Raw genomic sequence first — 72,089 nt, forward strand, 5'->3', positions numbered from 1 at the left:
ATCCGAACATATTTCCACTTGTATGATAATACAAAGATTGGGGTTTTTAGGCTGATGCTTTCCCTAGAGTATTCTTTTGTGTTTCATGTGTATGATTTCTTCTTCTCTGTTATATGTGTTTGATTGATCTAGCTGAAATTGATTAAGCTTCTGCAAAGTTTGATTGTAGAAGTAGATATAGTATTTTTCTTTAGTATATTTCATTATCAGGTGATCTATAGTGGTAATTTCTACAGTAACAGCATGATTGGGCTCCCACAAGATGATGAACTTGGCCTGGTGTGCTCTTTCTGCAAAATCTCCTAAATCTACCTCTTCATTTCATCATTCTCCATAACAAAGTGTCGATATATCGGTTCGTTGGGTAGCGGTGTGCCTGGGGTCAAATTGATGGAGTGATTTACCTGAAAGTGCATGGATACCCCTTGTTGAAAATGCAACAAGATGATGGAGATTAGTGAAAAGAAGTCGCCTTCACTAAGTGGGCCCGCAGGCTATTTTTGACGCAAAGTCTATTTTTAGACTATGTCATTTTTAGACATATGGATCATGGTCTATGAGTTGCAGGATGCTATTTTTGGATAATTGGTCATGTTGGTAAAAATAGATGGACTTCTATTTTTAGACATATGGGCGGAGTCTATTTTTAGACTGCCAGTCTAAATATAGAACAGTTGAATATTATTAGTTCTTAATAATATTTGGACTATAAACATTATCTTATCCTCTTGGAGCACTTCAGTTCGAGCTACGGATGTGGCACATGCAACTGCCAGAAGGAAATACACTTTTCTTATGGGTCATTTGAGCTATTGCATGATGGACCTCAGTTAGAACTCAAGTGATTGAGTTTGGTGGAGTTGATTGAGGAGTTGATGGAGTTGTGTTCAGTTTGACTTAGTTGAACTAGTTGTATTTAGTCTAACTGCCAAATACACTAGTGATGAGTGATGTGAATTAATTATTAATTAATTCACTAATTATTAACTCATAAATCAACTAAAGAATACATCAGTTAACTCACTACATGGACAGTTCAGTGGAGACAGGTGTTAGAGGTGGAGACTATTATCAGTTGTAACTATAGTTGTGCATGAGATTTGCACAACCAATGATGGAGATTTCCAATGAGGATTGTGCAGTATAAGCCCAGGGAAAATGAGTTTGGATCTGATCTATTCTCACATTGGATTGCGCAGTAGAGGCAGGCGAACATCGGAGGAGATTTAAACCTGTGACTTGATTCAGATCTGAGCTAGTTTGTGTGTAGCAGGTGGAGATAGTACTGAGTACTTGTGAGGAGTATTGTACTATGTATTGTTACATGTTCTCTATCATTATAATATACAGATAGTTGGGGGTTTTCAGCTGTATGCTTTCCCCAGCACATACTGTGTTGATATGTGTGATTGATGTTTCAATGTGCGCATGCAATTGTTTCTTTAACTCTGCAAATTGATGATCAACGTAGAGGAGGTTATGTATTATGCATGCATTCCGCAAATAGTGTATAATCAGGATAATCTCTGTGAATAAGTGTTACATTATTCAAAATTTCTACATGGTATCAGAGCGAAGTTGATCATCAGATCTATTATTCAGAAAGTGATTACATTTTATTTCTTCATGCAGAGTCTGTAATCAGGCCAGGTAGCCTTTGGATTCATCCTTCTTTTGGAAGGTGAGATATCCGGTAAAAGCCCATACAGTCAATCTCTGTACGAGAAATACTTTGTTCTCACGAATTTTAGATCAGAAGCGGTTGAGTTTTGAGCTGGTGGAATTCGAATTTGCAGCAGTGTTTTCTTGGTGTCAAAGTTGAAATGTCTTTCAACGGTTTGCGATTGGAGTATGCTCTTGAAGGCAGCTCGAATTATATTGCATGGAAAGACAGGATGGAGGCGGTGTTAGATGACAATGGGTTGAAGGATTTCATAGAGGCTGAGGTCCCAAAGCTTACTGATGCTGCTCACGTTGAGGCTTGGCAAAAGAAGACAACAAAGTGTCGAAGGATTTTGTTGGAGGGCGTGAAGGATCAATGTATCCAGCTTGCATGGAAAGGCTTCTCCATACTTGATGTGGAAAGCATTGACAGATTTATTCCAAAGCAAGAGTGACCAGAGGAAGTTGGCACTGAAGGATAAACTCAGAAACGTTAAGTGTGAGAATGGAGACAGTATGCCCAAGTATCTCACGAAGTTCACCCAATGCAAGGATGAGTTGGGAAGTGTGGGGGTGACTGTCGATGATGAGGACTTGGTGAGCTTGGCTCTCCTTGGTCTTCTGAAGAGTTGGCATTCCTATCAGGACTCTGTCAATGGTTGGGAGAAATTGCCAGGATGGGAGAGACTTTGGTTGGATCTTGTGCAAGAGGAGATCAGGTGGAATACCAGGGATGGATGTTCATCAAAGGCATCTGATGAAGAAAATTGCGCTTTGGCTACCAAAGCAAAGAAGGGGAAGGAGAAGGTTTCTCTTTCCGAATCCAGTTATTCCAATGATGGGAAGAAGGTTGACAAATCGAAAGTGTGATGCTTTCGTTGTCATGAGGTGGGCCATTATGCTGCAAATTGTCCACAGAGGAAATCAAAGAAGGGATCCGGGGAAGGATCTGAAGGTGAGGCACTTGCTTCACAGTTTGAGTTTGATTTCACACTCTTTGCATTCATGGTTTCATCCATGGTGGGAAGTGGTTGGTTTCTTGATAGTGGAGCTTCTTTCCACGTGACCGGTGACAAGAGTTTGTTCAGTACTTTGGAGGAGAAAGATCTCCAGATACTCATAGCAATGGGTAATGATGAGAAGTATAGTGTCTCAGGTGTAGGCACGGTAATTTTTGAGAGGGAGCATGGAGCTCACCTTACCTTGACCGATGTCAAGTATGTACCAGGACTGAAGAGAAACTTGGTGTCGATCGCGATGCTGGAAGACAGAGGTTATGATGTAGTCTTCAGTAAGGGAAAGGTTTTCCTTGGACACATCATCACTAGACAGGTGAAGCAGATTGGTTCACGGGTCAAGAACCTGTATGCTCTTGAGGTTCAAGATGCATGCAAAGTCTTGAGCAGCGAGGCAACTGATGGAGACTTGGTGGTTGAGAGGGAGCGTATAATACCTCTTAACATGCAGAGCCAGAAGAAGTCTCAGACGATTATGGAGGAGCCACGATTGGTGTAGCAGCTTCAGGAGGTTGTGGAGCAGGCACAACAAGGGAAGCTGAGAGGAGATCGAGTAGAGACATCTACTCATGCAGAGACCTCCAGTAAGGGGGAAACTTCGAGCCAGGTGGGCTGAGGGATCACATGCAGCCATACCTCCAAGAAGGAGGTGGGGCGATATAGAGTGATCGTCCCAAGGAGGAGGGGCAGGATCCTTGGGGTACCCAACCTCTTGGATGAGACCTTGCTACGGGAGCCCCGATGTGGAGTAGCAGGAACTGACTGATTGGGTAGAGACAGATGCGGATGGAGTGGCAGATTGAGCGACAGTGTGGGGAATCCCAAGACAACGCATAGCTAGCAGGCTGCAACAATGCGAGAGGCACAAGTGTTTTGCACAGTGCTAGGTGGCATAGAGAGGTGTGCAATGATGCGAGATGCATGGAGATGTTGCAGTAGTGCAGATGTCAGAGAGGGAGCACTTGTCAGCAGCAGGTAGAGCTTCAGCATCAGAGTATGTTCCTAGCCCAACAGAGTGGTCAGTTGGGAGTGTTTTTGTTCCAAGTGTTGTTGGAGCAAGTGGATCGGGCAAATGTGTTGCATACAGAACATTCCAGAGTTGCGGGAAAGGGGTTGCAGATAATCCATATCTTGTTGAGGGGGAGTGTTGAAAATGCAACGAGATGATGGAGCTTAGTGAAAAGAAGTCGCCTTCACTAAGTGGGCCCGCAGGTTATTTTTGGCGCAAAGTCTATTTTTAGACATATGGATCATGGTCTATGAGTTGCAGGATACTATTTGTGGATGATTGGTCATGTTGGTAAAAATAGATGGAATTCTATTTTTAGACATATGGGCGGAGTCTATTTTTAGACTGCCAGTCTAAATATAGAACAGTCGAATATTATTAGCTCTTAATAGTATTTGGACTATAAACATTATCTTATCCTCTTGGAGCACTTCAGTTCGAGCTATGGATGTGGCACATGCAACTTCCAGAAGGAAATACACTTTTCTTATGGGTCAGTTGAGCTATTGCATGATGGACTTCAGTTAGAACTCAAGCGATTGAGTTTGGTGGAGTTGATTGAGGAGTTGATGGAGTTGTGTTCAGTTTGACTTAGTTGAACTAGTTGTATTTAGTCTAACTGCCAAATACACTAGTGATGAGTGATGTGAATTAATTATTAATTAATTCACTAATTATTAACTCATAAATCAACTAAATAATACATCAGTTAACTCACTGCATGGACAATTCAGTGGAGACAGGTGTTAGAGGTGCAGACTACTATTAGTTGTAACTATAGTTGTGCATGAGATTTGCACAATCAATGATGGAGATTGCCAATGAGGATTGCGCAGTATAAGCCCAGGGAAAATGAGTTTGGATCTGATCTATTCTCACATTGGATTGCGCAGTAGAGGCAGGCAAACAGCGGAGGAGATTTGAACCTGTGACTTGATTCAGATCTGAGCTAGTTTGTGTATAGCAGGTGGAGATAGTACTGAGTACTTGTGAGGAGTATTGTACTATGTATTGTTACATGTTCTCTATCATTATAATATACAGATAGTTGGGGGTTTTCAGCTGTATGCTTTCCCCAGTACATACTGTGTTGATATGTGTGATTGATGTTTCAATGTGCGCATGCAATTGTTTCTTTAACTTTGCAAATTGATGATCAACGTAGAGGAGGTTACGTATTATGCATGCATTCTGCAAATAGTGTATAATCAGGATAATCTCTGTGAATAAGTGTTACATTATTCAAAATTTCTACACCCCTATGGGTGAAGATAAGATGTGCCTGTACTCCTCCACAACCTTGTCCATTTGTTGTTGTCGTGAGGAGGAACCCTATCTGGAGGAAGTGGATGTGGCCACAGTCTTCTTTTTGCCCTGAGGGCAAATCATAAGGAAGACAAATTTCCCGGTCCAGGAAATGATTTTAATGCATTGCTTCATAGAGATCAAAGAGATGGTAGTATGCGATGCTACCTCTGGTATCCTATATAACTCATGGCCCAAATAAATAATAACAGTGTGAGGCATGGACTCATACGCAACATGATGCTTCCACAAGTATGTTTGGCCTAATAATACATCACAAACTTCAAGATGAGAAAAATCATACAGTACCTCATATGTGAAGGGCTTGATGTTGTAGGGAAGGTGACATTGTTGGTTGACACAGAGATCTCATCCTTGGTGAAGTCACTCGATGGTGTACGGTTGAAGGTGTGGTGTAGTCGGTAGGCCCAACTTCTTCACGGCCTTTGCTGAAATGAGGTTCTTTTGGCTTCTACTATCGACAATGAACTGCAGCGGAGAACCCTTCACCCACATTTGCGAGTGGAAGAGACGCTCCCTCTCCTCTGGACCTTCAGGCTCAATCTTCTAGATCTTGGTGGTGGCAACAATGGCACTGAGCTTCACATCAATAATATGCTTCCCTTTTTCACTCCTTTTGTCGAGTTTGACTCAAAGTCAGAACATGCATATGATTTTGAAGCCTTCAGCTCGGCCACCAGTGACTGCTTGGCTCGACAATCACTCGTGTTGTGAGTGGGGCTCTTATGGAACTCACACCATTTTCCCGTCCTTCTTTGTCTCCATGGTGTTATTCTTTGCTTGCGGCTTCGGCAGATTGTCTTGGGTCACCCTACCTTGGCTCTGTCCTTTGTTCTTCAGTTTGGGGACACCTTTCCCTTGCTTTGGATTCATAGATCCAAAGTATCACTTCTTTTGTTTAAATTTCTGCTCGATCTTGACAACGTATCGAGAGGCGACGCCAATCGAGGAGATGTGCAGGAAATCCATCTCATCCTTGATGTACTTGTGTAAATAGTCGCGGTACTTGAGTACTAGATGCCACTCAGAATCCTTGATACCCAACTTCGTGCGAAGGGTATGAAAATTATTTGTGAACTCTGGCACGTCTTAGTCCCTTCCCTGCCGCAACATGGTCCACTTTATGTATTTATCTTCATAGCTCCTGATAGGGTAATACTGCTCCTTGATGGCATCTTAGAAATAATTCCAAGTGGTTCGGCTGAAAACAGTCAGGGTTCCCCCTCATCCTTCTTCTCACAGTAGGTTTCCCACTAGTCGTTGATGTGGGGGGCGACTTTGAGGAGTGAAGAAGTAATTGTTTCCCGATTGGAAAAGTCATGAACCGAAAAAATATCCTTCCAATAGATTTAACCATTTATCTACAACATCTATATCTATCTGGCCTTCAAATATTGGGATGTCAAAGTTGACTTGTGCCTTAAATGGAGTGGCACCTCCATAGTGCTACTGGATGAAGATGCATTGCCTATGGGAAGTCGTCGAAGGATCTGGGCAAAAATATCCATCATCACGTTCCTCGATCGCTCGAGGGCTCCTCGAGCAATATTTTGAAAGGATCTCCTGCTCCCTCATCTTTCTTTCCTTACGCCAGGGGAGGCCGTCGGGGTGCGCGAGGCTAGTATTGCAAAGGTTCAACTAATTTGAGCCTTAACTCCTTATACGCTAACCTCATTGGGGAGATGCAGAGAAAAACAGAGAAAGAGTAGACTGCTCTAATATCGTTGATCCAGACTTATGTAGGAATGCAACCGAATATAGATATAAACAAAAACATAGAGATGTAGCAAAAATAAATCTTCATTTCATTAATATCAAAGAACTGAAAGATGCTTATAAGCAGAATGGAAATAAACTATCTTGGGCTATGGTAGCTTATCTTTGAGAAAAGATGTGGCAACTACATGCCTCTGAATTGTATTAAAATGAGGTTCAAGGGCCTTTTTGTTATTGAACACCAAGGGGAAACCTTAAACAACCAAAATCCTAAACCTAGGAGATGGAATGCCAAGAGTCTGTGGGCCTCGTTAGGGTTAGTTGGGCAACCAACTTCTCGGGGTCATAACTTGGTCATATAATCTCTGTTTGGCACGTACGATACCTCACTAGAAAGATCTATCCAAGTACTACAACATTTGTGGTAGATCCTTGCCTATGGCTATTGGCCTACTACAGACTCACAAAAACGTCGATTAGGGGGGTCAAAACAACTGCGGAAGTTCAGGACCTGAAAAACTACTAAAAGTAGTAAATTGTGCTATAATTAAGGAAACTGATGAAACTAACTAAAGGTCTAGGTGGAATAGGAGTTGGCCACCAATATCCACCTAGATTAATAACAAGGTCACACAATAGTGCAGAAGGTTAGGATTTTTCCATCCCCTTCGTTGATGGGTCACCCAAATACTCCACAAGGTCTTGGGTACAAATGTTAGAGATTTACTTCCAACTTAACCCAATGTTAGAAGCATATGCCAACAAATTCACCACCTTGCATTTGGAAGGAGAATCTCATGAATGGTGGTGCCGTGGATTAATCACCCTGTGACATTCCAACATTACTTCTTACATGTACTTCACACAAAGATTGATAGACCAATTTGACAGAAGGATCCAGAGATACGCTTCAGGGATATAGCACAAATCAAGTAGACTAGAACACTAAATTCCTACTTTTTAGATTTTCAATAACTGTTATGGTGACATACATATTTGAACAGAGTCTGGTCATGCTCTTCATAAAAGGTTTAGTCGAACCACTGCATGGTTGGGTCAAGGCCTTCAAACCCACCACCTTACAAGATGCCATCACTAGGACATGATACATGAAAGATGCAGTACCTAAAGCTAAATTTTCATTAAAACCACTCATCACCCAAAAGAACATAGATAAGAAGCCATTTCAGAGCGAGTGGGTTGAAAAGGAAAGGTTGGATGATGAGACCCAGAGAGCTTTGAGAAGGAAGATACTTCGGTTTAGTTGCAACGAACCCTGGGAACCAAGTCACATATTCTTGGCTAAGGGAAAAGTCCACTATATTGAGGTGATGTTAGACAACAATGATGAAAATCTACACTGCAAGCACCAAGCAATGAGCCTAGCAGTTCAAAGGGGGAGTAGTCCCATGAGGAAGCCAAAGGGGATGAGAGACCTTGTATGGGAATTAAGGGTGGTACTATCGCCACTCTTTCTGGAGTCCCTAGATACTACACCTTCAAGATAAGGGGGGTCATACAAGGACAATGAGTCACAACTTTGGTCAATGGTGAAGAAACTTACAACTTCCTCAATGTAGAAAAAAGAGGTCTTCCCTCACAATATTTTGAGGGTTTTAATGTTATAGTGGTTGATGGGTGCATCATGACATGCACACATAGGATTCCACACTTGAATGTGACACTAGGAAATTACACATTTTTTAATGACTTTTGTGTAATAGATCTTACAGACACCAATGTTGTATTGGGAGTACAATGGTTATACTTGTTGGGGAAGTTCTCGATGAACTACAAGTAATGGAGATGGAATGCAGGGCCTCAAATGACAAAAAGATAGTGTTGAGGGGTATGTCCAATGGGGGTCTTCAAACTATATCAAATAAGTGAATGGAGGCTATATTCAACATGGAGATATAGATTGTGCAACAAAATATCTAATTATGAGTCAGAAGTCATCATGTAACATCCAACAGTATCATTCAAATATTAAGTTATGGTTGAATAAGCATGACTAGGTTTTTGGAAAGATTCCCCTAGTGAGACCTCTTGACAGGGGTATTATAGAAAGGCTAGGAAAAGATGTTGTAGAGCTACAAAACTTGTCCTTTGAAGATAATGATATTAATGATCAAGTTAGTACTAGAATGGAGATGAAACTTTGCATTAAAGGTTTCAATTTTAGATAAAAACGCCTCATGAATGGACATTGGCAACAAGAGCTTCATGCAAATCTTATTCACTCACACACACACACACACACATACACATATTTATATTATTATTATTATTATTATTATTATTTATTTATTTTGCATATTTTGGCCATTTTCCAAATTGAAATCCCCGTAGAAGATGAAGAGACTCGTAAAATTAGTTGTGAAGTTGAGTCACTAGATGAAGCAACTTTTGTTGTAGCTACAAGGGAGCTTGGCTTTTAATTTTCAAATGCACATAGACAATGTTATGCCACATGAACGAGGTCCGACCTTTGGCTAGGTAGAGAGTGAGTACAAATTATTAAATGTATTGGAGTTTAATAGTGTTGGAAAAAGAATGTATGTGATAGTTAGGAATAGGAGGATTAGTTCTCTATTTTGAAAGGTTGTATATAATGATTTTTTTGAAATATTTTAAAAGAAACAATGAAGAAAGTTTGAGGAAGCCACAAGAACTCATATAAGTAAATATGTTGATGTCGGGTTAAGAACCTTGGCAATTGCATACTGTGAGCTTGATGTAGAGGAGTACAAAGTTTAGAATGACAAATTTATGGAGGGTATAAATACTGTAAGTGCAGACCGAGATGCAAAAGTGGATGTTGTCACAGAAAAAATTGAAAGGGAATTAATTCTTGTTAACGCAACTACAGTTGAGGACAAACTGCAAAAAGGGGGTTCCCTAGTACATTGATAAGCAAACACAAGCTGGTATTAAGATATGGGTTTTGACTAGAGATAAATTGGAAAGTGCCATCAATATTAGGTTTACACGCAGTTTCTAAGACAAGGAATGAAGCAAATACTAATCACATTGGATACACCTGAGATAAATTTAATAGAGGCACAAGCAGCTAAGGAAGTCATTTCCAAGTTCTCCATGGAAAGAGTATGAAAACAAATTAACGATGGAAAATGCAAGTGATTTTAGGAAGAGGAATGATGATTTGTTTTCTCTAATTACTGATTGGAATTCATTGCCATATGCATCAAAGAAATAAATTAAAGAGAAGTGTTTGAGTGTGACTATTGGTTGTGCATCAATTATTTGTTGTTGAGTCTCATCAAAACATAAAGCGCTTGTTACACGACTCGTTAAGGAAGGCATCGAGAAAACCACAATAGTAATTAGTGATGGGGCCAATGACGTAGGCATTCTTTAGGAGGCAAATATTGGAGTTGGTATCAGTGGTGTTGAAGGCATGTAGGCTATTATGGAAAGTGATTTTGTCATAGCTCAATTTTGTTTCCTTGAACAGTTGCTTCTTGTACATGGCCATTGGTGTTATCGACAAATAACAACTGATCTGTTATTGAATGTTAGTTTTGTTGTGCTAATTTCACTTTCAAATTTGTAAACAAATGTTTGTCCATTGTTTCCTGTGCATAGGTTTCCTTAGGTTGTTTGTGAATGTAAACATGTAAATTTGATCAAGTTTAATGTGACATTCATGAGCAAAATAACATGAAAAACAAGTGTTGAACAACAACAATGAAAAGTACAGCAAACCATCAACATGAACACTTAACACAGTGTTTTGATGAAGGAGTTCACCCCTCCTGGGCTACATCTCCTTGGTCCAACTTCCATGGCTTGGGCCTCTATATTAGCTCAATATGGAAAAAAATGTTGTTTACAATGCTCTACTGCTCCTGAAACTTGCTTCAATGTGTTTAGAATGTCCAAATTAGCTAGGAACACCTTTTCCTGAGCTCCATTTGGTCGAATTTTGCTCCAGTTATGACCAAAATTATTTTCTCCTAGAAAACCTCCTCCAAAACTGGAGGAACTCTAGTTAGCTCCGCTAAAATTGGTGGAATCTCCGAATTTATCGAATCCGCTAAACATGTCGCCAACTTAATCTGTAGTTAACTGGAGGATTAATTAAAGATAAGCGCGATTAGTTGGAGGTTAATTGTGGATTAGCACGCAAATACCGCGTGGTTAGCTAACTGTCAGCCTCTGGATGTGGGTAGTGGTCACATAATGCGATAACCGTGAACGGTTATGTCTACTGGCCGTTTGAATACATGTAACTGTTAGATGTATGGGGTGTCACATATCGTGGTAACTTAATGGTTTATGTCACGGTTAATGTTGGCCGCCTATTTGGATAACTGTTAGTTGTTACCGCCAGGGTGTTCACATGGGAGGGTTGGCCTGTGGGATGGCCCTCCTAACCCCCAGCTCCATACGGTTAATACAACAAATACAATCGGCAACCTTATACAGTTAAGAAACATTGTGCGGGTATAATGGTAAGACAAGGAGTTTTTTGGGGGCAGGTCCCGGGTTCGACCCCCCAACCTGCCATAAACTTTTGGTAGACTGTGCACCGAGCCAACCTTTGGGGAGGGACATGTGGCTTGGCTTGCCACTTGTCCCCTCCTCATTGGTCCTCCCTTAACCAATAGAAATGTGCCACATCACCAACCTAATAATCAACCACAATCTGACACTTGTCGAACTCTAATTGAGCGTTGACCAACCTTGACTTTGCACAGTCACCTGCCACGTCAACAGTACGGACTGCTGACTATGTAGTGACTGTACACATTTTTTTTTTAATTTCTTCTATTTGGAAAAGCGAACAAAACTCAATATCTTCCTCATACGAACTTGGTTTTCAGTGAAACGAGTTGTGATGGGATCGTTTCGCCAAGACGAACGTGGTCGTTCGGGTTTCGAGCCATTATGAGAACTTTGATTTTTGAGCTAAATACTGAGCACCTAATCAACAACTATGCATGTTACTTTTTCTACAAGAACATTACCCTTGGCTCTACCTTGTTTCATTTTGAATAATATGCTTCATTTTCTAGACATGTAGCATATAATGACTAGTACAAGTCACTTTTTGATCCAGGAAAATCCTTAATAGCTCAAAAATCAGAGTCTTAAAAACTTTGCGAAACCAAGACCAAGTCTAAGATCTCATCATAAGGAATTCAATGATGCAAATGACACCTCAATCCAACTTCATACGTGAAAGTTATGCTCAACCAAAGATGTGGTCAAACTTGGAAAAAAGGACAAACTAGTTATACTCCAACTAAATTTAGACCAATGCCAAAGTTGGCGGCCAACGAAATTTGGCGGTTTTGGGGCTAAAGTTGGCTAACCTTTAGTTAAAAGTAGTGAACCGCCACAGTTGGTGTAACAATTAAACTTGGCGGAGGCAGTGCTAAACTTAGCAACGATGTGGTGCATAGCGTGGCCAATCAACTAGCCTGATGGCCAACTAACGGCTTCAGGACATGTAGCATATAATGACTAGTACAAGTCACTTTTTGATCCGGAAAATCCTTAATAGCTCAAAAATCAGAGTCTTAAAAACTTTGCGAACCAAGACAAGTTTAAGACATAAGGAATTCAATGATGCAAATGACACCTCAATCCAACTTCATACGTGAAAGCTCAACCAAGATGTGGTCAAATGGCAAACTAGTACTCCAACTAAATTTAGACCAATGCCAAGTTGGCGGGCCACGAAATTTGGCGGTTTTGGGGCTAAAGTTGGCTAACCTTTAGTTAAAAGTAGTGAACCGCCACAGTTGGGTAACAATTAAACTTCGGAGGCAGTGCTAAACTTAGCAACGATTTGTGGCCCAATGGGGCATCCAATCAACTGAAGCCTGATGGCACCCAACTAACGGCTAGTTAGGCCATCAATGGACATTTGGTAGCATGGTGATTAGTTCACAATTTTTGGATATTTTAAAATATAATATATATCACGGACGATGCTATAATATATATATATATATATATATATATATATATATATATATATATATATATATATATATATATATATATATATATATATATATAGAGAGAGAGAGAGAGAGAGAGATATGGTTCAATGGATTATTAAACAATTTAAACCATTTTTTAAACAAAACTATATATAATGGCAGCAAGATTTGATATCGGGCCAACCACACAACAACTGGGCCATTTTCCAATAGAACACAAGGCAAAACTTTGGTAAGTCCACCACCTAAATGTATTTAACTCGCTCCTTCTCATTTGACTAGAGACATAACCGTGAGTAGAGGAGCACCAGAACCAGGGGATCGAACCATGACATGGCCACAAAACCAAGTTGCACAAAACCTCGAGTTTGTGGTTCCAAGGGAAATATTCACATGGCATATTTCCTAGAATATTCCCAATGAATTTGTTGTATGACCTAAAAGATTCTCTGAGGATCCATAATTGACCATGGAAAAATATAGTCAAGTTTATGCTCATTTTACTCATAATTTCACAAGGATTTCACTAGTGCAGTCATATTTGAGATTTGAGTTGCCGATTTTCAGGTCACTTACAGGATTGGAGGTATAATGATGTATTTTTCCATGTACTCATTTTCATTTTTGTTGAGATGGATGAAGAGGCATCCCCACTATTGAAGCAGGCCCAGAGGCGTAGTCCACATCAGATGAACTCCATTATCCAACATTGGGTGCATTGTCTTTATGGTCTCCTTTTATGTTGCTTCTTCTTTAAGTGTTTGCATGTATGGTTTTTACATGCTCTTTCATGCAATTCTAAAAACATCATTGAAGAAAAGAGCCCAAATCACTTTTCAATGTCTTTTTTACTTCACTTCCAATTATTTTATTGGGAGTTTCTGAGCAAGATATATCTGCACGCTTATACTTAAAATTTCCACTTCTATATCAAGAAGGACTACAAAATATCCTCTTATGTTGGGCTCAAGTTTTTGGCGGTATGTTTAATAGGATTTGTAGTTCTACAATTATTTTCTTTTTCTCTACATGCATCTTAAGCATCAAGCATTTCAACATGGTGGTCAAGTTTTATGTATGGAAATCTTCGGAACAACCATGTATACTTGCATTGTCTAGACAATAATAGCCATCAATGATTTCACATGGGAAGGGGAAAAATCTTGCAACACCCAAATCTGCAATTGCTCGAGGACAAACAATGGCGGGAAGGGAGGACTGTAATGTCCTCTTAAAATTAATTGCCCAAGCAGGGACATAGTAGCCTATTTAACCCTGTAGGCTATAATCTTTCAAATAGGGGGAAATTATTATTTAATGTTACTTAGGTAACATTAATAATAAAAGTTAAATTTGGGGTAAATGGAGGGAAACTTGCTAGTCACTCAAAGTTGAATTTAAGAGGGAAAATCCCCAAATAGAATCTATAAAAGGAATGAAGGAGAGCCATTATGATCATCATGGAATGTTATTTCTCTTGATTTTGGGTTGAGGCCTTGGCGAGTTTTAAGACCCTTTTCTTTCATTGGTTTCAGTGGTGAAATATTCCACCTTAGCCAATCCTTCTATCTTTCTTGCTATAAAACTGAATTCTAGCTAGAGGATTATCTTTCTGAGGTAGTGAACCATCTTTTTTGAGGCAAGCAAGGGTTGAAATATTGGTTTCTAAGGAAATGAGGCTAGAATCAATCCTTTTGAGGTAGTAAATCACCTTTCCAAGTAAAGTGAGGACTAAAATCTTAGTCTTTGTTGTAGTGAGGATTGTAATTAGTCCTCCTGAGGTAGCGAACTAGCTTTCTAAGGCTACAGAGGGCCAAGAGGCCACTTGTTTGAGGCAACAAGTGACTTAAATACTAGTAAATTATTCTCTTGTGGTAGTGGAAGGTTAAGGCCTAACCTTTTGAGATAATGGAGGGCCAAGAAGCCATTTCCTGAGACAATGAGTGACCTAAAGGCTGAAAAATATATTCTTGTGGCAATGGAAGGCTGAGGCCTAATTCCCTAAGGGAGTGGAGGACCAAGAAGCCATTTTTTGAGGCAACGAATGGTCTAATGAGTTACGATCAAGAGGAAGAAAGGATTAATAAGGGTTCAAAGTAGCAATGAAGCCTATTGGTGTGATTTTGTAGCAATAAAGAGACAAATACAATTTGTAAGCCTAGAAATCGTGTTTGATTTGATATTCTTGTTGTGATATTGTTGATTGTTGTGAGTATATTATTTAACTAATGAATTGATCCTACTTTATAATGGGTGCTCATGGAATCAATAGTTGATTAAGTTATTAACTATACTACTTGTGCATTCATTATAAGGCATCATTGTTTCATACAATGATAAACACTGTAATACTGTTATGAAATGCGATTCTTTCATGTGTTTTTGAAAACCCTAACCCAACACTGCATCCCAAAGGTAATCTTCCCAAGAGGGAAATTACATCTAGTTTCAAAATGTAATTAAAGTACAACCAAGATTTCTCCATACATATCAAAAAATAGAAGTCACAATCAACTAAAGAAATAGTGAAATAAAGAACATCACAAAGATGCTCAATGAAACTGGAAACATCAAGTGATAGGTCATGTGGAACTTGACACCTTGATTAGGGCTGGAACAATAGGATTGTCTAGAGGCATGGGTCATTTGCCAAGAGCAAGGACAACTTCGATGTGGGCAAGTCTATTATCCATGTCTCTGTGCTCCATTTGAATTCCATCTAGCCATAAAAGGATCTGCTATTTGGCTTCATTCCTCTCGAGGAGGACTTTTCCCTGTAAGGTTTAGATGTGCCAATACATATTGATAGTGTACAAATATTGATTATGCCTTCCTCTAGTGCGTTTGGTATTTGACACCTAGTCAAAAATAGAAGCAAAAACTTTTGAGTTTGAATGCCCTTCCCTATTAATCACGACAACCTCTTTTTCCAATATGATTTCTTCTTAAATCTGGTTGGCAGTGGGGGTTTTAAGATGGTATAACTAGGAAAAATATTGGGCACAAGTATGAGCTTTGGAACCCCCTTGAGCTCCTCTACTACTTGAGGCACAGTGAAAATGTGCTCGCTGATGAGGCATGAAGGAGAAAGTTGGAGGGGCTAAGGGAGAAGTGTGGGGAGAAGAATCCAACAAAGAAAGAGATACAAAGTGGGCTTGAAGTGACAATTTTGAGGGGATTAAAAGGGTGATGGGATCAAAACCAGGAGGGAGGGAACAGAAGACGAGAGGACCAAACTTCATGGGAGGAGAGAAGGGCTTCACAATTAAGAAGAGGGTGTACATGCAAGTAGGAGAAGTAAAGACTACAATAATGTTAAGAGGCCCCCTCATAAAGTAAGAAACAAAGAGCCACCATGATCGATATTCCGAGAAGGAAAAAAGGGAGATAATCCCCTCCAATAGAGAAAAAGTTAGAATATTGAAAATAGAAAGAGTCCCTTGCGAAGAAAGACTGAGCAACGAAATGGGGTGTCTCTCTTTTGTTGTCAACCCCAACCTAGGGCTAACCTTCCATTGAGCAAGTGAGAGACCAAACTAAGGAAATCCCAAGCGTATCAATGGCAAAGAAGGCTAGACTAGGAGGGCTTGGTCCTTCCCCTAACGGAAAAATAACACTGTTAGGAAAGGCGGCAGATACACCAAAGTGAAGAGCCTAACTCCATGTGCGAAAACAATGAGAAAAGGGGCAACAACACGATGTTTCTATAACTTGGGTGGAGATCCGACCACCAAAACTCATGATTTTCCACTACAAATTTGCTTTGAGAGAACCATTGAACTAGGTTATTTCACAACATTTAATACATTTGCATGCGAGCTCGTTGGTGAACTAAGTGTGGTAAGCGCTCCCACATCAAACATTTCGGGGGAGGGTGGTAGCCACACCTCCCTCATCAATTGCATGAGGTGATGGCAGGGAACCATCGCCTCCTTCCTCTCTAACATGTCCGTCCACCCCCTACAAATAATGAAAATAAGCATTTAGAAATCATAAAGAAATATTAAATATGCAAAAATGTATTTTTTTGTTATTTAAATCATAAGTTTTCATAATTAAGTATTGAATTTTCTCTTTTAATAGTTTGAAGGACGATTAGGAGATGGAGCTCTGGTCCACTCCTCTATGGCTAGGGTTTCCTTAACTGCTTACGTCTCTACCAAGCCCCCTGTTAGTCGATTTTGTGTAACCATCTCTTGATCCTAGGGGGAAAGCTTGATTGGTAGTTGGTCGACAACCATAAAGCTATTCAACACTTGTTTTTGGAAGCTGAGGAAAAGTCATCGTTGCCTCACTTTGCTTGTAAGATTTGAGCTTGTTTCAGTGCCTCGTCGTTCATTGCTCATGCTCATGGTTTGGCTTGTGGGCTTATTTGCTAGCGACCATTGTGTAGGTTCTAAGATTGTTTTGTTGGTTGTGTGCATTAATGTAGGCAGAATGAGTGCCCCAAATAAATTTGTGAAGAAGGAAAAATCAAACCCTTCTTTGGATCTGGGGTTTTCCTCCTCAATGAAAAAGAATGTGGTGCTCTTAAAGGGAAAAGGGTTGATGGGAAAGTTCAATAGTCTGTGGTCAAGTTATGAAGTTGTACCCAAAACATTTTATATTTTGGAAATGGATATTATGCATTTCTCTTTGAAAATCAGGAAGATAGAGACTAGATCTATAGGTTGGGTCCCTATTTCATGGGCACTAGAGGTTTGTTTCTTACTCATTGGTCTCTAGAATTTAATCCCGTGATGGAAATCTCATTTGCACCTGTGTGAATTAGATTGCATTTTATCCCTCTTCTTGGGGTGAAGGCATTTTTAAGGCAATTGGAGATAAACTAGGCAAATTTATTTCTTGTGATCTGGAACAAGGGAACAAATTTTCATGTCCCCAAATTTTTGTTGAAATGGATTTCTCAAAAGGCCTATCTGAGGAGATTCAACTAAATCTAGATGGCTAGTCTCATATTTAGGTTTTTGATTACGGACAAGTTCCTTTTAACTGTAGTTTATGCCATGAGTATGAAAACTTTGTGAAAAAATTGTCCAAAACCTCCAGCTTCTAGAAGCTCTACAAAGCTTCCTATTAATGGAGAGCTAGGAGAAACTACGTAAGGATTCATTCTCATTAAAAGAAAACATAAGAAGCATGAAAGCAAAAAGAAATAAACAAGTAAGGTTGAATATAAGCATTAACTCACTTCCACAAATATATTTGAATTCCTGAATGCTTCAGAGGAAGAAGGTGAGAATCTTGAGGTCCAAGCAAGTCAACCAAACAATCCTATTCCAAAGGCCCCTCCTGATTTGATTGACGAAAAAGAACTAGATCAGGACCCTGCAAGGAAAACTCTTGTGGTGGGAAATCTTTCCCCAAAGATACCTCCTATATTAAAAGATGAAGAAGTTGGTAAGGTGGCTGAGAAGAAGTCATCTTCTCCCCCATCCCTTTCAAATGTTCTTAAAAAGTAACGTCCCTCCCCCCTAGTAACAAGAAGCAAGAAAGATCATTGTTGAAAGAACTCTGGTCTTGATTCCCACAGGTCAAGTAGTGAGCCATCATCTAGTGATTTATAAAAATGTTCTATCTTTCCATTTTCTTATGCAACAATTTGTTAAAATGTACTCCTTCTCTCATGAAGCAGTAGGTGTAAAAAATAGAAGATTTAGTTTTAGAACTTTGCCCTCCTTGCTCTTATTGGGAGGAGGCTGGTTTCTTAGTTTTTTTTGTAAATGTGACTTTAGTCAAAGCTAGTCAAAGGGGCTCACAAGAAGGTGAACATATTGTAACTCATTTCCCGTGTAACTACTTTGTCTAGGCACTGATTTTAATATAAATGCTTCTCATTTTTGTTAATTTTTTTTTTTTTGTTATTATTATTATTATTAAAAAGGAGAAATTATTTTTTCTGAAAGTTATTGGCCTAATCTTTATTTATACAATATCAAGATGTAAAAAAATAACAAGATTATCATGTATAAGTTTGAAAAACTTATTCTCTTACTTCCCAATGAAATGAAAAAGATAAAATCACATTTGAAAATTGAAAGATAGTTTCAACTTACTAATATGCATTAGATACTTAACCATTTGATACCTAATATCCGAACTCTCGAAAGACACTTTCAACTACTTATTAATATCCATTAGATACCTCGTATCTTATCTTTGGAAGATGGAAAGACAATTTTAACTACTTGCTAATATTCATTAGATCTTTAATATCTCATCTTATCATAATTACAAATATATATTTTAGTATATTTAACTCTAGTGACTCACTACGGAACAGGGTATCTTTGGTAGCTGAAGATGAGTTTGTCAGATTTATGTGGATTCAGATTAGCGTCAGAGTCTCTCCTCCAAGGAGTATCTACATTGTAATTTGTTACTTCCCCCCCAACCTCTTCACCATTTGCCATCCATAATGGCTCAAATGGGGACCCCTTTATAGAATTGTACACCGACATCACCAAATACTCCACTAGTGGGGAAGTCATCCTCCCAGGCGACTTCAATGCTCGTACTAGAGATTTCCAGATTCCTCTCCACGATCGATCAGAGGACGTGTTTTGTACCTAGGGGATAGATCCAGATTTAATAGGGCTTCTGGTAAACATCTATTGCAGTTGGGGGAATCCCACGAGTTGTTGATTCTAAATGGTCTCCCCTGTTTCCCAGACTCTCGATTTTTCACATGCGAGCCATATGGCAGGGGTATGAGTGTTTTGATTATGTCCTTGCTAGCCAGAACTTGTTCCATTTTATTCACCATTTCTTGGTCTCCTCCATACCCCTTGCTGATCATGCACTTCTTTCCTTCTCTCTTCGATTTGACACTCCCCTTCCACCCCATCCTTCCCCTCGGGGCCCACCTAAACCACCTTTCGATTTGACTGACATCTTCTCCTCTATCCTACGCAAGATGCTCCCATTGGAGACCCAATTCTCCTTGCTTGATTATACTTCCACTAAATACACTTGTCTTTCATCTGCCATTTCGGAAGCAACACTCAAATCCTTCCCCCACTCCACTCGTTCCACTCCATCTCCCCTGAAGTAGGATCTTGACCCATGAACAAATGGTATGATGACGAATGCAAGACTCTACATCGAGAACTTCAATATGATTTCAGCCACTCTCAACCCTTCTACTCTGACCTCAAAGCTTCTTATCGTTGTCTCCTCTGTCGCCAAAAAAATGAATCTTTGTCTCTCATGGAAGATGAGAACTTTTTGCTCTCCTTTCCCACTTCCCTAAATGATTATGGCATGCCATCCTTCCCCGAAGCTCCCCTCTTCCATCTGACCTCAACCCTACATCCATGTTCTCTCACACTTCCAACTTTTATAATATTCCCGGGCAGGCCCAAATTCATGTTACCTCCCCACACTCTTCCTGTTACCTATTCTCAAACAGAGATATTAGAGAGGTCATTTGGGTGATGAACAATAGCAAAGTAGTGATGAGGAAGGCTACCAAGCAGATTTCTTTAAGCACAATTTTTGTGCTTTGGTTAGCTACTTGGTTGATCTCTTCAACCATGTAGTCTGTGAAGGTTTTCCACCGACATGGTCACACCACATCATCAATCCAATCCACAAATCAAGGTCCAACTCAAATCCCAATAACTGCAGAACGATCATAGAGGGCCACACATTCTCAAAGTTATATGCTACTGTTCTACATAGGAATCTCTCTAGTGACCTTGAGTAAAGACAACTCGGAACTAAGCGATAGGCATGTTTTCAACCGACTCATTAGACCATTGACCACATATTCACCCTTGCACCATGATTAAGGAGGCACGAAACCACTCTTCGAAAGTATACTATTGCTTCATAGATTTTCAGAAAGTTTTTGACTCTGTTCCGAGGGAAGCCTTACTCCAGAGACTCAGAGATATTGGCATCTCTGCGACCCTATTGAAAACTATTATGCACCTATATGGGTTTGTCCTTGGTCGTCTTTGCGCGACTCATGGGATGTTTGATTTCATTTGAAGCACAAATGGGGTTAAACATGGTTGTCCATTGTCCCCTACCTTGTTTGGGATCTATATTGGTGAGTTGGAGGCATTTCTACACGAGCATATCCAGGACACCGATGGCTGGCTTCTTCACCAGGTTCTGATATCTATTCTACTCTTTGCTGACAACGTGGTCCTCCTCATCCCCAGAAGGGTTACAGAGGCAGTTGGATGCCTTAGCTTTGTTTTGTTATCTTTGACAGTTGACGGTCAACTTGGGTAAAACCAAGATTATGATCTTCAATGGGGTGAAGAAAACCTCAAACCTTCATTTCCTATTTAGAGGGGAGGAGATTGAGATCACCAACACATATACTTACTTGGGGGTGTAGTTCTCAGGTCCCCGCTTCAATTGCGACCAACACTTCAACCTCATATCAAAAAAGGATATGGATCCTTATCCCTTCTCGAGAGACAGTGCTTTCAACATCACTTCCAGGACATCTCATCCAAGATGGGCCTCAGGGACACCTTGATCTGTCCCACTGTTCTATATGGCTTAGAGATTTGGAGACTGTATTTACTTGATTTAGATTGGGCTTCAGCTGAGAGAGTCCAGATTCTTCTTCTTCATCACATCAATAAGGGCAAACAAACAATACTGTAGCACATCATCTTGCAGAGTTTGGAGCTCAACCCTTTCGGCTTGAGACCATATTCATATTGGTTTCATTCTTGCATCATGTTCGGGGCTTTGCAGACTCGATAAAGAGTAGGGACTGATATCCTTACTTGGCATATTGCTCCTCTAAGACTATTGCCCGTTCTACTCCCTCGGGGTGGGCCAGATGTTGGTTTACAGGGGTTTCAGATCTCTTAGGGTCAGTGAGCATTCAGTTGGATCATCTCCCTCCTTTCCGATATTCCTTAGATGCTCCTGCTCAACTGTTACCTACTAGATAGGAGCTAAACAAGATCATCAGGGAGGACATCTACAGGTAGTTCATCTAGGTCACATGGGTCAATCCTCTAGGAGGGTTGCACCCAAAGATGGCCTTCTACATTGAGCACTTCTTGGAGTTGAGAGACAGGCTCATTGTTCGACCCTAGTATACATTTCACCACTGGATGCATGCTCTTCGCATTCCTCTAGGCCAGTTCAGAGTAGGTTCTCATAGACTTCAGGTAGAGACGAACCACTAGGTTGATAGACTAGACAAAATCTGCCAGGTATGTCATTTACAGGAAGTGGAGACCGAGGTGCACTTCATTTTTGGATGCCCTGTCTACTACGAAATCAGAGGAAGGTTCCATTACTTGTTCATAGATTCTTAGTCCTTAGCCGACTTTTTCAGGTATCCCGATCAGAGATGTTTGGCCCTATACATGTAGGAGGATCTTAGGTTCTGAGCGCATATTCTTCAGCCTCCGATCAAACCCGACCCCACATAGAGGATCATAACATTTTCCAGGGTACTACCTTCAAACAGGGGCACCAAGAGACTGATTGATACCAATACATATCCAAACTCTAGATCAGTGAGGATCCGTGGGACCTCACCCCACCACACGAGATCTCAACAGCAGATCCATCTCAGATCCGTTCCTAGGAGACAGACTAGGTCCTCTAGACCTCAGCAATGTGCGAACTCCCCTAGGCAGCGATTTAGTAGATAGTCGACACTTTCCACCGGCTCTTAATTAGACCAACAAACTTTGTTAAGTTTCTTCAGTGTTCTTCATTCAGCCTCGGATGGGTCTGATCCTCAGACCTATTAGTTGTTGGATCTTCTCCGCGAGGGCCAGATATTGATTTACTTCATGCATTGTATCCTTTTTTTTAGGAGACCGTTTGGTTCTCATGCTTTGTATGGACATCATTGTACTCAACAATCCCTTTGACCTACTTTATGGTCATTAGTTGGACATAAATATAATTAGCTTATCTTATCTTATCTATAAACTTGGATATAGTTAATTTTTAATATTATATTAGAATTTAGTTATCTCTTCATAAAATTTACACCTATGTAAAACTAGCGTAGCCATATAAATTAAATGGCTACTAAACATTTATAGACATAAATCCATAGTAGACATTAAGCTACTTACTTGATAATATATCTCACCTTGTTAAAATTAAGAAAAAATCATAAAGATTAACTAAATTATAATTTTATTTTGAACTATTTATTATTATTAATTATTATAAAAAGAATGAATAAATGAGTTAAACATATATATTTAATAAGAAAAACATAAGAAAGCAACAACAAAACAACAAGAGTTCAATGTCACAAACAAAAATATGGAAATCCATTATGACAAGTGTGAAGATGACATTTTTCCAATTTAATTGAAAAGCCAAAAAAGACATAAGTATGATTGAGCTAATTCTCAATTCTTTATCTAATTATACTAGAGGTGTCCCCTATTGAGCATTTGCAGATTAATCTTTATTTTAATTTAAATCTTATATTATTTCATAAATGGAAGGTGTTGACATATTCTACTTGTCTCCTTTACTTCAACCAATGGAATTTCAAATATTAACTACATTGCATCTCTAAACCTAGTTGCTTCTTCTTCTTCTTCTTCTTTTTTTTTTAAATGGGGGGGGGGGGGTAAATCGGGTAAATCCCTTTAAAGAAGCATTATATTAACCCTAGAAACAATATTTTTACAATAGTCCAATGTTTACAATAGCTGCGTAAATAGACGACAACACATCATGTAGTCCGTGGGACGAACCCGGGTGGGGAGGCTAATAACTTGCCGTCTAAACCTAGCTTTACTTTTCATTTTACCATATATATATATATATACATATATATATATATACCTTTTCATATTTACCATATATATATATATATACATATATACATATATATATATATATACATATATATATATATACATATATAGATATATAGATATAGATATATAATGATGGTGAATCAGTGACACATTGGAGTAATGGTGAATGACGAAGGCTTAGGATTGATGAAATCTTCCCCTAGCCTAACACCAAAAATATATCCAATAAGAGAGAGATCATGTGAGTAGAGGTGCCTAATAAAATTATAAAATTACCATATAAATGATCAAATTTCCATGTTAATATACTTTATATCAACCAAATAATAAATGGTCAAATAGCAAATTATCCAACAACAAATGATCAAATAACACAAATTATATAAATAATCAAATAATAAACTATCTAAATGATCAAATAGCAAATAAAATTGATGTATATATATTAACCATATTTATTAATATAATTATATTAATAATTAAATTAAAATTAAAATTTCAAAATAAAAATAAATAAAACCAAACATCTATTAAAAAAATTATCTGATCCTAACCATGTTTAATTATCATAAAAACTATTTCACTTAAACAATTCATCTATTCATTATCACTAAAATATTAACAAATACCAATACAATAAAAAAAAATATTAATATTATGTAAATTTTTAATTAATATTTTGTTTTAATTATGTTGATAAATGTGTTTTATTTCGGGAACTTTCTCATTGTCAGGGTTATAAAATGAGAAATCTCCCAAAATAAACACATCTATTAGTCATATATAATTACAATAATAACCACTCCATTTAAATAATAATAACCTATTCATTATTGCTAAAAAAAAAATAAAATAAAAAAATAAAAAAAATATTTAACAAATACCAACACCACATGAATTAAAACAAAATATTAATTAAAAAGTTACATAATATTAATCTTATATAATTTTTACAATAATAAGCACTTCATTTAAATAATAATAATAACCTATTCATTGATACTAAAAAAATATTTAACAAATACCAACACAACAAAAATACCAAAAACATATATATAATCTTAAATGACCTCAGCAACGAGAAAGCTTCCAAAATAAACCCATACATCAACATAATTAAAACAAAATATCAACCTAATTAAAACAAAATATTGATTAAAAAATTTACACGATGCTCGGCATGTAAATAATTGCCCCAAAGGCCATTTCACTTTCACTTAAATAACGGTCACCTATTCATTGTGACTGGAAAACATTAACAAATACCAACCCAACAAAGGCATCAACGGATATATACGGTCCTACGTGGCCTCGGCAACAGGAAAGCCCGCCAAAGTTCATAGCGCCAACGCTCCTCCACGTCATCCATTGGCCACGTAATTCGTTCCTTGAAGACATAGGTAACAGTGTGCATTTGCTGCCCTTACTCTCAGACCTCGTGTATCTCTGGAAAGGGGAAAAAATGCTGTATGATCATCGATAATCGCAGGTTGCGAGTTCAATCACTCTGGTCTGCAAAAATCCCAGAGAAATATGGATAGCATGGAAGAGTCAAGCTCGGAAAACCGTGGCTCCGTGAGGAGATCATTGCATCCGCAGCTGAATCTGCCGCCCGGAATGTCTCGTAACACACTGTGTATAAGCACACCAGGAGCTCGAGCAGGCGGTCAAATGGTCAGTACTCCGTCCCCATCACGGAGCCAGTACAGTGACAGGTTCATTCCTAGCAGATCGGGATCGAACCTCAAAGGCTTCGCATTGCTGGATAAATCCTCGCCTTCTCCCTCCGCCGCAGGGAAATCCGGTGACGGCCGAGAGGATGGGTCGGCAGAGGCTTATTCTTCACTGTTGAGGACGGAGCTTTTCGGTCCCAACGCCGGCACTCTTTCTCCGGCCACGCCAGAGAAGGCTGCAGGTTACGGTTGCAGGGACTCGAAGAATTCCCCCATGAGCCCCAACAGGAATATTTTCAGATTCAAAGCCGGCGGAGGATCGAACTCGAGACCTGAGTCGCCTTACGCGCTCTCGCCCGTTGGAACGGACGGGGATTTATGTGGAGCCGTGTGTAGTCCCCCGAAAGTTCCCAGGAAAATTGCGAAGTCCCCTTACAAAGTATGTCAAATGTTTTCCTCTCTTTTGTCTACCTTATTTTCGGTGTTTTGTTATTAACATGCAATTTCTATTAAAGGCACTTACGTGTTAGGGTTTTCATTTTATTTTGTTTTCCCAATTTTTGTTTCGGATGCTGTTATCTATACCTGCATTTGAGCCCCTTGTGTTCTATTTTTGGGTTTAGATTTTTACTTTTTATTTTCCATTTTGGTGGGTAGTCTTGTTTTTATCTGCATTTCAGTATCCAGCATTTTAGGTTCGTAATTAGCGTTAGTTAGAATTGCAAGCATCTGTAAGCTTGTAATTAGCGTTTGTTAGAATTGCAAGCAGTTAGGTGGCAAACGATGGATAGCCCATGAAGTAATATACGAGAGAAATGAATATGCATGGATGACGAAAACTTGCAATATGATAAAAATGTGAAATGTGTACTGGAATTGGTTGAACCATAACCAACCTGTGGAAAAAGAGGTATTGTAGGGCGCATGGTAAGCACTTACCAAATACAGGGAACTTAAACTTTAATCACGTATGGACTTTTTATTGTTTAGTCTTCTTCTATTGGAGAACTCAATCTACTCCAAGTCCAGTTTCCATTGTACCCCTTGATCACGATTCCATTGGCTGTCGCTGTCGTCAGTATGATTGCATTCAGTACAGAATTTAAAGATGCAAGAGAGGCAATGATTCACTAAGAGACGCGGGTACTATCTAAATACAGTAAACAGAATTCTGTCAGTGGAGTGGCGAGCCCTGATTAGCTCAAGTCCTTTCAATTCAGTTACTCAGCTTATTGTGATTCACTTCTTGGTTTTTTTAAATGTAGTTCACGGACATTGAGTGACTGCTACATCCACTGGAAAATCCAGGTAAGATCAACCCGAAGGGATTTACCCTGCCGGCCAAACTAGCAAGGCCTAACCCCAAAGGCATCAATGGGATTTTACCCCGTGGCTTCTTGATAGGGGACGTACTTAGCTATCCTGTGGGACTATAATTCACCTCTTGTTATTTGATAGGATTCTTTTCTCGTGTAATCTCAGCCCTCACTATTCCTGCAGGCATTGTTTATTCTCAGGAGTTTTTTTTTCTTTCCTTTTATCTTTTTTGACAAGATTAATCCACTTACCCCACGGTATGGCAAACATGCCCTCATGACCTTACCCAGTCTCCGAAATTAGAGTAATACAATGTAGTGTCGCTGGCTTCCAACAATTCAGGAAGGGAACCATTGTTTTTTCCCAATGGAGTTTTTTTCTTTCTTTTTATGTTTTTTGACAAGATGAATCCACTTACAACAATTCAGGAAGGGAACCATTGTTTTAATTTTTTTCCCAATGGAATTTTTTTCTTTCTTTTTATGTTTTTTGACAAGATGAATCCACTTACCACGTAATGGCAAGCATGCCCTTACCCAGTCTTCGAAATTAGAATAATACATACAATGTAGTGTAGTTGGCTTACAACAATCGAGGAAGTTCCTTTCTGCCAGAGTCACTTCGGACTTGCACCTAGCCCCAACTGCTCAAAGTGGCTCATTTGCACAGGTAAGACAGCCGACAAGGGGTGAAACCTGTCTATGGGGGATTTGAACCTTGGTGGGGGACTATCACCAGCCCCACTTTACCATTGAACCAAGACCCTGGTGGTGCCAATGGAGTGTTGATTCGTCTCTTTCTTATCAATTATATCATTTAGCGCTTTTTGATTCCCTTCTTGGTATTTCATTGGTTGGCAGGTATGTTTTCAACTATACTTGACAAAGCACTTGGGCATGCAATATAGCGGCATAGCCAATTATATAGAGCTGTGATCAGGTTACTCTTTACCTTTACTGCAGACCTCAACCTATTAGGATTCACTTCTCACGGGATTACAAAACTTCTTTGATGGTCATAAATTCAGTTGTACTTAATACAATACTTGAGCATGAACTATAATGTAACGCTATAATAGACTAATGATTATGGAATACCAAATCATTGTTGCCCATGGAACTCTGCCCAGCTTAGTTCCTTTCAAGTATGAAGCTTACTGTATCATTTTTCCTGTCCTGCTACTATAATACTATTCGATTGGCAGCTCAACAACATTGAATACATTGCTTAAACACAAGGAAATTGGGGGGTTGTGATTAGGTTACATCCCCTCTACGACAAATCCCAACCTACTATTCCCTTGCAACTTCATGGGATTACAAAACTTCTTTAGTGGTCATAAAACTAATCACACTTAAAGCAACACTTAAGCATGAACGGTAGATTGTGATGCAGTTATAGATAGAATACGATAATGTATTAATGTCCAACAAATGATCACAAAAGTAGGTCGATGGGAGTAAAAGTATCTCTAGTGTAGATACAATTGAGAAGTACCACAACAACTTCTAGATCAATACATAAAGCATAAGCTAAATAGCTAAATATCTAGCCAAGATAAAATATAAAAAGTGCAAGTACAAGTAGGTCTCAATGCTAAATAGAGGAGAGGATGTTAAGCTACGCTGGAATTGGTTGATGAGAATGGGTGAGGGTACTGTGATAACAGTTCTTCATTGTAGTTATCAATGACTAGGAAGGGGGCCGATGCTTTGATGGCTGGGGCTGAGTGGGATTGTTAGCTTGGTTGTATGTTCTTGGGGGAGCAAAAGAGTGAGGAAGGGAAGCCAATCTCTTGTAATGCCCCAGGTTTTGGTGAAGAAACTCCTGATAGAAGCCTGCTTGCTCCAACAAGCTTGAGGGTTGGTGTGCTGGAAGAGGGAGACCGACTTTTGAACTGCCTAGAGTTGTTTTGTTTGTTGGGTTGGTGGTGTAACCAAATACAAGGTATCAAATCATTGGTTTCCATGGAGCTTGGCAGGTAATAGGTACGTGGATATACCCTCAAGGTGGTTACATTTGAAGATGGCCTTCTATGTTGATTACTTCATGGTGATGAGGGATGGACTTATCGTTCATCTCCATTACATGCTTCACTAGTGGATGCAAACCCTTGAGTTTCCTGAGGAAAATTCAAAGTTGGCTCTCATTGATTGTGGATTGTGATGGACCACTATATAGATCGTTGATTTGCCAATTATGTCATCTTCGAGAGATTGAGTTGGAGGAGCACTTCATATTTTGTTGCCCGGTTTATTATGAGATTCATGGGGGATTTCATTCCCTGTTAAGGGGGATCGAGACTCTTTCCTGTTTCCTCTAGTCATCAGACCAGAGATGTATAGCCCTAGAGTTCGTATCCACACTCTCCAACTTCATCCAAGGCCATATCCTATTTAGTGGATTACCTCTTTCTTTACGGTGCTTCCATTAGCTAGGGGCACTAAGAGACAAGCTGGTTACATCATTGCTTTTGTAATGTCCCCGACCACTTAGGAAGCACATGACAGAGTCCGCTAGCCTAACGTGGTCCCGTATGCTAAAGCGGGGAAATATTTAATAAGGGGACTTAATTTGCCTAAGGAAACATTATAAAAGTCTAAGGGGTGAAAATGAGACATTTCCTAGGCAAGTGAAAAGTCACTTTAACTTTATAAAGTGAAAATATTATAAAGTGACTTTATAAAAATTAAAAGGGTAAAATGGCGACAAAAGTGGCCACAAGTTTATAAAAGAGAAAAAGTGAGGAGACTTTCCTCATTCATTCACTTGTGCTTTCGAGGAAATAGCTTTTGGAGAGTTTTTGAAGAGGACTTTAGGGTTTGGAAAATCCTAGTTGCCATAGCTGGTTTCAGTGTTGAAACTATACACTCTAACTGGTTCAAGGAGTGAAATCACTCAGATTTCACCATGGGAATCCAATGTAGAAGATGATTTGCAGAAGGTTCTGAAGAAAAGAGCTGCTATCGGTTGATTTTACCTTCCCATATTGTGTTTTCTATATCGTTTTGACAGGTTGGAGTAGACCCACAAAGGCATCGAACTTCTAAGCCATTTTGAGGTTGATTTGCTAGATAAAGGGAGTACCAAGGAAGCTGGACTATATACTCACTATTGATGTTTTATGGATCAAGCTTCTTGAAGGAAGATGGACGAGTTTTAAAGTGTAAATAGAGCACAAGTTCCTTCATTGGTTGGATGGTCCTCCACTACTAGGACGGGATTCCTTAAGAAAAAGGGAATCAAATCTCACTACTTCAATTGTTGGTCGAGTAACTATTTCCCTGGGTCGAATTTCTGTTTGAAGGAAGGGTTTACCTCTGTATTTGGGTCACATTAATGCCTGTATGATTGTGGCTGAATGTCCTTTCTTAAGGGACCGATTTTTTGGAGTGTTTTATTGGCTAAGAGGAACGTGTCATTCTACTGGTGATTACTATTAGTTTGGGTGTGTTGTGACCAGGGTTGCGAGGGAGCGCACCCCGAATCCGCTCTTAGGCGCGCTCCCTAATTTTTTTTCGTTCCCTAGATTTTTTTGCAAATACATTCCAAACACAATTTTTTTTCAAAGAAACAAGAATTTTTGAGTGGGGCAACTTAATGATCAAGCCCATGGCCCTAGTATTGATATGCAATTCATGGTAATGTTAAATTCTTAAAGTAAAAGTGACATTCTCATTTATCTTTAAATTTTTAACATTACCATGAAATGACTCAGGATGTTTGAGAGTGGTTCCAACCTCATTGGATTTCATATGGAGAAAGTAGAATTTTATATCACACTCAAAATCCAACAGACTTATCAGTTTTTCAGGATTTTAGGATTGGGGGAATTGCAATGTTTCCATTATATTTTGTCATGTACTAGGGTATGGAATTCATATTTAATCAAGAGCACCAATCCATCTCTGTGCTTTGATGTTAGTGACATTGGTTGTCGAACTCCTCTATCATGACCCTAAAATTGTATCCATCACTCAAACAATCTTGACATACTACGTTTTTTCTATCTTATGTTAATGCTTAGAGGGTGATATTAATGACAAAGATCCCAAGATAGGTAATGGTTTTGATGATATGTAGGTATTTGTTGTAGCATGATTTTTTTGGATGCTAGAGGCCATCTAGAGCCTGCTTGTTGGTGTATTTTCAGTTCAGAGATGGATTGTACTCGATGCTAATTTGGTTATGTGCCCCTTGCTATATAAATCAAAACTTGTAACTTGTGGAGTCATTGTTGATGAAGATTGTAACTACTAGATGATTGATGTTATATGGTTTAATCCATGTTTTTATGCTTTTTATAACTAATTCATCATTCTACATGCTTTCTCAGAAATTATACATTTCTTGTGGCGGCAAGAGGCCCAAGCATTAGCAATGGATAATAGATTTACTTGTCTTTTTTAGTTTCTAGTAGTTTTTATAACTGTTGACTCTTCATATTTACTATGATATTTTTTGTAAACAATATATGACAATTTAAGTTTGAAGTTTGAAGTTGGCAATTATAACTCATTGGTAATGAATAATGAATATGATGCTTCATGACACTTGAAAGTTGAAACATTTCATTTCATGTTAGATATTCTTTGTTATTGTTTGGTTACTTGGTAATGGTAATGGTTATAGGTACAAGTTACAGTTTTAGTGATCAATGATGATAAATGTTATATACCGAATTTTGAAAGCTTGAAACTTAAGATTGATGAATCATGAGACTCAATATGTTGTATGTCACTAACTTGTGGACGTGGTTGATGAAGATTATAACTTCTAGATGATTGATGTTATATGGTTCAATCCATGTTTTTATGCTTTTTATATCTAGTTCATCATTCTACATGCTTTTGTTGAGATATATGCATCAAAATATATAACAATATATATCATATAAAAAATCGCTCCCGAACCAGGAGCTTTTGAAAATGTCGCTCCCTGCTCCCAAGCAACCTTGGCTGTGACTCCCTATTTTGCTGGACGTGTTGCTGGGACTTTTATGCTTGAACACTAAAGCCCAAAGAGCAGTCATTTCCATATTTACATGGCCTATTCCCACAGTAAACCAGGGGCATGATTTATACTAGTTTTGGAGCTCCTATTTCTGAGTCTAGATGGCTGGTTTCATTTCCACCTTTGACTGATATACTAGAGGTTGCACTAAAATAAAATTCCAGGTTCCTCTATGACATTTTTTCTGTGTATTAGTTTGAAGAAAGTAAAGGGAGCTGCTCTATTTATTTTCATTATTTTATTGTCATGTACCAACTATATAAGTTCCCGAGTATTATATATGTCAGCTTGAACTCTTTGAATACATAAGTTGAATGCATATTGGTTATTGTGCATATTTGTTTGAGTTGAAGCTATGAAAATGTACCTACAATAGTGTGTAACCAAACTGTTTGAAGATTTTTTTTTATACAAAACCCAGAATTTTCAAAGAAAATTAGTAGCATTTCAAATTGGTATTTTACAGTGGTATACTCACATATAAAACCCACTCCTATTAGTGAAGAAGATATTCCAGACAATGAGGGTTAAGAAACACCAAGAAAGGAAAAGGGGTAGAAGAAACACTTGAAATAGAAGGACCAAACATGGGTGACAAGGAATAACAAGCCTTTGACAGTTTGCTCAGGGCAATAAACGATTTGGCTAAAGACCAAAAGGAGATGGTAGACCTGATGAAAGGGATGACAAACAGAGGGACTTTCACCAGAAAGGAACCCATGATGACAAATAGAAGGACCAAACATGGGTGACAAGGAATAACAAGCCTTTAACAGTTTGCTCAGGGCAATAAATGATTTGGCTAAAGGCCAAAAGGAGATGGTAGACCTGATGAAAGGGATGACAAACAGAGGGACTTCCACCAGAAAGGAACCCATGATTGGAGAAGGGTCCAATCGTGTATAAAGGGCAAACATGCCCATACTACTAGTCTACTACACAAAGCCATTCACGCTCATTTAGCAAAACACCTAGACCAAACATGCCTCAATTCTTACATGAGACAGCAGGGGACCAAACAGAGCAGTCTAGTCGAGGAATTCATTATGCAGATTATATGGAGGAATACCAAACATTGGGACAAAATTTTCGAGCTACCATGAGTTTCACTGATTTTTGCCACCTTCAGTTGAAGAGCAGGCCCAAAGCATTTCAAAAACCTTGAGGCGGAATTATGAGCTACAAAAGACACTGGGGAAGGTCACCATCCCTTTGATGGGTCATCTAAATGCTTAGCTTGGTCACGGGTACAAAAACTAGATACATATTTCTAGTTGAATCAAAAGACAGAGGAGGAGGCTATTAAGCTAGCCACATTATACTTGGATGGCGAAGCCCATGAGTGGTGGTACCATGGGTTGGTGACTGAACACCTTCAGTTGAATATCAGACTTAAAGCATTTCAAAAACCTTGAGGCAGAATTATGAGCTACAAAAGACACTGGGGAAGGTCACCATCCCTTTGATGGGTTGGTGACTGAACACCTTCAGTTGAAGAGCAGGGTTGGTGACTGAACACCTTTAGTTGAAGAGTAGGCCCAAACCATTTCAAAAACCTTGAGGCAGAATTATGAGCTACAAAAGACATTGGGGAAGGTCACCATCCCTTCAGTTGAAGAGATGGGTTGGTGATTGAACATCTTCAGTTGAAGAGCAGGCCCAAAACATTTCAAAACCTTGAGGCAGAATTATGAGCTACAAAAGACACTGGGGAAGGTCACCATCCCTTTGATGGGTTGGTGACTGAACAACTTCAGTTGAAAAGCAGGCCCAAAGCATTTCAAAAACCTTGAGGCAGAATTATGAGCTACAAAAGACACTAGGGAAGGTCACCATCCCTTTGATGGGTCATGTAAATGCTCAGCTTGGTCATGGGTACAAAAACTAGATACATATTTCTAGTTGCATCAAATGACAAAGGAGGAGGCTATTAAGCTAGCCACATTACACTTGGATGGCGAGGCCCATGAGTGGTGGTACCATGGGTTGGTGACTGAACACAACATCACCTCATATACTGAGTTCACTCAGAGACTCATTGAGCAGTTTGACAGGAAGGATTCAGAGCTTCATTTTAGAGAGCTAGCGCAACTTAGGCATACAGGCAGTTCGAAGGCTTACAGCGCATAGTTTCAAAGACTGACAATTATGGTCACAAATATCTCAGAGGCCAGATTGGTGATGCTATTTGTAGAGTGGACATGTACGATGTTGCTTTTAAAAAAAAATTCACTCCTAAACCCACCTTTCCTCGGGAGAGTAAAGAATTCAAGCTCTTTCAGAAGGAGTGGACTAGGAAACTGAAGGTGGATGAGGAGACCCAGAAGGAGTTAAGAAAGAAGAAGCTCTGTTTCAGCTGTCAGGAGCGATGGGTACTGGGGCACAAGTGTGCAGGTAAGGACAAAGTGGGCAAGGCTCACTATATTGAGGTGTACTTTGAGAGTGACAGTGATGATGGAGATGAGGACCGATGTAGGGATAGGTATAGGGACAAATCCATTAGATAGTTGGAGGTGAGTCTTCACATGCAGAGGGCAAAGCCCTTATCATTGCATCTATGTTAGGATTCCCCAGATATCACACTTTCAGAGTCAGAGGGGTTTTAGCAGGACACAAGGTGATGGTATTGATTGATAGTGGAGCTTCCCACAATTTCATAGATGCAACCATGGTAGAACGAAGAGGGATTCCTACTAAGGAGTTTGATGGTTTTACGGTCGTCATACCTGGTAATCATTATATGGATTGTAATAGATATGTCCACAAACTATAACTAACTATGGGAAACTACACAGTGACTGAGGACTTCTTCGTGGTGGATGTGCCAGACACTAATGTGGTGTTAGGTTGTCAATGGCTCTACTACATCGGGAAGTATACTACGGATCAACGAAACATGGAGATGGAATTCAAAGATCTAGTAGATGGCAAAAGGGTAGTTTTGAGGGCCATGCATCAATACCCACCGAGACTAGTATCATCCAACAACATGGAAGCAGTATTGAGGTGAGCTTATGTTGATTGGGCGGTTGAGTGCCTTATTACAGATAGCAGACAACCGGACCGGCCGCGACAACATTTCGACAACATCCAGGTTTTGCTTTGTAAACACCAGAAAGTCTTTTATGACATTCCTCCAGGTAGACCACCAGACAAAGTTTTTGAACATGTTACGGAATTGGAGGAGGGTTGCAGGCTGTGATAACCAACCCTTACTGACATCCCAAGGTCTTGTGAGCATGAGTTGGGGAGACAACAATAGAGCTCACGGGTTTGTGAGAATGTTGCATAGGTTTATGTGTGGAGCTTGTGAGAGAAAGGTTGTACAAGAGGAGCTTGTGCGAGTATTGGAGAAGGCAAGCAGATCAGGGGTCTTGTAGATAGTTTCAACTTATTACAAACAAAGGGAATCATATTGTATTCTCTATTGAAACAAGGTGTATTTGTAAAAGATCTATTGCTCTAATTTCTTCAATACAATTCTCATACAAGCATAGGGTTTTCCCAGTTGAGTTCCCTAGAAAAATTGTGTTGTTGAATTGTGTGATTGTGTATTTATTTATGTTCCTATTCCGCTGCAAAATTAGTAGAGAAATTTTGTGTCTATATGAAAATAAATTAGTTTCAGGATTGTTCATATTAGCAGTTGCAGAATTTCTTGGATTTTCTACAAAATCTACAAAGTTGCAGCAAAGGAAATACTAGAGTTACAACAATCAATCTTTAGAGTTGCAACAAAGGAAATATCAGAGTCATAACTAAATATTGATTAAAGGAATTATTGTAAATAAAAGAGACATATAAAAGACACTACAACTAATAATATCTGGCTAAGGATGGGGCCTGACATCCTTAGACGAGGAAATAGTTTATGAAAGAAGTAAGGCGCTAGATACTTAGCACACAATTGATTGAATTGGAATGAAAAGGAACTTTAATTTGCAGGAGCTTGGAATTATAATAAAGAACTTTGTTCTGATTAATCAAGTGGCTTAATTTCTAACTCCCCTAGCTTTAAGAGAGCATAGGTTTTATACATAATGTGTTCCATCTAATTTAATGAAAGTGGTTGATGGATAGTTGTGAGTAGAATGTTACATCCTGTTACATCGTCTTTCCAAGTGATAGCAAAAATCAGGCACATGTTGACTTAATCAGTTCCATGATGGATGGTGACTGAGTCATTCATCCCTTCCTAAGCTCCTATTTGTCTGTCATTTTCTTGCATGAGGAGATTAGTTGTTTTTTCACTTGACCGGTCCATAAATGATATGCGCCTATGCGTCTGTCATTTTCTTGCGTGAGGAGATTGGTTGTTTTTTTGCTTGACCAGTCCATAGATGATAACTAAGTCACATCAACCTCCTTAGGGGTCCCGTGTCCTATATTTTGCATGTCAGACACAAAACGACCCATAAGACGTGCCTGACACGTTTTTCAACGTGTCCTAAAACCAAGACACATTTTGGGTTGTGTTGGACACGTGTCCTAATATCTATTGATTTTAGGACATGTGTCCCACTAAAATCCCAAAGTAAAAAGTGTTGTGTCTTGATTTTTTTTTCATTTTTTCTGTCAATTTCGTGTTTGTTCATGAGGCGTTATCTAACATGGATCTTAATGACCAATTCTAGAGCCAGTCACTTTTGATGATGAGTCCCTTGAGGGGTCATCCTCCACACCAACAAACGCAACAACAAATCTTGGATTGGGCATAGAGGAGGAGGATGGAGCAGAGTCAAATGGTTGTGGCAATGATGGTGATTATGACATGGAGGACCTGGACTAGTGAGTGATGACTAGTATCCCTCACGAGCTATGATATTCATACCTATTTTGTATCTACTCTATTTTGTATTTTTTAGTGGCATTCCCTCGGTATATATGTAATACATTTTGATTTTGATGACTTAATGAAAAATTTGCAATTTATGGTTTTTATATCGAAGTTCTACTTCTAAATTTCTAGTTTTATTTTATCAATCATGATATTTCTAAATTTCTAGTTTCTTATGTGCTTGAACAATTGTTAATAACATGAACAATGAACATTGAATTGTGAACATCATTGATGTAGTAAATTAATAAACTAACTAGTTCTAAAATTGTAAATACTAAATTAATAAATACATATCATCATGATTCATATTTGTATATGTTTTAATTTCTAAAAAATATGGATCAGACACTATATATATATAAAGTGTCCCTTGTGTCTTGTTTCTGGGGTTGTTGTGTCTCATGTTGAATACTCGTATTTACGTGTCCTTTGTGTCCTGTGTCCTCATGTCATGTGACTTAGGATGATAGTTGTTCAGTTGAATGATGCACTATTACAACTGCCGCGGAGTTGCAACATCATCTTCCTCGGAGTTGTAGCAACGATCTTGAGTGAGTTGCAACAACGACCATGTAGTGCGAATCACTGCAACAATGAGAGTCAAACAAGAGTTGCAACATCAAAGAGGTGAGTCGTAGCAATTGAGAATTGAGAGTTGTAGCAACAAGAGAGTTGAGAGCTACAACGACGGGAAGTTGCAACAATGGTGCAACACGCTGGAGTTGTAGAACGAGTGGTAACAACTTAGAGTTGTAACAACTATACTCAAGTAGAGAGTTGCAACAAATCGTACTTGGGAGTTGCAGCACCTGTGTCTCGTGGAGAGTTGCAACAATTGCTGGGAGTTGTAGCACTTGTATCTTACAAAGAGTTCCAACAACTGTTGAGAGAGTTGCCTCACCCATGCTTGGAAGGTACCTATGCAACTGCGTTCTAGTATACCACTGTTAGCACAGAAAAACAATAATCTCTTGAACATGCATAAGTATTGAAATGGCATATTAAGGTGATAATTATACCTTGACCAAAAATACACCAATATGGATGAAAAGGGTATCAGAATGAGATGGAAACGAGAAAAATATATACAAAAAGGTATTGGATGGGTGCTGAAAAGATGTCAAGTTGAGTACCTATTAGATGTTAAGAGAGGCAGATCTAGTGGATCATGACCCAACCCCTAGATTCATTTCCTTTGCACATCTCCCTCCCGTTACCGCTGCCCGCACTTGGATGCGAGGTTTTTCCTAGGATTTCACATGTAGATTTCATGTTTCTACTTTACTTCTTGTTCTTTATATGGGAGATTTTTTATTACTTCTGCTTTGTATTGACATCATTGTACTCAGCAGTCCCATTAACCTACTTTTGTGGTCATTTTTGGACATTAATATAATTATCTTATCTGCCTAGGTTAGTTCCTTTGAGCACTCGTTAGATGTTAGGAGAGGTAGATATAGTGGATCATGACCCAGTCCCTAGATTCTTTCCCTCTATACATCTCCCTCCCATTGCGGCTGCCCACACTTGGATGCAATGTTTTTCCCATGTTTTCACATATAGACTTCATGTTTCCACTTTACTTCTTGTTCGTTATATAGGAGACTTTTTAGTACTCCAGCTTTGTATTGACATCATTATACTCAGCAGTCCCATTGACCTACTTTTGTGGTAATTTTTGGACATTAATATAATTATCATACCTTATCTGCCTAGGTTAGTTCCTTTGAGCACTTGTTAGATGTTAAGAGAGGTAGATTTAGTGGATCATGACCCTCTACACATCTCCCTTCCATTGTGGCTCCTTGCACTTGGATTCAAGGTTTTTCCCATGTTTTCACATATAGACTTCATGTTTCTAGTTTACTTCTTGTTCTTTATATTGGAGACTTTTTAGTACTCCTGCTTTGTATTGACATCATTGTACTCAGCAGTCCCATTGACCTACTTTTGTGGTCATTTGTTGGACATTAATATAATTATCTTATCTTATCTGCCTAGCTTAGTTCCTTTGGGGTATGGAGCTCTCATTGTCATGTTCCTGTCCTGCCACTATGATATGACTTAGATTACAGTCACAAGTACAATGACATTGAATGTACTGCTCAAGCACAGGAAAAAGTGGGGCTTAATCACAGGTGAGTTTGGGTTTGTTTTAGTTGCTAATGCTGGTGGTTGTGTTTGGGTGTTTGCAGGTATTGGATGCCCCAGCTCTTCAGGATGATTTTTACCTGAATCTCGTTGATTGGTCATCTCATAATATACTTGCAGTAGGCCTGGGTACATGTGTCTACCTATGGAGTGCTTGCAGCAGCAAGGTATTGTTTTTAATCATTCTTCCATTCTTTCATCTGGTAGTTTGTATCTTAATTAAATGCTGCTAATTATTGTAACTTTCAATTTCAGTTTTCTTCTGTTCTTATATATATTATATAAATTGTTTTTTGTTGGAGGTTTAAATGACATATCTTTGTGAGGAAATTGTATTGTTGGGTAACCTTCTACTGACATTCTATTAGAAAGAATGCTTGTATATTTGAACTATCTTCTCTTTATCTTTATTGGATGGGATGAAGTATTACATTGATTTTGTTTATATTTCAATGGCTTTCTATATGTCAGTGTATATTTCGAAGCATTATCCATTGAATCTTGATAGCATCCAAGGCATGTTGAATGATAAGCTCTTATAATATCTTTGCTTTAATTGCATCGTGTAAAACAGGTAACCAAGTTGTGTGATTTGGGACTGAATGATAGTGTATGCTCTGTTGGATGGACACAACGAGGCACATATCTTGCTGTTGGCACACATATTGGAGAGGTGCAGGTATTGCCTTCTGCATGATCTACACTGTTAACCTTCAATCTTGTCTTTCAGACCAATTACACAAGAGTGAATCAAAGATGTGAAATTTCTATCCTATGCAAAACCTCTAAATTCTCAAAAATGTAATAATGACTATATTTTTAAATCATGATTTTGAGCAGTCTGCCCATTCGTTAATATTCTATTGTCAAATAAAGCTTGGGGTTGAAAGTGACTTATTAAATACTCCAATGACTGCATGTGCCTTGGAAGTAACTGGAATGCGTTCTCTGATTTAATTGCTGACACTTGAATTGAGTGACATTGTATCATTTGTTGCTATAATTGAATTTGAAGGCTATCTTCCATGGAGCCATATCGTTATACATTGAGTTAATATCGCACGACCGTGAAGTTTGTTGACCCATGTGAATTACCACAAGAGATGCTTGAGCAAATATTTATCTCACTTACATGATGCATTTTGTTTACTTATATCAGGCATGGAGACACCAATAAATAGATTGTCTTGAAAATAATTTGTTTTCAGGTGACATCTCCCAAAAAGCGCGTTAAGAAAATTTTGACATAATTTTAGATAAGTCATAATTTCTATTTCATTATAAAAGCGTAGGAATTTGACATGAAAGTGAATGAAACATCTATATCAGCCTGCATCCAGATTCCAAGTAAGAAATTCCTCATGAAATAGTTGTTTCAGTTGTAAAAAATCTGAGAATAGCATTGAACAGGAATTGGCTCCCTCTTTATGGAATAAAATGAATAATTTAAGATATTTTTAAAGCAATGAGCTGGACATTCCTCGTAACATAGTGACTGACATAAGGCAATTTTATCCCATGTCTTTTGGAAGTCATTTGGAAGGGATCTTGGCTCTCTTTTTGATTGAATTGGTTTAGTTGAAGCCTGAAGGTTGTCTGAATATAAAATTGTACTAGGCAAACTGAACCATTGGCTTGGTACTCATAGGAAATAATGTTTTTCAGTCAGAATCGTAAAAAACTTTAAGCACTGTCAGTGCTCCAAGTTGGAAAACCAGATGCTTGAATGTGATAAGGTTATGCTGCGTATTTCAATAAATCTGAAGGCCATCAAAATTTCTAAACTCATTGAAAAACTGCCAAATGCAAAGTTCCTGGTCAAAAAGCATCTGTAAAGCAAGATTTTTGAAATAAGTAATGAAAGGGATTATCTTAATGGCCATGGATGGTCAAATCTTGTCATTGGCACTGATCAACTTTGCATAAAGCCTGAAAGTAGACAATCATAAAAAATAGGAGAAATCTAAATGAAATTGCTTAAATCAACAAATCCAGTGAAGGTGTTACCTAAATTCAAAGGAATATGCAAATCAATGTGGAAAAGATCAGACTCTGGAATAACTTGGCAGGGGTCAAGAAATTGGAAAATCAGAATGACTTGACAAAAAAGCATATTGGCAACAGATCTGCAAGCAGGGGGGGGGATAAATCCGGAGGAAGAAAAAGTAGATCACCAATTTCTTGGCAATTTTTCCCACAGCGATGCAAATAAATCAGCAAGTTTGTTACAAACAAAAAAAGATGGTGTTGCAGCATGTGAATTTGTTAGATATAAAGGAGATGGTTGTGGCATATGAGGATAACCAGTAACACTGTAGCATGTTTATAACCTGTCAAACATTGAATGTCAACAGTGAAATCAACTAAATCAGAGTGTTTGATACTTCGAAGTTCTAAGAAAACCTTTAGAATTTACTTGGCAATTAAGATAATATTTTTGCTCTTCCCGAGGCATAATATTAAGATAAGGTTGCATCAGTATCTGAAGGAATGCCCAAATATCAAGGATTAACCTCTAACACTGCAGCATGTTTATAACTTGTCAAATATTGAATGTCAACACTGACATGAACTAAATTAGAGCCTTTGATACTTCTAAGTTCTAAGAAAAGCTGAAGAATTTGATATCCTTTAAATCCAATTCACTTGTCAACGAAGCTAATACTTTTTGTTTTTCCTGAGGTATTACCCCACCCAACCCTCCCTCAAGTGATGTGGTTGCAGCACTCCATGGAGGGAATGCCCAAATAAATATTGAAGATTTGAAGTGTTCCATCTGCAATATTGAGGAAATATAGGAGAAAGCTGAATGTTGAAGGAATTTATAATGAAGATAGAAAAAGCAAAGTCAGAATTCTGAATATCAATGTTGATGTGAGAGATGTTTTATGAAATTTCCAAGATATTTCCTGCATCTTACCTGTATTAGCTCATTTATGTCCTTGTTTCCTCAAGAAGTAGCAATAAAACGTGTCTGAATACAAAAGATAAGGTTATTGATGGAACCACTTTTGACAGTAAGAGCCCCCTTTTAACCCCAGGAAACGAAAACGAAAAATATTATGCAAATTCATATTTGTATAATTTTGATGATGATGGATCTGAGAGTTGGGAAATGTGGACAAATATCAAAGATGAAAAGCCTTTTAGGTGGTGACATACGACGATTAACCAGTAAAACTTCACCATGTTTATAACCTCTCAAATATTGAATGCTGACAATGATATGTATTATGAACTAAACAAAATGTTTGATACTCATAAGAAAGATGAAGAATTTGTTATCTTGTTAAATCAACTATCTAAACTGGTGCCTATATTACCAGTACTAACCTTGTTCTGGAATGACTAGAAGATTTGTCCCAATTTTGGAGAAAACAATGAATGATGACTTAATGTATAATGCCATCTTACAGATTTGGGATGCAACTAAATGTAAAAAGGTTCGGACTATGGAGGGTCACCGCATGAGAGTAGGGGCACTAGCTTGGAGTTCACACATATTATCTTCTGGAAGCAGGGATCGTAACATTCTTCAACGTGATATCCGTGTTGAAGATGACTTTGTTAGCAAACTTGTTGGGCACAAGTCAGAGGTAAGACTAGCAGTTTAAGCTAAATAATTTGCAGATTGTTCTCTTTGAATTGATTTCCTGTTGCACTTCTTCCTTTAATATTCATCTTGGCATTTATACATTGATCACATTTAACTTGTTATAACAAAATGCAAACTAAAATTGAGTCCCTGCCAATTTTTCTGTTTGGGCACAGGTCTGTGGCCTGAAGTGGTCATATGATAACCGGGAACTTGCATCAGGTGGAAACGATAATCAGGTTAAATACCTTTGTGATATATGATTCATGTGATGAATTCCAGAATTAGTATTATATTGTCAGTTCATTGACTCCAAAAAAGTTTAGTTCTAAATTATGGTTCCTTGGTACAGCTTTTGGTATGGAATCAACATTCAAAACAACCTGTGGTAAGATTCAGTGATCACACAGCTGCAGTTAAGGCCATTGCTTGGTCCCCTCATCAACATGGTCTTCTTGCTTCCGGAGGTGGGACAGCAGACAGGTGCATTCGCTTCTGGAACACATCAACAGGTTCTCACTTGAATAGTATGGACACTGGAAGTCAGGTATACCCTTGATTCCCTTGATAATATAACATGATCTCATAGTGGGGCTGTGTGCTATAGGCAAGTAATGCTTTGTGTTTGCAGGTTTGTAATCTTATTTGGTCCAAGAATGTCAATGAACTTGTTAGCACTCATGGCTATTCTCAGAACCAGATAATAGTATGGCGATATCCAACCATGTCAAAGGTTAGTTGATTTTATTTGCTGGTTTAGATAATTTCACTCTCCAAACTTGTGAAATCCACATTCTTATGTTTTGATATGGTAGACTCTGTAACGAGCTACCCATTTTATTTTTATATATCTTTCCTTAAATTCCAGCTTGCAACTTCATAATTATTTTATTGTTTTGAATAGTTTAGTGAATCTTCAAATGGGCGTAGTTCATGATTTGTGGCTTTCCAAATCAGGCAGCCAGTGAAATATTTTGCTTTAGTTTAATTTTATGTACCTTTTTCTAGACTTCCAGTTTGCATATCTATGGTAGTGGGAAGTTTATCAGTTGTTGATTGAACATCATAGTTAGCCTTCAAACTATGTATTTTATATAAAAGAATATGATGTTTTGATCATTGTTTGACATCTTTGGGTGGTTTCAGCTTGCAACTTTAACAGGCCATACCCTTCGGGTCCTTTATCTTGCAATCTCACCTGATGGACAGGTAAAAATAAAAAAATCTGGTCTTTATAGGAATTCACATGCCTGGGTTCAGCACATCGTTATCATTGTTAAGCAATTGAGTGCACCAATACATATTGTTTTGCAACTTATATACCAAACTTTGGGCCTATGGTTCTAGACAATTGTCACAGGTGCAGGGGATGAAACTCTGCGTTTTTGGAATGTTTTTCCACCACCTAAATCACAGGTACATTCTGGTTGCCTTAACTGAGATTTGGTATAAGAAAGGGACAAGTTCTATGTTAATTGTCTTGATGTTATTTTAGAAACTTTGCACTAATTTCTGGCACTAAATTGTGATTGTTTCTGTGTATATCACTAAATTGTGATTGTTTCTGTGTATATCAGAGTACTGTTCGTGATGGTGGAGTTTGGTCTTTAGGCAGAACTCAAATTCGATAATATATTTCTTTTGACATTTACGAGTGGAGCAATAAGTTTCCCTTCATTGGAAGATGACATGGCATGCCCTTAATTTGCAAGTAAGGGTGCAAATGTTGCTTTTGTGACCATGTTTATTCTTTTGTACGATGAGGATATCATTAACCAATACTTGCCAAAGGGAGTTCTGCGGTATTTTGTTTCAGAGGATCACAAACCAGAATGCTGGCAGACATTTTCAGTAGAACATGTGCGGAACTTCAAGGTCACTATATCTTTGTAACATTCTGAAGTCTACGTTTTCACTACAACAAAGTTTGGCTCTGAAACAAAGTAATTGATTTGTGCAGGTATTTCCCTACCCTGGTCCAACCAAAAGTCAGGGAGTTGGTAGATCATGCTAAAAACAAGTTTTATAAAATTCTTTTATTTCGTGATGTTGTAAATCCATTAGGCCTTCATCACAAGTTCTATATCGTTTCTGGTTTGGTTTGGACTGCAGCATCCAGTCTTGTATTATTAAAATATGTAGCTATATAATCCAGTCAAAGTGACCCTGGTTTTGACTTTGAGATGCGTAGTCAAAACCAGGCCTCTGTTCAAGAGGGTGTTGTATCTCGAGCTTACTTATGTCAGTAAAATTAGTATCCTTGTGTATGGGATTTTCACATGAAACATTATTCTAGTTTATTGTATCTAAATGTGTTCTCCCTTTGATGGATGCAGTTGGAAATCATTTTGCTGAATACTAGGGTTTGACCATGAAATATGATGAGATGCAATAGCACTAGGATTGTTTAAATGGCATTATTGGGGATTATCTATGGTAGAGTCAAGTATACCATTGTGCTTACAAGAGTATTTTAAGCTAATAAGCCAGCCTATTTGGGTAACATTCTTCTCTTTTCATCAACGATATAAATCACCTTTCCAGTGTGCTTGAACTTATTAAGGTGAAGTCAAGCTGGTGCATAAAGATAAAATGTCTAATAATAGGGGTTGCCATAAAATTTGGACAGGATAAAGTTTTTGAATAATAATAGGTCAACGTAATTTTCTTATCCACTTTCCCGTATGGATAATACAGTAGTATTTATTTTAAATATTTTATAATTTATTTAAAGCTGTACAACGGGCTTCTAAGTCCTGCATCTAATTGCTGCAGTTACAAGCTGCATTTTACAAGTAGCTTGTATATTTTGCAATGCTTGATGTTTGCAGTCTTTCTAGTTTCATTATTTTCAGTGCTTGGTTGTAGCTTTTAAGAAGTTAAATTCTCAGCATTTTTAACAAAGGAGAGCTTTTGGTGGGGACTTTTTGACTCGCACCTCTTTTTCCTTGCCTTTGCTCAGCAGGGAGGCTGGATTTGATAGACAAATGCTTTCCTTATTTTTCAGGCATCCCTATTCTTATAGGGTTGTTTATTTTTAAAGTAGTTATATTGCAATTGGGATTTTGTTTTGACAATTTGCATGTTAATTAGGAGCGGTTCAGTCATGCATTTCATCAGTTTGTTATAGACAGCTAAAGGATGTTGTGTGACATTGATAAGCATGATTTTATATTAGTGCTCTTAAATGCACAATTCTTGCTTGTGGTGTGATTATATGGTAAGAGCTTGAGACAAAACAAATACTCTCTCAATCTAGTTTCTCTAACATTTTTAACACAATTTTTAAAATTGTTGTTAAATGATATGAAGAGGATTTATTTGAATCATGGTTTTGGATAACACTGTTTAGATCCTTTGAGGAGAAAGCAGTGATATTATGTGCTGTAGATACCGCTCAGTAATGTTGAATTTCAATGTATTGATACATTTAATAGGTCCATGCAAAAAGCGAAAAGCAGGGAACTAATGGTCCCATGGACGTTAAAATATCATTTCATTTCATTTTGCATATGTAATTTAAAGGATGAGTAATAGTCTTCCTTAAAAGTTGTGTAATGAGAAGTATATGCTGACTTGCTTTTCAATATACAGATCTATTTGGGAGAACATGTGTTATAAACTTACGACTAATTTAAGCTGGTGCATAAGAGATAAAATGTCTAATAACTTATTAAGGTGAAGTCAAGCTGGTGCATTAAGACAAAATGTCTAATAATAGGGGTTGCCATAAAATTTGGACAGGATAAAGTTTTTGAATAATAATAGGTCAACGTAATTTTCTTCTATCCACTTCCCCGTATGGATAATACAGTAGTATTTATTTTATATATTTTATTAAAGCTGTACAACGGGCTTTTAGGTCCTGCATCTAATTAGTGCAGTTACAAGCTGTATTTTACAAGTAGCTTTTATATGTTGCAATGCTTGATGTTTGCAGTCTTTCTTGTTTCATTATCTTCAGTGCCTGGTTCTAGCTTTTAAGAAGTTAAATTCTCAGCATTTTTAACAAAGGAGCTTTTTGGTGGGGATACACCTTGTTGACTCGCACCTCTTTTTTCTTGCCTTTGCTCGGCAGGGACGCTGGATTTGCTAGACAAATGCTTTCCTTATTTTTCAGGCATCCCTATTCTTATAGGGTTGTTTATTTTTAAAGTAGTTATATTGCAATTGGGATTTTTTTTGACAATTCGCATGTTAATTAGGAGCGGTTCAGTCATGCATTTCATCAGTTTGCTATAGACAGCTAAAGGATCTTGTGTGACATTGATAAGCATGATTTTATATTAGTGCTTTTAAATGCACAATTCTTGCTTGTGATGTGATTTTATGGTAAGAGCTTGAGACAAAACAAATACTCTCCCTATCTAGTTTCTCTAAGATTTTTTAAAATTGTTGTTAAATGATACGAAGAGAAATTATTTGAATCAGTGTTTTGGATAACACTGTTTAGATCCTTTTAGGCTTTATATTACAGTAGAACTACAAAAGGTACACTCTTCAGAGCATTCGAGCTCAACAAAGGCTGGCCATGAACATGGGCTTGAGTGTAAAGAAACATATGATGGGGAGGTCTCTGCTCACAAAGGAGAAACTAGAGAGCCTCCCTGCGATTACATTGCAACAAAATGGGCTAGCAGGACATCGCTACCTTGAAAGACTAGCAATGCAGAACATGCAGCAAGACAGAGCAACACTACCTTGAAAAACAACCAATGTGAGCTAATGTGAGCTAACACTTAGGGCGGTCCTTTTAGACCATGGGGCACGATTTGTAGTAGTCTGGGTCATCTGGTAGAGGGAGCTTCAGAGGAGGCTGGCTGGCAGAGAGCCATTGACATGGCCACTATGACCGCTGACCTGACTGCTAAGACCGCCACCTTTGCCACAAGAGGGACCCAAATCGGCAGAGACAGGTTTCGATTTGCTGCATGACTAGCGTCGTCATGACGAGGGGCTACGAGACCTGTCATGGAGAGCATTTGCTTGCATTGGAGAAAGTGAGGAGTCATCCACTGTACAGTAGAGGGCGTCTCTGAACCCTGAAGCTTTATACCCAAAAGTCAGGCAATTCGAGGATATGCAGACTTTGTGTGATGTAAGTGGCATTCCAGGTCCAAGACATTACCTTCCAACAACACATTGGTGTATTCATGGTCCTGATAATGGCGCTCTAGAATGTTGCACAGGGCCCAAAGATGGTCACCCAAGACACGAAGCTCACGGGCTTGAACATTTGCCACCATTCTTCTGAAGTAGTGTGGAATGTCACAATCAAAATGTTCATCCTCGTGCCCATGCTAAGGGGGTCGGGCCTTCTCTGTTGGGCAAGGGCTAACCAGCCATATATTGAGTCTTAAATGCTGGGCCAGCTATGTATGTGGTGCACGTCAGTGGGATAGCATACATAACCATGGATTCAGATCTCCGGCAGCCAGCATGTGTTTCCGGTGGAGTGTGCGGGACCCACCAACCGCGGGCCCGCCCCGTCTCGAAACTTAAATTTGCTGCCTCCGGCGCTTCGAGTTGAATCGACTGCAAGTACAAGCTCCAAACGCATTAATGATTATTCATTTGAATTTTGAAAACTCGCCCCGCCTAAACACTGAAATTTGGATTTCAAATTTGGGGATGGCTAAATCAGTTTCATTCCTGCAAAGCATAATGAGCCGCGTTCCCTTATCAAGATGTGCTCAAGCGGAGTTGTAGTGGGCAGTAATCGATTCCTTATAGTTCCACATTTTTGTTGTTTTTGAAGGGAAACGAGATCTTGAGATTTGGAGAACCATGGCCATAGACACCATACAGATGGTGATAGTGGCAATGAAGATAAGATCGGAGGAGGCGACTGCAAAGACGAGGCATCGTCAGCTATGAAGGAAACACCTTCCAGAGGCGTTAGGAAAATTCCATGGGGGAGATTCGCCGCCGAGATCAGAAACCCTTGGAAGAAAACCAGACCATGGCTCGACACTTTTCACACCTCGGAGGAGGTTGTCAGAGCCTACGATAACGCTGCTAGACACTTCAATTCGTTTGGGTAATGGTTGTTTTGCCAAAATATTTTGGATCTCTCCAGGGTATATATATTTAATTGTTTTCCGAGGGATTTATAGTGATTTTGAATCAGTTGAAGATTCTATGAACTTCGATTGCAGTGGGTTTGAAGGTTTTTGCTAAACACTTAGTTACAAACTTCTATTTTGCTCGGTGAAGAATTTTCCAGCTGTACACTAAAATCACCCTCGGCTCCGCAGTAAAGGTTTAGCCTAACAGTCGAGTAGAAAATGCGAGAACAAACTAAACCATCAATCTGGTTAAAAATGTTATAAAATTAAAATCAACAGTTTAACAAAGACCGAAAAGTATGAATGAAACTCAGAAACAATTATCGAGGCTTCTAAATATTTTGGAGAGAGATTAAGTTAACGAAAGAGAAAAATTCTGAACAATAATTTTAAATATTTATCTCTGTTCTTGCTTTTTTTGCGATGACTTCCAGTCCTATTCATATAATTAAAAGAATTAAATTTCTTCAAAATTTATCATTTATTCTTCCTTATTCTTGTTTTTCCTTGATGAATTATATTACTATTTATACCATTAAAAATTACATTTCTTTAATTTTGAGGAAAAATCGCATAAAATTCATATTTTATTTAAAAAAGAAATATTAAACATAAATAAATCATTTTTTAAAAAAAGAAATATTAAACATAAATAAATCATTTTTCCATTTATTAATTTACCTAGTAACACTTCAAAACCTCTCATTTTACCTAAGAAGGTTAATTAGTGAAAATTCCAAAACCTCTCATTTTACCTAAAAGGTGAATTAGTAAAAATTTCGAAACCTCTCATTTTATACATAAAAAAAAGTTACTTATAAAGTATTAATTATAATCTTTGGAAAATTCAAAACTATTATTTATTTATTAATGGTTTCCTAAAATCTCATTGTCTTCAATTTACATTAAAAGGTTAGGTGTGAGCTTAAAAAAATCTTGTTCTAATTGTCTTCAATTTACATTAAAAGGTTAGGTGTGAGCTTAAAAAAATCTTGTTCTAATAGAGGGGAAGTTGAATTTTTACTTCTAGTTTCTTAAAATTATTATTCATAAACAAAAATTAACCAATTTTATTTTATATTATAAGTATTTTAAAATTATTATTTATAAACAATAAATAACATATTTTTTTATATTATAAAATTTTTAAAAATTCATAAATTTTATTTTATATTATAAGTATTTTAAAATTATTATTTATAAATAAAAAATAACAGATTTTTTATATTATAAGTTTCTTAAAACTCTTGTTCATAAACAAAAATTCTTTTTATTTTATATTGTAAGTATTTACAAATTATTATTTATAGACAAAAGCTCACATACTTTATTTTATATTATAAGTTTCTTAAAATTATTGTTCATAAATAAAAACCTACTAATTTTATTTTATATTAAAACTAGTTCCTAAAATCATTGTTTCAATAACAAAAAAAAATCATAAATCTTATTTTATATTATCAATTTGTTATATATGACATATTCTTTTTTTGTTAAGTTTGGTAGATCCTCTTTTTTCATTAATTATAGAGAAAATTTACACCACATAGATTGGCTAGGTGGCCTCAACTTGCCCAGTGGGAAATCAAGTCTGTTGGCCATCTATCTGCATTGTATTCCGTCCAATATCAAAATATTTTAAGTCTTTCTACCCAAGCTATATAAGTCTCAGATTCTTGTCCAAACTCTAGAGATCGACAAACATATATATTTGCATAAGGAAATGTACAAGTTATCTGCATATATAAACAAAACCATGAGAAGTAGGCTTGCTAGTCATGTTGTTCAGCAGAAGTTGATTCCACTCGCATCGAATCCCTGGCATTCGTCCCTGACAGCTCAGTCTAGACCAAGATACAAGGCAAGTGCCTCTCAATTCGGCCAAGTTGAACATCCTGTTTGTGCAATTTAAACTACAACTTCTGGAATTCCTGTTTGTAACTCGGAATGCCTTGGACAATAATAGCCATGCCCACTGAAATCTATTCTGTAGCCTTGCCCAACAGGCTTTTCATCAACTAGTACAAGTAGAGGGTTTGCTTGAATTAAGTGATTCTCGGACCATAGTTGCAGAGAAACCAAGTGTGGAATGTCACAATCAAAATGTTCAACCTCGTGTCCATGCTAAGGGGGTCGGGCTTTCTCTGTTGGGTCTCTCTCGTTCTCGGACCATAGTTGCAGAGAAACCAAATGCATAGCTCTACAAGTTGAGCGAAGTAACCACCTTTGTGCGACTATGATGACCATGTTGAGAGCTCCCATTGATTCAATGAGGAGAGAGGGACGAAGGACGCCAAATGTAATCACTATGCGCTTTAAATGTAGGAGGGAGTGGACTTGACACCACCACCGTGCTCCAACCTAGAGACACGCTGGAAATCGAGTCTGATGGGCCGCCGAAAGCCCACCCTGAGTTTATGTGCTAGCTTCATTAAGGGCATTGAAAGCTTGAAGTTGTCGGACCGCCACCCACATTCAAGGGTTTGTTATAGTTATGTTGAAGAAAATTAATAATATTAGAATAAAAATGAACTCATGAGTTTCATTATTAACTTGGGTGTTGAACTAGACCTAAAGTAACGCGGGATGAAAGAATAGGACGAGAAACACTATCTCTTACATTGCTTTCACTATATAGAGCTTATCAAACCTCTATTTGATCTTTTCAATCATAGAAAGAAAACGTTGAAACAAAATAATCAATTTCCATATTTATTTTCATAAGGTACACTGGACTATAATTGGTCTTCACTGGATGACAATAATCATCATGTGACACAAATACACATAAACTTACAAGTGCTAAATTTCACTATAACGAGATATATTAATTATGTCCATGCATATGTAATTTAATGAATGAGTAATGACCCTCCTTGCATGAGGTAGGATAAATATATGTTCACTTGATCTTTGATTTGCAGGTCTATTTTGGAAAATAATAGTATATAGTTACAAATATCACATTTTCTTTGTAGATGAAATTAATTATGGGCAAATTATGTAGCAACTTAAATCAAATCTTAGGCATAGTTAATTCAGGGAGAGACGAACATCCCCTAATTATTGTAGTCGAGGAGTTTGTGCAAGCCAAACTTAATGAAGAGTGCATGAGAAGAGCTAAAGCATTGAATTTGAAAGTGAGGCGTCTTCATCCTTAACATTGCATTGGGATCCCATGTAGGCCAATACTTATTTAAGGAGACATAATACCTCCCTAGCATCAAACTCAAAGAGAACTTGGTTTGGGTTGGAGTCAACTTTTTTTTTTTGATCTCATATGGATTTTTGGGTGATCCTATATGTGCCCATTCGGTATAAAACATCATTTCTGCCTTCCTTGTAAGGTCTTAGATCATTGAGGCACTCTTTGGGTTCCCTATGGGAAAAAAACCTCTTCATAAGATCTCGTTGGATGATGATATCAAGTAGTGGAGCATAAGTGATCTAGGGAGCATAAGTGATCTAGGGAACATATGGCAATCTGACATGGGGGAATGGGTGCTCATCTAAGATTTACCTTCTGTAGGGTGGACCCATCTTGGTTTCTCAAAGTGACATGCTATGAGGGGGAAGTATGGAGTTTTGGGATCACAATTGGGCATTCAAATTGCATTAGGCTCTTTGGTCTTCCTCCAACACAGTGTACAATGCACTCATAGCTTTGGAAATTGTCTTCTTGATTGAGACCCATGCAAGCCTCATCGGGACTATCACAGATTATCTATGGAATCATTGTCTTTTAGTGTCTAGATAGGAGACTTGGAGCTTGAGGTGTATGTGAAGATTCCCTTTAGGATAGAGTCATAGGGGTCACAAGTGGATTCGGCTTATTTGGGCATCTATGATCCCTTGGGGTATTTATTGTTTGGTTTGTTACTTTCTTTTGACCTCATTAAATAACTCCCTTCAAAAAGACTTTGATGGGAGGTCGTATACTAACATCATACATCACTTTGTGTTTGGGGAGGTCCTCCTTATGGGGGATATCAATCCTCAGGTCATGACTTATTAGCAGGTTCCCCTTCATGACTATTGACAACATGCATTATGCTTACAAGAGATCAAATCAAACTCATCACTTAATGGGTTTGCACATGTTGTTGGATGATGTCCTAGGACCCCTCAGCCTATGGCAAATGTCTTTTACATCTTGGTGAATCCGATGAATCGATCTTCAATGGTATCTCTTACTTTCTTAACTCTAATACTATCTTGTGTTTCCCTCATGTTTGGGTGGCTAGTGTGGTAAATTATGGTTTTTTCTACTAGGATATGCTTCAGTGTATTCGTCAACATTTCGTCACCAAATACCTACAATTGGCCACACCCTCCTCCCATTTTCCTTTTGTGTCAAACCTCCCTGCCCCCATCCCCCTCCCCCTAGGTCCTTCCCGTACTATCATATATTTTGAGGATGGGGACTAGGAAATCTACACTGCCCACCTTTAAGATTTCTTTTCTCCAATTTCCAGTTTTGAGTTCCTCAAATTAGCCTCCTCCAAGAACATTTTTCTTTCATGGGTCATTTGGGAAGTGACTCTTAGCTCTTATCCTCACATAAGGTCCCCCATCAACTCCTCAAGTTCAATTCTAATCCCATTAACAAGTTGTTTGATGTGGAGTATAAAGCATTTCATAAACACCTTTGTTACACCCTTTTCCACAATTCCTCTTGCACACTGGTTGTGGAAACCCTATTATAGCTTCTTTTGTTGCAAGAAACACCTCTTCATAACATAGAAGAGATGTGAACTATACGCCTCACTTAACAATCCCACCAAAGATTTTTAGCCTATGGTTTTCCTCCACTCTAACTAACCGATTGATCTAAATTCTCAGTTTGTGTTCAACCATATTTTTGCTCTTTATGATGTTCTTGGTCAACCTTTTCTCTAGGTCACCACTCCTTGATCCCCTTGCTACATGTTCTACTATACACATATTAGGGAGGCAATATAGGATATGAACACTAGTAGGGCCGCAGACAAAGAGAGGTTCTAAGTAGAGTTCTTCAAACATGGCTTACAACCCATTGGTGCATTATATTCTTGATTTGTTTAACTATGTTGTTTGCACAGGTTTTCTACTAGCTTGGTTTCACCATATCATCCATTTGATTCATAAATTAGGTTCTAGTGTAGACTTAAATAACTATAGGATTATCATAGTGATTTGAGAAACTCAAGTGGAGAATCCTTCGAGGTAAGAAACATACAAGATTCAGGCTAAGATATTAAATCCTTTTTCTATGGGCCATTATTGAGGAGGTGAGAATTTGCTTTATGAAATTCTTCTGTTGTTTTGTAGACTTTCAAAAAAGTTTTACTAACATAAAATAAAATCACACTAAATTGTGAAGGGTCAAACTATGAGGTGAGTATTTTCCCGATATGCTACAATCAACTGCTTTAAATGTAACCTATTTCCAATAGATTTAAATGTGTTTTCCCTATTTCATTTTTCTAGATCCTTGTTTTATAGAAAATCCTACAAAAAGGGAAGAAATTTAGGAGTGATTTTGGAAGAAAATAAGAGTTTATTTCTTGGGTTCTCTAATTTTATTATTTGTCAACAACTTCGCACAATATTCTTTGTCAAGAAATTCAATATTGATAACATCCACTTCCCACTATCTTTGTCTTATGATTTGTCTCCCAACTCTACATAACATTCTTTGTCAAGAAATTTAGTAAAGATAACCCCCATTTCCCGTTGTAAAAGTGAATATAAGTTAGTGCCCCATCTTTAAATTGTCACAATGTGATATGTGAAGAAATTTAATATAAAATCAAATGTCAGAGAGATAGGTTCTGTCAATCAATGCTTATTGGATGGGGACAAGCCTCAAACTCCCATTTTATTCATTGTTAAAAAGCTCAAAAGCCATTTAAGAATAATCAGCTTAAGTCGGAATTAGGAACTCAAAAACCATCCTGTCAGGCCAGGAGTAACTCCATTTTGGCAAAAAACTGATTCCTTTTATTCCATCAGGCATGTTATTGTTATATACAAAAGGATGTGACAGTTCAGTTCATCTTCTGATGACTATCCACATTCCTGATTTAATTATTTACATGAATTCACCCAATCGTGAGGATTAGGTGTCAACATTCCCCCCCTTAATCTGAAGGGATGTTGGTGAGTCCAAGCATCATTCTGAATCTTTCAAGCTTTTCCCTTCCAAGAGCTTTAGTGAAGATGTCTGCAATTTGCTCATTTGTGGAACAATGACGGAGATGGATTGTTTGGGCCTCAACATGATGTCGGATCAGATGATATTTAATATTAATGTGTTTGGTTCGATCATGGAATTTTGGGTTCTTGGCCAACTTTATTGCAGAAGTGTTGTCAATCATGAGTGGAGTTGATTGTACTTGTTTTACCTACAAATCTTCAAGAATTTTCCTGAGCCACACAATTTCTTTTGTTGCTTCAGCTGCTGCCACGTATTCTGCTTTTGTTGTGGAATCTGCTGGAACTGATTGTTTGTGTGATCTCTAGGAGACAGCTCCTGATCCAAGACTCATAACATATCCTGAAGTAGATACCCCAGTTTCTTTGTCTCCATCGAAGTCTGAATCAGAGTATCCGATCAAACTGAAGTCATCCACCTTTGTGTACTTGATTCCAAAGTCTTGAGTTCCCTTCAAGTACTTTAGAACTCTTTTTTGCAACAGACCAATGTCCCTCACAAGGCTTTTGCATAAACCTGGAGAGGATTCCAACAGTAAATGAAATGTCTGGTCTGGTGGTAGTTAGGTAGTTGAGACTTCCTACAAGCTGTCTATACTTTGTTGCATCCTCAAATTCCTTTCCTTCACTAGATGTGAGCTTCAAGTTTTGTTCCATTGGAGTAGTAAGAAGATTGCATTCTGTCATGCCAAACCTGTTCAACAAATCTCCAATGTATTTCTTTTGAGAAAGAAATATGGACTTTGGATGTTGGGTTACTTCAATGCCAAGATAGTAATGAACATAGCCCAAATCAGTCATTTCAAAACTTTTTCCCAATTCTTTCTTTATGGATGCAATGTAGCTTTCATTGTTCCCTGTCATTAAAAGATCATCTACATATACCACAAGATATACAACTGTTTTGCCAACTTTCTTGACAAATAAAGTTGCATCATCAAGATCAAAATGATTGAAATTGAGTTTCAGAAGATGCTCAGTTGGTTTTTCATACCAGGCTCGCGGTGCTTGTTTGAGGCCGTACAAGGACTTCACAAGTTTGCATACTTTATGTTCATGTCCTTTCACAGCAAATCCTTCAGGCTGGGACATAAAAACATTCTCTTTTAGATCTCCATTCAAGAAGGTAGTTTTTACATCCATTTGATGGACGTTCCAACCGTTCTGAGTTGCTAGTGCAAAAAATGTCCAGATGGTGGCCCATTTTGTTGTGGGGGCAAAAGTTTCCTCATAATCGACCCCTTCCTTCTGTGCAAAAACTTTTGCCACAAGCCTAGCTTTGTGCTTGTCAAGTGAGCCATCAGCTTTGTACTTGTTCTTGTAGACCCACTTGCAGCCAATTGGTTTGGTTCCAAACCAACAATCCTACATTATTGGGTTTGAGGACGTTTTATAATACTTGCAAATGTTGTCCATTGACTAATGGAATTATATAAAACTCAATTCTGCGAATTTATAAATACTTCCTTTTAAATATGAGTGTGAGATAGAATATGTGAATTGAGTTCATTGCATTATGCACAAGCTCAAAATTAAAATACATATAACCACCCAAACTAACCTACCGACATTTCTAGCTTATGCGGACATTTTATAATATTTGTAAACATTGCTCCTTCACTAAACTTCAATTTTACCATGTTATTAATACTTGATTTTAAATATGGGTGTTAGATATCTCAACTGGATAACAAATTTACCAATCTATAATAGGTATTTTAAAAAATCAATTGAGAAACACTGATTTAATTTTGAGTCTGTGAATTAACTTTGAAACATAAGATTGCTCATATTCACACCTAGTGGTCTCAAAGGGTTCACTTCAATGGCTGAGAATTTTTTATCATTATAATTTACCCACTAAATTTTTATCATTACAAACTAGCCACCATGTATGTTTGTAGTAGTTGATGACTTGATATCAAACCTCATTATGGTTATTTACTTATTTAATATGGCTATCATCTTTTAGAGACTTCACAAATTCTACAAACTTCTAAATAACAACGTGAAAGTGGGAATTTAACATTTGGTAATATGTATTTAGTTGTTGTGGTGTTAGATTTCTAGAATTATCTCTAATTTTGATGGATAAAGGAGATTAAATTTATGGGACATAATCTCAATATATAATAAGCAGTACTAACATACAATAAATAATTTTAATATGGAGAAAAAATCAAATTAATTTCACCTTTGGCCTCATGAATAGCCTCCTAGTCAACTTGTAGATACCATACTTGAAATTTCATTGGTGTTTTTAGGTCTACTCCAACATCCTCTTATTTTTATTGAACATGTTTTGTTGTAAAGAACTATTTTAAAAAAGAAAGAAAGGAGGATTAGTTCTACAAAGAATACCACTATGGCTTCGAGAATTTTGGCACGATCTCTGAGGTATTTGAGGATCCATGGCAAGAAATTGTCCATTGTATCCTAAGCCATGAAAATAACTCTAATTATATTATTTGCAATTTAATTGTTTGTCTAGGGCAACTTTCGTCTTCTGATGACATCATTGTCTCCAACAAACCCTCTTTCCACAGTGCTAGATCTTCTTTGCACCATTATTTTTCTCAGTATTTTTCTTAGTGTTTTTCTAGCATGGAAAGAAGAGGAAGGATTTGAATTTAAAACTATTCTAATGGATAAAATAACCACTAATTGAAGAACTCATGAATTAGGCAATTTCAAAATGTTAAAAGAATACCGCACTAAATCGCGAAGGGTCAAACATTGAGGGGAGTATTTTCTAGATATGCTACAATCCAAAAAATATAATGTAACCTATTTTCAGTAGCTTTGAATGTATTTTACCTATTTCATTTTTCTAGACCCTTCTTTCATTGAAAATACTCCAAAAAAGGAAGAAATTAAGGAGTGGGTTTGAAAGAAAATTAGAGCTTATTTCTTGGGTATTCTGATTTTAGCATGCCTTTGTACAATATTCTTTGTCCTCTTATTTGTCAAAATTTGGTTGTGATAACTTCCACTTCCCATTGTCTTTGTCCTTTGATTTGGCTACAACTTTGCACAACATTCTTTGTCAAGAAATTCAATATAGATAACTCACACTTACTGCTGTAAATTACTCGGGTGAATTTATGTAAGTGCCCCATGTGTAAATTGTCACAATAAAACATGTGAAGAAATTCCATTCAAAGTCAAATGTTAAAGAGATAGGTTATTACAATTGATGCTTGTTGTATTGGGACAAGCCTCAAAATCAGTTTTTCTTTGTTTCTAAAAAGCTCAAATATATTTAAGAATAATCACCTTGACCCAAAATTGAGAACTCAAAAAACATCCAAACCAACCATCCTACATCATTAGGTTTGAGGACATTTTATAATATTTCTAAACATTGTCCATTAACCACTGGAATTTTATGGAACTCATTTTTTCCAATTTATAAATATTTTGTTTTAAATACAAGTGAGGTAGAACACATGAATTGATTTCATTGCATTATTCACAACCTAAATGTTAAAATACATATAACCACCGAAACCAACCTACCTACATTCATTTTTATAATATTTGTAAATGTTGTTCATTCAATAAAACTCAATTTTACCACATTATAAATACTTGCTTTTTAATATAGGTGTTAGATGTTTAAACTAGGAGAAAAACTTTACCAATCTATAATAGGTAAGTTTAAAAAATCATTTAATTGATAAACTTTGATATAATTTCGAGTCTATGAATATTAAGTTTGAAACATAAGTGTGCTCCTATTCACACCTAGATGTCTCATAGGGTTCACATCAACGACTTATAAATTTTTTTATCATTACAATTTACCCACTAAATTTTTTATCATTACGATCTAACCACCATGTATGTTATTGGGAGTTGATGACTTGATCTCATAACTCATTATATTTATTTACTTATATACTATGGATACCACTTTTAGAGACTTCACAAATTATACAAGCTTCTAAATACATTGTGGAAGTGACCATTTAACATTTGGTAATATGCATTAATGTGTTTAGTTGTTGTGGTGTTAGATTTCCATAATTATCTTTACTTTTGAGGGATAAAGGAGATTATATTTTTGGGACATAATCTTAGTATATAATAAGGGGAACTAACATATAATAAGCAATTTTAATATGGAGAAAAAATAAAATTGATTTGACCTTTCGCCTCATGAATAACCTATTGCTCAACTTGCAAATACCATACTTGAAATTTTGTTTGACATTTTCGAATCTACTCCAATATCCTCCTATCTTCAGTGAACAAGTTTCTACTATATAAAATGTTTTTGACAAAGAAAGAAAGGATGATTAGTTCTATAGGGAATATTGTCACGACTTCTAGAAATTTGACATGATCTCTGAGGTATTTGATGATCCATGTCAAGACATTGGTTATTATATACTGAGCCATGAAAATAACTCTAATGATATTATCTACAAACTGATTGTTTGTCAGGGGATGAAAAAAACTTTCGTCTTTTGACGATGTCACTGTCTCCAGCAAACACTTTTTCCACATAGTGCTATATCTTCTTTGCGCCATTTTTTTTTAAGGAAATGATTAGCATATTATATTAAAAGAGGCGCTGGTTACAAGGCCATAACCTTTTACATCTTTTAGTGTTTTTAGAGGCTTCATTATTACAATACATCCATAAGAGTATTTTCTTACCTCTTCGAGATATTCTAACTATGATTCTACACTGATATCTACCATAATATTTACAAAAAAATCTGAGATAATTTTTTTTTGGTAGAACATTATCCATAGATAAAAGTATAACCTTCTCTCGATTGGCCAATCTCTAATGTTGTGTCCATTTTTTCCTTTGCTGCATTGTGCACCCTGCTCATTTGGTCCTCTAATCTCTTGCCCTAATTGGTTCTTGCAAAATTCCAGATCCTCCTTTCTGATCACAATCTCTTAGTTGGGGGATGTCTCCATTCCATTCACTTTGAGCTTCAACACTGCAATCTTTGCCTCAATAATTGCCAACTTTTTATCTAATTTCTTTTGCAAGCAATCACATTTTTCTCTGGAAATTCCAACTTTGCCTCCTTCTCTTGCTCTATCATCTCACTTCTCCTATTCATCAACTCCACCAATGAAATTGTTAATTTTCACACTGCTCTATGTTGTTTCAATTACTTTAGCCAATTCAATACTTCAATCAACAATTTTTAGCAACAATTAATATTTCCAATCATCAACATTAATTGAAGATAGAACAATAAATGAAATGACAAAGGATACAGTCAACACATCAACAAGAGACACTAGATTTGGTCATCGATCAGGGAAAAACCCACTACGGGGAAAACCCCTTGAAATTCTTCTTCTATTAGATTATCATAAAATGTTTAACAAAGAGTATAATGAGCCAATAAAAAATCATCCAACAAAATTAACCCAAAAGTATTTAGAAATATGTTCCCAACAATCAATATTGATCAAAGCCAACTTTTCCTGCCTGCAGTAAATTGTAGTCACCTGCAGTCAACTGTCAAACTGAATCCTAGATCCCAACTGCATGGACGAAGAGATATGCGTGTGGATGAGAGCTTCCAACCACACAAATGAGATTTCATGGCTACAGTTATAGCCAAACATTCCCTAATTCAATCATGCGTCTGGAAACCAAAACCCTAATCACACGTGTGAGCTTCAGACCCTGCAATTTCAGGCCTATACGAACCAAATTCCACGAGCTAACTTGAAACCCGTGCGAACCAATCAATGAAGAAGAGAAGAAGAAGATTCTTGGTGATGCCCAAATGAGCTTGAGGTCACTTTTATTTATAGGCTTCTAAGGGTGTCCATTTTCCTGTTAGGGTCGACCTCTCCTTTTGTGCATATGTGGGATTTATTTCAAAAATACACTTTCCCTTGTCCAAATTAAGTGCTTCAATAGTCAAAATTGGTCCTCTTGAAAAGAGGAATCTAGTCCCATGATTGAAATTTGTCACTGAGCTGTCAAATTAGCACTCCCTCTCAGCTAGGGATAAATTCCAACTATATTATGTAATAATCATAAGTATTTCATGTCCCATCTCTGTTCAACTCTATCTGATGAAACATTCTTGAATATAAAGAAGAAGAATCATAGGGGAGATTTAGATACCATCCTCCTTGAACAATGAGGAAGGTCCTACGGGAAACTCTCGCCTCATGTCATTTCATCGAGCAATAGGCGAGATACAACTTACCAAGCAAGGATCACAACCATCCCATTGTGCAATCAATGGGCAATATATAACTTGGTATATAAGAGGTAAGGATCACATCCATCCTATTACATGTCGATCTTCCCAAAAATGACCCTCAAGCGTCATGTGGGAGAACACCTGCATCATAATCGAGCTTGGGTGAGATACCCGACTTAACAAAGTTAAGGATCACACACCCCCAAATCTCCTCAATCCGTTCGCCAGACGAGGAGGGACAATCCCAACAAGTCCAACTTGTGGGTATGATGCCAACTCGGGTATACTCTGCTAGACTAAGATAGGGGGAGATACTTGACTTGTCAAAATAGACAAGGATCACACACACCCTATGGGTGACAATAAGGGAGATACTCAACCTACTGCAAGAGTAGGGATCAAGCACACTTATTATCCAGAGTTCCATCAATCCTAGGAGGAGTTCTCAATGCTCCATTCCCTACTTGGGGAGCTCAACCAAGGGGGAAGAGCTATGCTTAGTGTTCTCGATTAGCGATGCCCCTTATAGGAGGGGTCACATCCATAAGTCCAAGCTGCTATCTTAAGACCAAGAACTTCCCTTTTGGAAAAGCCCTGGTAAGAATATCTACAATCTTCTCATATGTCAATATGAGATGGAGTCCAATGGCTCTTATATGGACCATGTCTCGAATGTAATGATATTGGATCTCTATGTGATTGGACTTGTCATGAAATATGGGATTTTCGGCCAAAAAATTCCCACTCCCGTTGTCGCAATATATCACTGTAGTGTCTAAGACCTACTCAAACAACTCTCCAAAGAGCTTCCTCAACCAAACTTCTTTACAACTAGCTATACTAGCGACAATTTATTCTTCCTTGGCGGCACTTGATCCTACAAATTTCTATTTCTTGCTCATCCAATCTATCATGGTAGATCCAAGGCTAAAATAACATTAGACGTACTCTTCTTGTCGAAAACGTTTCCTACCTATTCAACATCGGTATATCCATGACGTCGAACATCTCTGATAGAATATCTCAAACCAAGGGTGATCGTCCCATGCAATTATCTCAAAATATATTCAGCAATAACTCAATGTACATGGAGAGGCTTGGTCATGAATTGGCTCGGTGTGTTCAATGCATAGCATATGTCCGTATGGGTGTTCACAAAGAACATCAAAGCCCCAATCAACTACCTATACTTGGATAGATTCGCCAAATCGGGTCCTATAACTTCTCCACATAGGTTCTTGAACAATGTGACTAAGGACTTGTATTCTGTCATTCCAAATCTCTCTAATAGCTTCACGACATATTTTCCTTGTGAAAGGAACATCTCACAGGCCCTTCTCCACACCTCAAGGCCTAACAAGTAGGGCATGAGTCCAAGGTTATTCATCTTGAATTCAGGGGCTAGCTCCCTCTTACACTTGATCATCAGGGTCTCACTACCTATCAAGAATAGAGGCATACCTTAGACTAATTTGAAGTAGAGGTTAAGATAAGTATTGATTCTTGTGAATCCCATTTTCACCAAGTAACTATTTATGTAGGCATACCATGCTTTGGGGGCTTGCTTCAAATCATACAATGCGTCATTCAACCTGCAAACATGTGTCTCTTGATCTTCTATTTCAAATCCATGTGGCTGCTCAATGTAGACTTCTTCTTGAAATATGCCATGAAGGAATGTTGTCTTCACATCCATATGATGAAGGGTCCATACTTGATTTGCAGCAAGAGAAACTATCGAACAAATGGTTTTATATCGAGCCATAGGTGCAAATAGATCGTCATAATCTTCTCCCTCTTTTTAGGAGAATCCTTGGGCCACAAACCTTGCCTTATATTTCTCAATGCTTCCATCGTCTGCATGTTTGATCTTGAATATCCATTTTGAAGTCACCACAAATTTCCCCTTTGGTCTCGACACAACATCCCATACATCATTTTTCATAATTTATTTGTATTATTTAGCCATAACATCCTTCCAAACTTTTACTTTCACGACTTCTTCAAAGGTGGGAGGCTCGACTCGAATCATAGTACTCATAGTTGCAACATATCCTTGGTATTTACATGGCTTCTTTCTTTCTCTAAAAGATATTTTTGCGGGAATGTGTCTCTTGACATCCTGTAATGTGTCACAAAGCCAACGTGGCCTCTTCTTGGAAGGAGGATCACATGGAGGAGGATCTAAGGGGTCCATGGGTTCCATGGGATAATCAACAATGTCTCTTTCATATTCAAGTACAAAGGGATCGTCTAAAAGATCCATATCATCATTATTCTTCTCAAGAGGAGGAGGCAGAGGAAGGTCTCTTTATTTCCCAAGGGAAAAACCTTTTCTTCCTGTGGCTTCCAACTTGTTTCTTTTATCTTTTAGGACATGGAAATATACGGGGCAACCAAAAATACAAAGATGACCAACATCGGGCTTAACACTTGTGAATAATTCTTCGAGAATCTTGTTGTCCAATGCTTGATGAGGTACCCTGTTTTGAACATATACTGCAACATTTGTTGCTTCTCCCCAAAGGAACTTTGGTAACTTTTAATCATGGAGCATGGCATGAGTGGTTTCCACAATAGACCTATTCTTTCTTTCAACCACTACATTTTGTTTGGTATTATAGGGCAATATATTCTCTCTCTTGATACATTCTTTCTTGCAAAAATAAATGAACTCATTTGAAATGTATTCTCCACCATTGTCGGACCTAAAGATATTAATTTTCTTCCCTGTTTGATTTTCGACCAAAGCTTTGAACTCATTGACATTTCGAAGGCTTCATCCTTATGCTTTAAGTACTATATCCATGTATTCCTTTATAAATCTTCAATGAAGGTTATGTAGTAGATATGGCCATCAATAGAATGTACGGGCATCAATCCACATATGTCAAAATGAACGAGATGGAGGATGTCATTCATCTTGTTTTCACTATCGGGAATGGTCCCCTTGTCTTCTTTCCACTGACACAACTTGGACATACTCCATCATGTTGGGCTTGAACATCAGGAATTTCGGAGACCAATTTCTTCAATTTCGGAAGAGCATCATAATATAGATGGGCCCCACTAACGACATCACTGTCTTCAACGAACTTTCAACTTTTGACAACATCAATGTCCCTAGAAAATGCTCTTTCCAAATAGTGCAATATCTTCTTTGCGCCATTTTTTTTTCTTTTAAAGGAAATGATTATCATATTACATTCGAAGACGGGTAGGTTACAAGGCCATAACCTTTTACATATTTCAGTGTTTTCAGAGGCTTCATTATTCCAATACATCCATGAGTATTTTATTACCTATTTGATATCTTCTAACTATGTTTCTATACTGATATCTACCATAATATTTACAAAAAACTTTGAGATATAAAACATATTTGTAGAACATTATCCATAGCTAAACATATAACCTATTTTTGATGGCCCAACCTCTAATGTTGTGTCCATTTTTTCCTTTGTTGCATTGTGCACCATTTTCCCCTACTCAGCTGGTCCTTTAATCTCTTACCCTAGTTGGAACTCATAAAATTCCAGATCCTCCCTAATCACAATCTCCTAGTTGGGGGATGTATCATTTCCATTCACTCTAACATTCAGCACTGCAATCTTTGCCTCAATAATTGCTAATTTTTTTAATTTTTTTTTGCAAGCAATCACAATTTTTCTCCAGCAATTCCAACTTTTCCTCCTCTTTCTCTATCATCTCACTTATCCTATTTGTCAACTCCACCAATGAAACCACCACCTTCATTAGGTTATTTATCGACTAGGTTAGATTCTCTCAATCCTTCTCGCTCGAATGCACCTCCATAGCTTCTGTTTCCAACTGACTATGGCTTAAAACCCCTAAAATAATGTTATTCCAATTCCATAAAATTGGAATTGCGTTCACAAGTGCATAAATTATATAATCATGCACTCGACTCTAGCAGCAACATTGCTATTAAATTAATTTTGTTACCAAATCTTCCCAAATCAGCTCCTCATGACCACAATCCATTCCTAGCAAATGATTTAGAATTTAACCAGTTAATCTGAGTTTGATTTCATTTAAGCCTAGTGTTCAAGACTTTTTTGGTCTTATCCATGCTATTAATGGAGAATGTTGGACATTCTCATACCTTCTTCACATTTTTCCTCTTCTCCAATATTTGGAAATTCGAACCTATTTTGGATTTTGAGTCAATTGTCAAGGTGACTGTTGTACACATACCCTCATGTTGACAGTGTTGTATACCACCAACATATAGGGGGTCTCCCTGATGTGAAGTCCCAATTAGACTTCACACCATTTGTAGTAGGAAACCCAACCAGAGTATCAACTTGACCACCATAACACAAAGGTTCGCCTTGGTTTCAATGGATAACATAAGAGATTATATACATAGACCATGAACAAGCAAGTTGACATTGTTAAACACTAATTGCAATGTGTAAAATGAGGACTTCACGAGCGGAAGACGAGAGTGAGTCTCTCAAAGGAAGTAATAGTACTAATCTAAGAGAGACACACAAGAAAATGAAAAGTTTTGTTAGCAAAATAGTTCACATAACGATTATTAAATCGAATACAACAAACATTCAAATATATGAGTGCCAAAGACACCGAAATAGTTCAATTTATTCAGTACATGTGAACACAACATATACTGTAAATATCCCAAGAACAGTCCTAAAACATTTGTGATACATGCATGAAAATGTGTTGGCTCATTGAGCTTCAATTAGGTGAAAGATCCAAGTACACAGTTACAATGATGAGGCACTAGTTCCAGTAGTGGAACATTAAGTCACTTCTTGCTTCTCCAAAGAATAATTTTCTCTTCTATGCCAAGTAGAGAAGCCAAGACTAGCTCTCCAAATCTTATGCTTCCAAAAGCACTTTGCTTGAGTTATGAGATTGCTTTTATAACAAGGGGAACACTACAAGGAAAAGACACTCTAGCAGAGGTTTTTGCGGAATCCCCTATAAAAATAACCCAAAATTTCGTTTGCAGCAGAGGTCATTGGTAGAGGTGGGCTGACAGATGTTTTTTTAACGGTGCATCTATAAGATACAAACACACCAGTGATTTACTATACATATAAGCACCAGTGTATAATAGAACATGGTGCACTATGGAAGATTTAATTTAAAAAGAAAAAGAAAAAATGATGCGCCAAAAAACAAAGAGCATTGGTGCATATACTACTTGATAACACCAAAAAAGTGTTACATTTTAAAAAATATCGATTGTAAAATTCATTTTTTCTAGTCTCGTGTTATATTGTTACGATGACCCAGTGTTAAACCAATACTATAACGCCCTAGTACATACAAAGTATCAGTTCTTACATTAATCAATAGCACTGATAAATGTTAAATTTAAAAAAGTGTCGATGTTATATCCACATGCAATACTGGTGCCCTTCTTGTATTAAAATTCCCCAATGCGTACTTAGAAAGAGCACCGCTATAGGTTTTTAATTTTCAAAAAAATGTGATGCTATATTCCAATGAAGCATCGATGTTGTTAATGTATTAAAATGCCTTGGTTCGCCTTAAAAAGAGCACTGCTAGTGGGTTTTAAAATGCAGTGTTATATTTCGATAGAGCACCGGTGCAGTTAATTATATCAAACGTCTGGGTGCATCTTAACAAAAGCACTGATATGGGGTCTTTATTTTTTATTTTTTAAATGCGGTGCTATTTTCTTATGAAGCATCGGTGTTGTTCATGTATTAAAACACCCTGGTTCATCCGTGAAAGAGAACCACTAGGTAGTTTTTAATTTTTTAAAAATGCGGTGCTCTAGTCCCAAAAAGCACCAGTGTGGTACATGTATTCGAACGCCCCGATGCATATTAACCAGAGCACCTCTATAGGGTTTTTAATTAAAAAAAAACGGCGCTCCTGGATATACACACACCGATGTGGTTATAATAACGCACTGAAACAAGGTTAAATAAAAAAAACCTATCGTCTGTAATTTTTTTACCATCTACAGTGTTGTAGATATCTAAAGCACCGTTGCTACTCTTTCCACATGCAAGTTCCCAGCCATTGGTGCTTCTCTTTCTCACCATCCTTCCATACTGTGTTTAGTGTGTGGCTTTCCAATTTTCTCAAATGGTGGTGAAATCTGTTTTTTCTCAATTACGTGTCAACAATGCCTCCTCGACAACCAAATGTCTAGGTAATGTCTTTGTTCCTCTCTAATTTAATTTTTTAGTGGATTCGAATTGCAAAATAGGTAAAAAAATCCACTATTTTTGAAAAAAATAATCCTGTGTGATGCATTCGACAACTTCAGCTCACATCGATAGCTGTGTACCCTGTAAATTTACAGGGTGCACCGCAATTCGATGTGTGAACCTAACACATCGTTGTTTTTGCGATGCATTTCGTAAATTACAACACATCGAGAAAAGCTACAAATTGTATGTCAGTGCATACATTTTTAGGTTATGCCCGATGTATTGCATTGTGGACAGCTACGATTTATTTCTTTTGTTGCACAGTTAAGTGCCTCTCATTATTAGTGACCACCATTTCACACTATACTAGTGATGGGTAGCCCATTAGTTGCCCTCTTTTGTATTATGTCGATTCTTTGATGCAGGTGCCATGATTTATAAGATTTCTGCCATTTTTTTGAGGTAGTTTTGCAAGGCTTTAGATAGATGTCGTGTGATGATACATGGGAGGAAAAACTTCCCTTTTGCTTAAGAGATTTTTTGTTTATTTTTTGAGAGGTTTCTAGAGACAAGGCCTACATTTGACCATCACCCTCCTAGGCCGATGACTAAGGTGCAGATGCGCATGTGGGGCCAGATTATGCCCAAGAGTGGCCTCTCGAAGTATCTGGTTAGGATTTCTGCCCAGGAACTAGCACTACTAGCCAGTGAGGATGACCACACGTTTATCTTGTTGTTGTTTCCATACGTGGGTATGGATTGTAGACAATGTCCAACATCCTCTTCACACCGGATGAGCCTACAGATGATAGAGGTAATATTAGTGTTTTCTTTAAATTAATCTAGTTTCATTTTATTGTCTTAGTTAATTAGAATAAATTTTATTCTATCACGTTCTTTAACTTGTTTGATTAAATTGTCTAATTATTGTTGTGTACTATATATTTCGTAGACATTGGCACATTCCTTGGGGACATGCCTCCTCCCCCATCGGAGGGCACAAATGAGGAGATGGGCGAGGCCCAAGAGGGTGAAGCACATCCTCAGATTCAGGGTGGCGTCGGCATCTAGGCCTGTAGGGTTGGCCTGAGATTTAGGATGGACTACTGTGACTGATTATCTAGAGTTTTGGTTAAGGAGGGAGTCTGCCCTGTGAGGGCTCGAGACATCAACGTAGATCCTAGGTTTGTGGATCCCTTGAGGTACTTTCCGCGTGAGATTATGAGTCTTATGTGTCATATCATTGGAGCTAGCAAGATATTTGCATTGAGGAGGGATACATGACAGGCAACACTAGATATGTCAGATGAGTCTTCACATTGTGCTACTCTATCGAATCATGATGATGAGGGTGTTGATCATGCTTCTGGTAGTACTACCCCATTGGATCATGGTCAGGGTGTTAGTGATCCTTCTAGTAGTACTAGCCCATCGAATCATGGTCAGGGTGTCAGTGATCCTTCTGGTTGTACACCTCCTCATCATTTGCCTTATGATCACATCCCAAAGCTAAAGGATGTGCCTCATGTTTCTCCTGAGAGATAAAACCAACCACCTTCTCCTCCACCTCAGAGTTCAACAATTGAGGCAGTACTTGACCATCCATCGTCTTCTGCTGCAGACCAGGTTGCCACTACTATGTCTGTTGTATAAGATATTTGATAATAGTTATTTGACTTGATACAAATTTTTGGCTTGTGTGTGTGCGTGTCTGTGTTTGTGTCTATATATATATATATATATATATGGTGCAATTTTTTTGTTTATGTACTTAATTTATATGTTAGTGTCGATGCCTATATTGTTAGGTCATGTTAGATATGTTCATTTAATGTGCTTGCAGATAGATGTCTATGTGATAGAAATTATTTGACATGAGATGCATAATAATTTGAGGATGTGTGTGGTGATGATGTTAGATTACAATGTTTGTGTTTTGATAGATGCAATCACAAGGATGATGCCCTGTTAGATTATTAGATTTGTGTGCTAGCTAATGACGCTTATATGTGTTAGAGGTGTATATAATTAGATGATGGTAATGAATTTGAATATGTATCGTACTTGATGTTTATGTTTGTTAGATGGTTATCATCATGATGTTTATTTTTATGAAATAATATGTATTATAGATTATATATTGGTGAACTTATATCAAAATTTTATATATGAAATTGCATACAAAATGACTTAAAAAAAATGCAAAGGTATTTTTATAAATTATAAAGTTTAGTATGGTTGAAACTATAATTGTAAAATTACGATAAATATTTGTCTATTGCTTAGATAGTTCATTCATATTCATTCTAACCTAATTAGTAAAATAATTCAATACTCACAAGGAAAAAGCAATTAAAGGTAAAATAATTTAGTTAGTTCTTAATAAGATGAAAATGTCTAACTCATTCAATTTTTAATATAAAATATTATTAATAATAAATTATTCAAAAATACCATTTAACCAATGAAAAATTACGCTATGGTTGATCTATTTATGGAGATAGAAAACTAGTACTATGTATCCATTTTAATCACATATTTATCAATCACTCAAAGAGATTAAATCTTTTGACATGTACATTTTTTTTCAAGTTTACATTCTAAAATGAGTTTTTCATATAATGAGATTTGACCCCTCTCGGCTCTTGGTAGATGCATTGTTAAGATGGACCTATAGTGGTTTATAAAATTCAATCTATTGTTAAATTTTAAAAACTTAAGTCAGAATTTTTATAACTAATTTAGATTTAATAAACTTAAAAAAATATATATTTAATAAAATTTAATTTATCACTAAAGTTATGAGATTTTCAAGCAATTTAAATTTAATATTTATAGTAACTCATACCAATTTAAATTGGAAATTTCTCTCTCTAAAGATAAGGATCAAGAAATGTAAAATAAGGCTTATGAAGTTGTAGTTGGAGATTTGCTCTATTGGGAGTTCTCCCTTAAAGAGGCAAGCACACTTTTTTCTAGTAATAAAGATATAACATTTTGGTTATTTATTTTCTATTGTATTGGTTTAAATTTAGCTTCTTTTTTTTAATAATAAACATGAGTTAAATAATAAAAAAATCATACTATATTAGATTTGAATTCTTGACAAATAATATATTTGATTATTTCTTAATGAACAACTCAAAAAACAATATTTTTTCCACATATTTATCACGAGATAGTCACTAAAATTCATGTTTTCAAATTTCTCCTAGCTAATATTACATCATGTTCACAATGATAAAGACATGTCTATTTTGAATAACTTACTAATAAATACATAAAAAAAAAGATATTTATTTTACATAATCTAAATAGGAAAGAAAAATGCATCACCAAGTCTATTAGAAAGTCAAACAAATGCCTCTTAATCACCATCAAATTATTTATCATTTAATTCTTAGCCATAAAATATTTATTAATTCAACTTTTATTTATAATTACCATTGAAAATAAAAGTCAAAATTGTTCCATTATCCATGAAGAAAAAATTAAAACCTCTCATGCATCCATGTAAGCCCATTTGTTTCTCTTATGGTCCATAAAAAGATGTAATCAACATTTTATACATGCATAAGACCTCCTTTTAGTTTACATAATGTTGCAAGAATTGGAATTTAAATATAGTAAACATGACTTTACCTCTCATGTCAAGAATTTAATCTTACATATTAATACACAAATTTTTCATTGTAAAAGCCCTGATAGAGTTATCACTACATGATTTATATTGATTTTGAACTAAACAAGAACAAAAAACATGTGAACTGATTAATAAACCAATAAGTATCTAAATCGAGAATAAATCTTCAATGTTGTTTCTAAATTCACTATTTTCTCATTTTGGTTATATTCTACTCATTTTCCTATTTGAGAAGGATTGTGACCTTGAATCCTTATTATCATTTATATTGTACATAATTAGAAATACTTAGTTTTAAGTGTAAAAATGTTTCCACATCAAAAAAACGTGTAAAAACGTTTGTGAACCTCATCAATTATACAAAATGCCAACAAGACGAATAAAAAAACAATATAATCAGTGAAATAAAGAAACCAAAAACATATGCAATAATATAAATGATGAAATAACACAAGTACATATCACTCTCTGTTGTCATCACCTTGATTATCTTCCTCGCTTGGCATGATAACACTGTTGTTCTCAAAAAGATATTTTGATCTAGGGTCGTGTTTTAATACGAACCACCAATCCCTATCCAACACATCCTGGTAAAAAAACACATGGTTACAGTGTTTTGGGAAAACATAAGGCTTCCTAGCTTCATGCCACATCTTTTTGGAGTTGACAGGTATTAACCCACTATCGAGATCTTCCTTTACATTATTCCGATTAAAGGTGTCCCACCACTTAAACCTAAAAATAGCACATTGGAATGAAGAATAGTCAACTTGAATGATCTCTTGTATCTTTCCAACACAACCTAATGTCCCTTGTATTAGGTTTTGATTGCGGTGTCTAGCATGACTAGATTAGTAGAACTTGACATCCACTTCACAATCTTGTGTCATGCATCCATCATCGACATCCTCTGTGAAAAAATGATGTCCATATGACCACAAATATGGGAACAAATGCACTTATAAAATAGTGAAAAAATCAAAGTGTCATGTGTCTAATAACCTAAACATAATTGAAAATATAAATATAGATGTTACAATCCAAAGGTGTAGTATAAAGTTAAAAATGTATAGAAAGATATTATTACCAAGTTGTTGCACCCAATCCCTATGTTTAGTGCATCCTCTTCAGCACATAGGTAACGGCCAGATGCACTATATTTCCCCTGACTTGATCAACAACCCAACTATGAGGGCATGTCATTGACATATTTTCTTTTAAATGATCAGGATATGACACATGTCTACCATTCAACCATTTGAATTCTTTCATGTCACTGTCCCATTTCCTCCTCTTTTTCTCGTAAAACATGACCCACGATAGTGTCACTTCCATATTGTAAATAATGAATTTTTTTCTGAATTCACTAATGAAATGAAACCAACATATATAGTACGTATGAGATCAAAATATGCATTAATATGAAGTTCAATGTGAATAGTTACTGTGTAGAAATTTGACAAATGATAAGCCACTTACTCTTTATCATGTGCCTCTTTCCATTCGTTTGGAGAAGCTCCCCTTGTCTTTTGTCTTCATCCCTTTCATCATCCCAAATCGTCGCACCTGGTGTGTTGTTGATCTACTTGATGTACTCACTGGAATAATAGAAAGACTCATACGATATATACCCCTCTTCCATAGACCCCTTGGGTTTTTCCCTTTGTCGAACAAAACCTTTCAATTTCTTCATGTACCTCTCTAAGAAGAACATCCAACGACAAGAAACC

General features: G+C 37.3%; 1 protein-coding gene and 1 pseudogene across 6 annotated transcripts; both read left to right on the plus strand.

Moving 5' to 3' along the window:
• Positions 1-9,856: 9,856 nt before the first annotated feature.
• On the plus strand, positions 9,857-13,826 carry LOC149203959 (putative phospholipid-transporting ATPase 9; annotated as a pseudogene).
• An 11,013-nt stretch (positions 13,827-24,839) lies between these two features.
• On the plus strand, positions 24,840-44,379 carry LOC149203960 (B-type cell cycle switch protein ccs52A-like). 6 transcript variants are annotated; one of them, XR_016253990.1, is made up of 12 exons: positions 24,840-25,597; positions 38,524-38,646; positions 39,054-39,158; positions 41,896-42,075; positions 42,251-42,313; positions 42,427-42,621; positions 42,706-42,807; positions 43,221-43,283; positions 43,422-43,490; positions 43,652-43,785; positions 43,866-43,949; positions 44,035-44,379. XR_016253990.1 is itself a non-coding variant. In XM_089403632.1 (10 exons), the coding sequence occupies exons 1-10, from the start codon at positions 25,019-25,021 to the stop codon at positions 43,703-43,705; spliced, it is 1,533 nt and encodes a 510-aa protein (XP_089259758.1). In that variant the 5' UTR covers positions 24,840-25,018; the 3' UTR covers positions 43,706-44,379. The 6 variants fall into 6 exon arrangements, 1 of the variants encoding a protein (XP_089259758.1); XR_016253991.1 differs by having other exon boundaries at positions 43,866-43,934; XR_016253987.1 differs by having other exon boundaries at positions 43,652-43,949.
• Positions 44,380-72,089: the final 27,710 nt, after the last annotated feature.

Source organism: Pinus tabuliformis, chromosome 2_1, assembly GCF_031772625.1.
Source record: "Pinus tabuliformis cultivar Carrire ecotype Pingquan chromosome 2_1, CPIR1, whole genome shotgun sequence".
NCBI lineage: Eukaryota > Viridiplantae > Streptophyta > Pinopsida > Pinales > Pinaceae > Pinus > Pinus tabuliformis.

What these genes read in the sequence shown, in the direction of transcription:
- LOC149203960 (XM_089403632.1), top strand. Translation starts at nt 25,019, where the DNA reads ATGGATAGCATGGAAGAGTCAAGCTCGGAAAACCGTGGCTCCGTGAGG. An exon ending in CAGGTGGAAACGATAATCAG is followed by an intron (nt 42,314 to 42,426) that starts GTTAAATACCTT and finishes TCCTTGGTACAG; the next exon opens with CTTTTGGTATGGAATCAACA. An exon ending in CAATCTCACCTGATGGACAG is followed by an intron (nt 43,284 to 43,421) that starts GTAAAAATAAAA and finishes CTATGGTTCTAG; the next exon opens with ACAATTGTCACAGGTGCAGG.